This window comes from Hirundo rustica, chromosome 7, assembly GCF_015227805.2.
Source record: "Hirundo rustica isolate bHirRus1 chromosome 7, bHirRus1.pri.v3, whole genome shotgun sequence".
Classification (NCBI taxonomy): Eukaryota; Metazoa; Chordata; class Aves; order Passeriformes; family Hirundinidae; genus Hirundo; species Hirundo rustica.
The window spans coordinates 36,854,060-36,915,007 of NC_053456.1; the positions used below are offsets into that span (position 1 = coordinate 36,854,060).

At 53.2% G+C, this 60,948-nt stretch overlaps 2 protein-coding genes across 4 annotated transcripts; both read left to right on the plus strand.

Annotated features, from left to right (window-relative positions):
• The first annotated feature begins 22,789 nt into the window (after positions 1-22,789).
• Positions 22,790-55,483, plus strand: LOC120755470 (maestro heat-like repeat-containing protein family member 6). Its single transcript, XM_040070417.2, has 14 exons — positions 22,790-23,044; positions 23,247-23,437; positions 23,520-23,657; positions 23,935-24,049; positions 24,231-24,368; positions 24,611-24,787; positions 24,921-25,076; positions 25,235-25,336; positions 25,746-25,848; positions 48,636-48,692; positions 48,983-49,132; positions 54,413-54,477; positions 54,592-55,068; positions 55,253-55,483. Exons 1-14 carry the CDS (start codon positions 22,907-22,909, stop codon positions 55,481-55,483), a joined length of 2,238 nt encoding a protein of 745 aa, XP_039926351.1. The 5' UTR covers positions 22,790-22,906.
• A 459-nt stretch (positions 55,484-55,942) lies between these two features.
• LOC120755471 (maestro heat-like repeat-containing protein family member 6) lies at positions 55,943-60,027 on the plus strand. Of its 3 annotated transcripts, XM_058421383.1 has the most exons (11): positions 55,943-56,240; positions 56,443-56,633; positions 56,715-56,852; positions 57,130-57,244; positions 57,426-57,563; positions 57,806-57,982; positions 58,116-58,271; positions 58,430-58,531; positions 58,940-59,042; positions 59,305-59,361; positions 59,652-60,027. In XM_058421383.1, exons 1-10 carry the CDS (start codon positions 56,103-56,105, stop codon positions 59,316-59,318), a joined length of 1,272 nt encoding a protein of 423 aa, XP_058277366.1. In that variant the 5' UTR covers positions 55,943-56,102; the 3' UTR covers positions 59,319-59,361; positions 59,652-60,027. The 3 variants fall into 3 exon arrangements, with proteins under 3 accessions (XP_058277366.1, XP_058277368.1, XP_058277367.1); XM_058421385.1 differs by lacking the exon at positions 57,806-57,982; XM_058421384.1 differs by lacking the exons at positions 58,940-59,042; positions 59,305-59,361.
• Positions 60,028-60,948: the final 921 nt, after the last annotated feature.

A 60,948-nucleotide genomic window follows, 5' to 3' on the forward strand; every position in this document is an offset into this window, starting at 1 on the left:
CCCATCCCATCCCATCCCATCCCATCCCATCCCATCCCATCCCATCCCATCCCATCCCATCCCTGGTGGTCAAAGGTTGAATTGGGTAATAAGAGTTTGGATTTGAAGATCCAATGTTGGATTTGGTGGTCAAATTTGGATTTATTGGTCAAAAGCTGGATTTCATGTTCAAAAGTTGGATTTAAAGATGCAGGGATGGATCTGGTGGGCATTGCTGGGAAAACATGGAGTAACGGCATTCCTGGCACTGGGAATTTAGAATGCCCTGGTTCCCTTCCCAAATTCCCATCAACAGTGGCAATCCGTGAAATAATAACATTACGGGCATTGGGCATTTAGAATACTCCAGTTCCCCTCCCAAATTCCCATGGAATAACGGCATTCTGGGCATTCGAAATTTGTAATCTTCCAGCTCCCCCTCCCAGAATATCCACAGAAAAATGGCATTCCAGGCACTGGGAACTTGGAATCCTCCAGATTCCCTCCCTGATTCCCACAGAAAAATGTCATTCTGCATGTTGGGAATTTAGAATACCAGATTCCCGTGAAATAACAGCATTCCAGGCACTGGATATTATTGATCCTCCAGTTCCTGTCCCAAATTCCCACCAAAAACATGGATTAACGGCATTCCTGGTGTCAGAGATTTTGAATATTTTAGCTCCACTCCCAGATATTGCATGGAATAATGATGTTCCAGGTATTGGCAATTTAGATTCTTCCAGCTCCTCTCACAAATTCCCATGGAATTACACCATTCCATGTGTCAGGAATTTATAATCCTCCTGAATTCCCACCAATACCATGGAGAAACAGCATTCTGGGCATTGGGAATTTTGAATTTTCCAGCCCCCTCACCCAGATTCCCATGGAATAATGACATTCTGGGTTTTGGGAATTTTGAATCCTCCAGTTTCCCTCCCTAAGTCCCACCAAAACTATGGAATAATGGCATTCCAGGAGTCGGGAAATTTTGAATCCCCAAGTTCCACTCCCAGACCCTCATGGAATTACAGCATTCCTAGCACTGGGAGTCGTAATCCTCCAGTTCCCCTCACAAATTCCCACCAAAACCATGGCATAAGGGCATTACAGATGTCAGGGATTTAGAATATTTGCAAAAAGCCAGTTTTATCATTTGTATTTACAACAGCTGGAATAACAGCCGTTCCCCCTCGGTTTTTCACCTGTCCTCTCTGCCGGCACAAGTGAGATGGCATCCACTCCCCCCACCGCTTTGCCCCGCTCCCCATCCCTCCATCCTTGCTGGGCGTTCCGGTGGGCGGTGCCCGCAGCATCCCCACTGCCATCCCTGATCAGCTTCCAACTGCCCCAGCAAGTCCAAAACAAGCCTCTGGGGTTTTATAACATCCATAGTGGCTTCCAGAGCCTGTTGCTCATACTTTACCCCCCGTCAAAGTAAAAAGAGGGTCCGTACCTTAACAGCTGGATTTTCTTCCAGGGAAACCCATTGTGCCATTTTCTTGGTGACAGCCTTCTTCTGTTTACAGGGGTATTTACAAAAGCGGTCTGGACCTTGGTTGGCTCTTCATGCCTTGGTCGGCTCTCCACGACGCCGCACTTTTGGCAGCTCTTTTGCTTGGAGGAAGGCTCTCCACGCTCTGCCCTCTCTCTCCCCGGCTCTTCACGTCAGAAGCTGTGTCACCACTTGTTACGTTGGGGTCGCAGTTCTAGAGACAGTCTCACGACAGAAGCCACCGAAGGTCATGCGACAACAGCCAAAGTTTACTGTTGGGCACCCCCTTTTATAGGGGCTTCAAATATCCCGCGCTTACACAGGGGACTGGTTGGGGCCTTAGCACTGCCCAGCTCACTGGCCAATGATCTGTCTGCATTCTTGATTGAATGGGAGTGACAAGGGTTCCCTGTCCGAGTTCACATCTGACCTACCATTGTATTACATGGGGACTTGTTTAATTCTGGGCTGGTCGAGTGTTGGGGTCTGTTAGGGCCAATTTTATCCGTGCAGCTTCAGACCAGCTGCAGCTGTCACACCTTGAGAAGCACGTTCCTTGGGAGCAGCAAGGTCCTTTCCCACAAAGGCGTTTCCCCAGACGTGTAGCTCTCCCGGGGAACACCAACACACTCTTAAGAAACCCTGGCAAGGCTGAAATACTTCTGGTCCTTTCAGGACAGACACTCCAGCTCTAGCACATATTCCCCCAAGTGTGTTTCCAGGTAGAGGTTCAGAAGTGCAGCCCCAGGCCCTGAACAAACACAAGCTGCGCGCTGCCTCTTCACCTGCCTCAACTCCTGCCTGCGGTCACGGCAGCAAAACCAGGCTGTTGCCAGCCAGAGCCCAGAGCCCAGTTCCCACACCCAGGATCCCAGCACTGCCTGACAGTGCTCCAGGCATTGGCACGGTCACACGTCTGAGTCTCGGCCTCCGTGCTGCTGCTTCGCTTGCCCTTCGGCACACCCAAGGCTCCCTGTTAAGACCTGATGGTCTCTGGTTCTGCCCTCTTCCTGACCCTGTGCAGGGATGGAGCACTGCTGAGCTTTCAGGAAGCTATTCTTGAAAGCATTCCAAGCTCCTTTGCCCTCCATGGATGCTTGCCATGGAATCCCTCACAGCTGGGTTCAGAGCATACTCAAGTTGGCTCTTCCAAAATCCAGGGGCTTCAGGGTGCCCAGAAAGAACTTGAACTCCACAATGCTGTAGAACTGGACTTTCAGCATAGGGACCTTTCCAGCCTGATGTGCCCTCCTTCCCCTGTGTCTGTGCACAGAACACGGAGCAGGATAGAACAGCAGGAGGGGCCGTTGTGTCCCAGGGCTCTGGATTTTCACTGCTTCAGCCCCACAGAAAAGCAGGTAATGTGAAGAAGCCACACTGTTTATTGATGGCAGGCAAAGCAAGGGGATGAGCCAGAGGGGAGAAAGGGGATGGGCAGGGTCTGAGGGAGGGAGGTATCCGCATAACAGGGAGAAGAGGCATGCAGCTATGAGAACTGTGCCCAGCATCAGCTGTTCCTGGAGCTCCAGCAGCACTGAGAGATGGCATCGTCTTCAGTGCCTCCTAGTGTGTTCTTGGGATGCTGGTTCACTGGATTCAGAAGATGTCCCTAATTCTTTAGCTCTTTGGGGAAACCGGGCTTGATTTTGCAGGTTAGAGCACGATGGGCTGGCATCTTGCCTCTGGGCTTGACAGGCTGGAAGAGAGAGCAACAGAGGCACGGTCAGAGCCTGGATCTGTGGGAATCCTAGGAGATCTTCCTGCCAGGGCCATCCCACCCAGAAGGGAGCAGGTGACATTGGGATCAGCCCTAAGCTGCTGGCCACAAATGCACCACGTGTCCCTGCAATCTCTGTGTGCTCTGCCCACACCGCCCCGTGTCTGCACAGGGAGCAGAGCCCCCCGCAGCCGGGCCAGGGCTTGCAGCTTCCCCCAGCAGCCCCGCTGACAGCCCACTGCCCTCACTCACCATCACAGACGAGCTGGGGCTGTTCCCGCTGCCTCCTCAGGCTCCGCCCGCACATTCCTGTGAACACAGAGCCTGTCAGGGCCCCAGCAGCACAGCTCCCTGCCAGCGGCACAGCTGCCGGCCCTGTGGCCACACGGCCTCCTGGCCCTGGCGCTTGCCGCCTGCTGCCGCCCAAGGGCACGGCTGTGAGAGGGCGGCAGCAGCCCCGAGGCCAGGCGGGGCTCCAGGGCGCCGGGCCCGGACGCCGCTGCCGGGGCAGCATCCGGGGCCAGGGCCGAGACACGGCAGGTCGGGGAGGGAGCTGGGGCTCGTGGCTCACCAATGAACCTGATGGCCGCCTGTCGCAGGGGCTCCTGTGGGTTCTCCTGGCGCCCATGCTCGGCCACTCGGCTCCTGTTCTCTTGCAGCTGGAAAGAGGGGCAGGATGGAAGGGTTGGTGCGGACTCAGACCCCCGGCCGGGCTCTCGCCATGCCCAGCCCCGGCCTCCCGTGCCCGGGCCCTGAGGCCCGGCCAGCAGCCCCTGGTACCAGGCTCTGGAGGGGGCAGAGAGCCGAGTGCTGCCCAGGCCTGCCTCGTCCATCGGCTCGGGGCCACGGGAGCCTGGAGAAGAGCCCACACCGCCCGGGGAGGAGAGCAGCATGTGGGGCGCAGGCCGGTGCCCCTGGGTGCAGCACCGGGCAGGGGCCACAGCTGCCAACCCCACACACTGAGCACCAGGGCAGGGCAGGAGGCTTCTCCTGGTTGATGCTTCATCCAGGCCTCCTTACATTAGACTTATCACTCTTCAATGGCTGCTCCTTCAGCACCTGCTCGAGATCTCCCCTATTCAGAAACTTGGCCAAACAATGCAGTGTTTTCCGATGTCCAGGACCCGTGTGTTGTCATCGTCGAGATGGCCACAGCACTCGACTGCTTCTGTAAAAAGTTCAGGGGGCTCCAAGCATCAGTACCTTGTTATCTAAAACATTTCTATGTCGCAGTCCCATGAGTAGCTCCACACAGCTCTGACTCTCTCCTTCTTCTACCTTCCTTCTGCATTTCCAGCTCACAGCTTCCTGTCCCTAGCACAGCCACCTAACCCTGTCTGTCCCTTATACAAAGTCTTACCCCTTCTGTCCCTTGCACAACCTCCTGTGCCTTCCTCCTCAGAGCACAGACAGCAGACTCCCACTGACTTCTCCCAGCTAATTCACTCTTTTATCACACCCATAGCTGCGAGGGCAAGGCTGCTCCCACCCTTTGATAATTAACACAGCTGCAATGTATGGGAGGCAAGATTGCCTTTGGCACTATCTCTATCTGTCTTCCCACACCCTTAAGTCCCTCTGTTTTCTGAGCCTGCTGCCAATGCTCCCTCCCTGCCCTTCTGGGCACCGGGACTCTGTCACCTGGGCGCCCAGAGCTGCAAAGGGCATGGTAGTTGTCCTAGGGTAACTTAATGATGCTTGTATCCCCAATCGTCTGTTCTGTTTGTGCTGTATATTGAGTCCTGTACCTTTAAGACTAGTTCTAAGAGCAAGGAGAAGCGCGGAGTTTGTTTTGAGAAAACTGCCTGACTCCTCCACATTCTTCTGCGGACGGGGTGTTCGGCGGAGGCTTGGAGAGACTGCAAGACAGAGATATTTTTTTGCTTTTAGTTAGTTTCAGCTAGCTAGGGCAGAGAAGTTCCCTAGACTGTTTTTTTTCCTTTTTCTTAGAACTGTTTAGACCTGCTCTGGACTGAAAACCCAGGGGAGCACTGGGCGCTGCACCTGCGGCCCACCGGGGCCTGGACCTCGGCATTTTCCAGCAGTGCCAGAGGGACTGGGACTGAGGAGACGTTGAGAGAGAGCCGAGCTACACCCACGGCAAGGACTTTCTCAATTTGCCATCTCACTTCAGAAGGAGAGGTTTTATTGTTTCATATTATTCATTCTTTATACTTGTATGCACTTCATTTGTTTAGTAAAATAGTTTTTTCCACTTTTCTCCAAAGAGGTTTTTTTTTACCGGATCGGTTGGAGGGAGGGGCCACTTAGGTTAGCTTCCTTAGAGGGATCCTATACAAGGGTTTTCTCCCAAATTTGTCCCAAACCAGGACAGTAGTGTGACTCAGATGCCCCTGACACAGAGCTCTGATCCCACAGAGCTGCTGCAATGATGTGGAGAGCCAAAGGATCACTGGGACCAGCAGTGGAGAAAGTGCTGCCAACCTTGATCCGTGTGATGCAGTGCTGGCCACTGTGCAGCATCCGCACCTCCGATGGGGACAACAAGGAAGTTTTTGCCCTGGCTGTGAGTTTCTGGGCCTTTGCTCACCCCAGGTCAGCTCTGCGGGAACTCTCCCTCCTCTCCCTGCCTCAGGAGCCAGGATGAAACCTGGCCTAGGGGCAGGCTCAGGGGGCACCAGGCCCGCTGCTCCCCCTGCGCTTCCCCTCGGGCCCTGCCACATGGACACCTCGGCACTGAGTGCTGTCTCGGGGTGCTTCTTTTGCAGGCCACCCTGGTGGTGTGGGTGATTGTCCAGGTGCCTGAGTGCCACGAGGCGATGATTCTTTATTCCTCCTGCCTCTTTGTGGCTCTGCTCTTCCATGTGGTCATCACCACACAGCAGACACCTCCAGAGGAAGTAGTTAACTTCTGGAGAACATGCCAGGAGGAACATCACCTTCCCAGCGACTCCAACAGGACTCAGTCCTCCTGACCTTCCCATGCCACTGTGACCAGTGCTCCCAGTGTGATTTGGGCCTTGCTCTGTGTGATATATGTCCTAAAGTTAATTCATGTTGATAGATAAAATTTAATATCATCTAAATAAATGTAAGGTTTTATTTTAATCCAACAAACCCTGAGTTAACTCAGAGTTAAGCAACTCAGAAGAGAGTGCAGGAATTCCTCTCGCTTGAAAGGACAAGGGAGGGGGAAACACGAGACATAACATGATTAAGAATTACCAGGAGGGAGACACAAACATGCATTAACTACCAGGAGAGAGACACAAACATGCTTTGGCTAGAGATCGTCAAAAAGGAATGTAACATCTGCTCTGAAGTTACTTCATGTTAATAGAATATAAATTGTAATACTGAATATATGATTATAAGTCCTGTATAAAGTAGCATGTTAGAAGTTAGGTTTTGTTTTAGCATTTTGTGGGTTAACTTGGGAAGACGGGGGATTCAACAGAATACAAAATATCCCTAGCCTGAAAAGGTTTGGGAGGGACACGGAAAGAGCTTGATTAGAATTACCAGAACGGGGGCCTAGAAACTATCGCTACCGGGAATCCCTGAAAGGATACAAAAGACAACGGAAAACAGAGATACAAGTCCAGAGACCAAGATAATCACTTCAGATGGATATCTCTACTCATCTCTGTCGAAATTAACATATCCACGACACACCCGGGCCCAGCCAACAGCTGCATTGTTCCACCCTACCAGTCTATTCAAACTCCCGATACCGGGACTTGCATGATTAATGAAGACGCCTCGGAGGGAAGACCGTCAGAATCCCGGACTTCAGTCCACGATCCAGTGTATAAAAAGGGGCGGCTGGAGACCGAAGTTGTGAACTTGGGGGATAACAGACTGGCAGAGTGTGTTATCTGAGAAAGATAAAGATTTTAACAAAGGGTCCAGGCCATTAGTTATTAGCAGTTAGTAGTTAGTTGTGGGTATCCTCTGTTCTATGTATCAATGTTATCTGTTAGTTATCTGTTTAATGTACTGTTGTACCCTAAAACCCAATCGTAAATGCACTGATTCTGTGGTTCGAATGTTACATTCATCCCGTCCCGTACTTTCCCTGCACCCCTACCTTAGTCTGTAAGCCCTGCTGCTCTCCGAGACACCGCCCACATACCAGCCTGCCCATCAACTTGGGGGCCTCGCCCACTCCTCGCCTGCTCTGGGCCTGTCACCGCCTTTATGCAAATCGAGTATAGCCGGAAGTGAGTTTAGAACCAAAGAACCGCTCAGAACAGCGAGCCCGATCAAGACCCGGAGAGACGGAATGCAGCACTGAGTGGGGAAAGAGCCAAGGTAGCTGCCAGTATCATCTATAAACATCGAAGAGGGGTCGCCATAACCTCTGAAGTCCCTGCTAAGAGTCACCCCCCCTAGACATTCGAGCCATCAGCGAGCCTAGGGACTCCCGTGAGGCGTGGCTTCCGGCTCTGCGACGACAGCGACGCAGATCCGACGAGACCTCCTCCTCGGCGGTGTCCGGCTGGTGCAGCGTGGGCAAGGGCATCCCTACCCCGAGCCGTCCCTCTGCTGAAATCACTAATAAAGGCATTAAAAGGAGATAACATCGACTCCTGCCTATTTATAACAATTTTGGGGGCTCGTCCGGGATCGCCACGCCCAGAAGAGGACGAAGAAGGGAAGGCGCCGCCCATCTTCGAGCTCCTGGGACAGCTGGCGAACATCAGACCCCAGCAACAAGGGACGCAGCATCGAGGAAGACAGCGCCGAGGAGCACTGGCTGGTAAGTATAGCCGGTGGCGGGAGTGGAGGCGAGCGAGTGTGGTGTGAATGAGACGGGGGCCGGCAGCTCGGACCTCCGAAGCGAGTGTGGACCCCTTAGTACCGCGGTTCCGGGACTCCCGCGAGGGGGCCGGCCGGGAACAGGGGGAAGCGAGTGGAGCCTGAGCGAGTGAGGCGCCTCCAGGGGCATAGTGGGCCCCCCTCCGAACGGGCGGAGGAAATCTAGGGTGTGAGTGGCCCGTGTGAGGTAGATAGGTGACTGGTAGGAGGCCCCACTTGGGATCCCCCCCCACAAGGGTAGTGGCTGGGCCCTGAGGGCGGGTCAACAGGCTACCCGGGGTAGTGGCTGAGGCCCTGAGGGCGGGTCGGCAGGCTACCCAGCGAGCAAGGGCGGTAGGAAGCCCGTAGCGCGGCGGCTGGGGTCCTAAGGGCGGACCTACGGGCCGGCAACGAGGGGGTGCGCCGCTGATTTGGCGTAGGGTAGTGGGACCAAGAGTGCGAGCCTTACACTGGGCGGGGGTAGCTCAAAGGGGAGTTATGCTACCGGGTGTAAGGGACCTGCTCTGGCGGGGGTAGACGTGCAAACCGGACGGGAGTGTTGGGCGGGGGTACCACTAGGGTACGCTACCGGACACGTTGGGACCGTTGGGCGGAGGCGTCTATGCTATCCGGGGGCAGCCCACCGGCGGGCGGACAGGACGCTGTCCCGGGTGGGAGGGTGTGTGGCTAGGGAATTACTGAGGTGCGAGTAGTTCAAAGCTAGGGACAGAGTGAGTGTCGCACCGCGACGCACTAGTCCTGGCTGCAGGCGGTGCCTGATACCTTGGGCCCCGGTCCACCGGCCGTCTGCGGGGATTAGTTTAGTGTGGCGTCGTGAGTAAGAGAGGGACAGTGGCTGGGCCCTGAGGGCGGGCCAACAGGCTGTCTGAGAGAGTGAAAGAGGGATAGTGGCCAGGACCTAAGGGCGTGCCAGTAAGCTATCCAGAGTGAATGAAATTTTAGATTTTAGTTGCCCGTCTTTAAAATTTCCGTTTGAGTAGGGGCACCTTATAAGATTTTAGTTCAAGAAAGGTCGCTTTTCTAGTTTGCGTTGTCCTGTCGTAAGATTTCCTTTGGGTAAGGACACAGTAGAGTATTTTCATTTGACCAAGTAAGAATGGGTGTGTGCGGAAGTAAGATCAGGAAGGAGAGGAAAGCGGGAAAAGGGAAGGTAGCTAACATCCCTTCCGATAGCCCACTAGGGAGAATGTTAGACCAGTGGGAGAACAATGAGAAAACTAAGAACTTAAACAAAGTGAAAATGATTCACTATTGTGTGGAAGTATGGCCAACCCTTAATCTACCCGGGGAATGGCCATGGTACGGTACCACCGACTCTTGGATGAGCTCACAGTTAAACCAATATTTGAGAGCCCAAGAGGAAGTGGACACAGAGCAGCTAAGGTATGCTGCCTGCTGGATGCATGTAAGATCAGGTACTGAGACAGTAAAAATTTGCAAGATGCAGGAAAAGGAAGGGAAGAATAAAGATAAGAAAGAAGAGGAGGGTCCTGTATGGGACCCCCTTGAGCACTTACCCCCTCCTCCTATTTACCCTGATCTACCCCAAGTCAGCCCTCAGACCCCTTCCTCACCAGTTTCCTCCCCTGTACCTAATTCCCCTTCCCCTAATTTTTCGGTAGATACGTCCCCGATGGGGACTAATTTTTCTATGAATGCACCTCTAGTAGGTGCTGTGAATTTTTCTGGGAATACACCCCTAACAGTAACATCTCATAGCTCTAGTAAAAACCCCTTTTATAGCTTTGTAGCTTCTCCTACTCCTCCTTCAGTCTCGCAGCCAGTCTCTCCAAACTCCATACATTCTCCATCGCCATCTAAACTTCCTGTTCCACCTCGTAGCTGGGAGCTAGACCTTAACACCCCGAATACGGACCCCTCTCACAGTACCAACCTCATAGGGGCAACTGAAGTCCCAGAGGGACATAACTATAACACCCGGTCCAGAACTAAACTTTTCCCCTTAAGGGAAGTCCCGATGGGTGGAGTTGCAGGAGGGGTCGGTTTTGTAAATGCTCCACTAACAGCTTCAGAGGTGAGGAATTTCAAGAAAGAACTGGGAAACCTGGTAGAGGACCCTGTAGGCATATCGAATCAAGTTGATCAATTTCTGGGCCCCAATACCTACACGTGGGGAGAGATGAATTCGATTCTGAAGATTTTATTTAGCCCAGAAGAGATTAGAATGATTAGGACCGCCGGGATGAAAATTTGGGAGAAAGAAAACAGAACGGGTCCGCCAGGGGATTATAAATTACCAGTCGTAGATCCGAGGTGGGATCCGAACAGGGAGGAAGACCGGAGAAGTATGGACGACTATCGGAGCCTAATAGTTAAAGGTATAAAGGAATCAGTACCCCGAAGCAGTAATACCAGATTAGCATTTGATAATATGCAGGGGAAAGACGAGACTCCCGCAACCTGGTTAAACAGGTTAAAGAGGAATTTTCAACTTTATTCAAGTATAGACCCCGATAGTCCCGAGGGTCAGGTGTTGTTAAAGACACAGTTCGTCACCAAGTCCTGGCCCGATATTAGGAGGAAATTAGAAAAAATAGAAGACTGGCAAGAAAAAGATGTAAATGAGTTGTTAAGAGAGGCTTTAAAGGTCTATCTAAGAAGGGAGGAGGAGAAAACCAAGACGAAAGCAAAGATAATGGTGGCTGTAGCAAGAGAAGCGATACAAGATCAAAACCCTCCCAATCGGAGAAGTACCAAGTCAGGGGGAGGAAGGGCCTTACCACCTTGGAAAACTCCTGGGAGGCCAGGAGAGGACAGAAAATGCTTCTATTGTGGGGAGGTTGGACACATAAGAAGAGAGTGTCAGAAATTATCCTTTGATGAAGCCATCACAAAAGAACAGGATGCTTTAGAGAAGCTATTAAAGGGCGAAAACAACGAGGATTAGGGGTGTCATGGGCTCTATGCACTAGGGGACCCGATGTACCACCGAGGTGAGCCCATAGTAAATTTTGAAGTGGGTCCCCAACACGAGGAATATGAATTTTTAGTAGACACTGGAGCAGACCGATCCAGTATTAGGAGGCTTCCAGTGGGAGTTAAGGTCGGAACTAGAACATGTGAGGTCGTAGGGGCGGAGGGGAAACCATTCGCAGCTTCAATTATAGAAGGAATAGAGGTCAAGGGGAATTCCAAACAAATAAGGGCGGATTTTATTTATTTACCAGACCTAGAGAGCAACCTATTGGGACGCGATTTGCAAGTACTATTAGGAATAGGAGTTATCCCCGAAGGCGGCCAAATGAAAGTAAAAATTATGAAATTAACCGCCGAAGACTTAGAGGAAATAAACCCAGAGGTATGGGCAGAAGGAGGGAAGAGCGGCCTCCTGAATATACCACCTATAGAAGTTAAAATGCAACCAGGAACTCCTCCCATCAGGATAAAACAGTATCCAATGTCTTTGGAAGGAAAGAAAGGGTTGATCCCCATTATTGAACAACTGTTAAAAGAAGGCATCCTGGAACCATGCATGTCCCCACATAACACACCCCTCTTAGCTGTGAAGAAAGCGGAAGGGAAATATCGATTGGTTCAGGATTTACGGGAGATTAATAAGAGGACTATCACCAAACACCCTGTAGTCCCTAATCCATACAATCTCCTGAGCCAGATTCCCCAAGAGCATGCCTGGTTCACCACCATAGATTTGAAAGATGCATTTTGGGCATGTCCACTAGCAGAGGAGAGCAGAGACTGGTTTGCGTTCGAATGGGACCATCCTGAAACAAAGAGGAGACAGCAGCTAAGATGGACACGCCTACCCCAAGGGTTCACTGAGTCACCAAATTTATTTGGGCAAGCTTTGGAAAGGCTGCTAGAGCAATTCACCCCAGAAGGACAGGTGCAAATCCTCCAGTATGTAGATGATTTACTGATTTCAGGAGAAAACCAACTTGAAGTGAGAACCACCAGCATTAAACTCCTGAATTTTCTGGGGGAAAAAGGGCTGAAAGTATCAAAAAGGAAATTACAATTCGTGAAACCAGAAGTGACCTATTTGGGGCATTTGATTGGCAAAGGATACAAGAAATTAAGCCCTGAAAGGATTGCTGGAATAATAGCAATACCTGCTCCAAAAACCAAAAGAGACATAAGAAAATTATTAGGCCTTTTCGGGTATTGCAGACATTGGATTGATGAGTACACCCAAAATGTGAGATTCCTTTATGATAAATTGGTAAGTCCAGAGCCCATAGAGTGGACACAAGAGGATGAAAAACAATTGGAAAAACTAAAAAAAACAAATTGTCCACTGCACCTGTCCTGAGCCTGCCCGATCTGAAGAAAGAATTCGATCTATTTGTGAACACCGAAGGAGGAGTGGCCTATGGTGTGTTAGCTCAGGAGTGGGGAGGATGCAAAAAGCCAATTGCTTTCCTTTCCAAGATATTGGATCCTGTAGCCCGAGGGTGGCCAGCCTGTCTGCAAGCTGTAGCCGCCACCGCAGTGTTGGTTGAAGAGTCTCAAAAGCTCACATTAAATGGAAAAATTCAAATTCATACACCTCATGATATCAAAACAGTTTTGAGCCAAAAAGCCCCGGGGTGGGTAACCGATTCCCGGATCCTGAAATATGAGATCACTTTAATAAACTCGGAGAACTTGAGGTTAACAGTTTCCAAAAACCTGAACCCTGCACAGTTCCTCTCTGGGGAACCACCCCCAGATTTGGAGCATGATTGTCTGGAACTTATGAGTCTCCAGACGAAGGTAAGGGAAGATTTGGAAAGTACTCCCTTACCTTATGGAAAAAGGTTATTCACTGATGGATCATCACGAGTTCTAGAGGGGAAAAGGGTTTCAGGGTATGCAGTGGTAGAAGGATCCACCATAGAAGACATTCAAGTTCGAGAAACGGGAAAGTTACCCTCGAGTTGGTCTGCCCAACTCTGCGAAATTTATGCTGTAAAAAGGGGACTAGACCTATTAGGAGGAGACCGGGGAACTATTTACACCGATTCGAAGTACGCTTTTGGGATAGTCCATACCTTCGGAAAGATCTGGGAGGAACGGGGATATCTCAATTCAAAAGGGAAAGACCTAGTGCATAAGGAAATGATAAGATCAGTTTTAACATCTTTGTTAAAACCCATTGAGATTGCTGTGGTACATGTAAAAGGACATCAAAAAGAAACCACATTTGAAGGGAAAGGGAACCAACTAGCAGACAAAGAAGCAAAAAGAGCAGCTCAAGACCCTAAAGGATCAATTAGAATATTAGCCTTAAATGAAACATCAGAGGAAGAGGGAGGGGAAGAGAAACCGAAGTACGATAGAACAGAATTAAAAGCGATCAAAGACCTAGGAATGAGGAAGGGAGAGCATGGGGAATGGTTAACTCCGGATGGCAGGAAGTTTTTGAATAAACCCCTAGCCAGAAGGATTTTAACCGAAATTCACGAACTAACCCACTGGGGAACCCAGGGATTATGTGATCATTTCTTAAAAGAAAACTTTTGCATAGGAATATACAGCATAGCAAAAGCCATAACGCAAGGGTGTACGATCTGCCAAAAAGTCAACCAACGGATAGCGAGGAAAGCCATACCTGGAGGGAGGGAACTAGCTCTGAGACCATTCCAGAGTATTCAGATTGACTTCACTGAGATGCCTCAAATCCAAGGGTACAAACATCTATTGGTCATGGTCGACCACCTTACTCATTGGATAGAGGCGTTCCCGACCAAAAAGGAAACAGCGGAAGTAGTGGCAAAAATACTCCTAGAGCACATAATCCCTCGGTATGGGTTAGTAAATAATATTGATTCAGACAGGGGAACTCATTTTACTGCTAAAATTCTGCGCCAAACTGTTAAAGAATTAGGCATAAATTGGAGATTGCACACCCCCTGGCACCCCCAGAGCTCAGGGAGGGTGGAAAGAATGAACCAGACCCTTAAAAACGTATTAACAAAATTAATCGAAGAAACACAGTTAAATTGGTTAAAGTGTCTACCCCTAGCTCTCCTGAGAATCAGAACTAGGCCAAGATCGGATATAGGGGCTTCCCCCTATGAGATGATGTTCGGGCTCCCCTTTCTTTTAACAACCCACAGCACCGGGGAATATATAGAAGGTGATACAGCCGCCCGAAAGTATCTACAGACCATCGGTAAAACACTAGAAAACCTCAGAATAAAAGGGTATATTCCTCAGACTTCCCCACTCGACGCTAACATACATCAAATAAATCCTGGGGATTGGGTTTTAATTAAATCTTGGAGCACTACCCCATTGACCCCAAAATTTGAAGGTCCTTTCCAGGTACTCCTAACCACTCATACCGCGGTACGCACTAAAGAAAGAGGCTGGACCCACATCACTAGAGTAAAAGGACCTGTGTCACCCCCAAGTGAACCCCCAGACCTAAACCAACCAGCTGACTCTTCCGATTGGACGGTAACCCCGCAACTGGACCCACTAAAACTGACGTTTAAAAGGAAAACAAAAACTCAGTAGAAGACTGGAGCAACTCAGTTGAGCCCCAGAGACTGTTAAAGAACTGTGATTAAGAAATTAATTCAAGCGAAAGAAAGTTATTATAAATCACTTGCTGTTGTATTAAGTTTGAAAATTGTTAACATTGTTGTAATAAAGTTCAGTTAATGTTAAAAGCAGTTAAGCAAATAGATAAGTAAATTAGAACATATATTCAAATTTCTCTCCTAGAGCAATCTTTAGAAGGGCGAAGTAACCAAATTAACCTCCGAGTGGAAGGAAAGATAACTACAGAACCCTAAGGACAGAACGCGGAGAGCCCCTAAGTCCCAAGAGGCAAGCCCAGGTGAGACCAAAACAATCATGGTTCATACTGGACTCTTGGGGAAGCTGATAGGACTGATACTAGTCCTGGCGATGAATAAACATACAGAAGGGGCCGCTTGCACAAAGTGCTATTCACCCATCTATGATGGGGAGGATGTACAGCAGTTGATAAGGGTTCATACGAATGTAAACCCCACTTGTTTTGAGGCTGGACAACTTACCTCCTGCCAAGAGGAAGGTAAGAAATATTGGGTTGCTAAAAATATAGCCAATTATAGGCAGCGTCTGACTGGAGAATGCCCTATGAGAGAATGGTTCTGCTTAGAAAAGATAGACAATCAGGAAGGGGCCTCAGACCTAGTGAAAGAAAAACCCTTAACCATCAGAAAAGATGAATTAAGTGAACTCCCCAACGAAAATTTATTCATTGATCTAATTGAGAGGATTAGCCACGAATTGAACTTAACTAACTGCTGGATATGTGGGAGTACTCAAGTAGCAGACGTATGGCCTTGGGAAGGGATCAGTTTATCACCATTAGACATACTAAAATGGAAAATGATGAATCCAGAACCACCATACATAGGGGAAAGAGAAATAGAGCAATGGGATTTGAAAACTAAAGTAGTCGGAGAAGAATGCATTAAAAGAACAGGCAAACGATACAAGACCCCAGTGGGGAGAATGGCCTGTAAAAGAACCCTCATTATCAGGGACTTCATCCAAAAGTGGATTCCCAGAGAACCGTACACCTACTGGGCAACTAGGAAAACGGAAACAGGATGTATCTATAATGAGGTGTATGACTTGTACCAATGCACTGACCGGGGAATTAACCCCTTTTGGGGAATTAAAGAAATCTCGAAATACTGGGAATCTCCATTTATTACCCAAAATACGTTCTGGAACGCCCCCGAACATCTCTTTTGGATTTGTGGGGACAAAGCGTATACCCATCTTCCCAGGGATTGGGCAGGGAGCTGCACTATAGGAATTATAAAACCAGCTTTCTTTCTGTTGCCACGCCAATCTGGAAACACCCTGGGAGTACCATTATATGACAACCTAAAGAGGCAAAAACGAACCGTAATCAATATGGGCAGCTCCCAGGATTGGAAAGGAGAAGTTTGGACTCCTGAAAAAATTATACAAACATATGGACCAGCAACCTGGGCGCAAGACGGGTCGTGGGGGTATCGAACTCCCGTTTATATGTTAAACCGAATTATTAGGCTGCAGGCAGTCTTAGAAGTAATATCAAATAACACTGCCCTAGCATTAGACCATATCAGCCAGCAGTTATCCCAAACTAGGACAGTGGTATATCAAATAAGACTAGCGGTGGATTACCTGTTAGCCGATGAGGGTGGCATATGCGGGAAGTTTAATACCTCTGAGTGCTGCCTTGAGATTGACGATAAGAGTGAGGTCATTAGAAACATCTCGAAAGAAATCAGGAGAGTCGCCTACGTGGGAAACCAGGAGTGGACCCCATTACTAAACATTGACTGGTGGGACAAATTTTGGTCATCCAAGGGGGCGTGGTGGAAGAAAGTAAGTTTTATAGCTCTGAGTGCATTAGTAAGCCTCATACTCATCCCATGCTTACTACCCTGCCTAATCCGAATTATTACATCAGCAGTGCAAGCAAGCCTCCAAGTATCCCAAGGTAATACACAAAAGCTCCCACATATGTTGAGTTTAACATCAGAAATAAAGGAACTAAGTACAGCAGAAGAAATTTACAATCAATACCAAGAACTCAAAAGAATTGATGCGAGTTAAACTCGATCAAAGAAAAAGAGGGGGGATTGAGAAAGATAAAGATTTTAACAAAGGGTCCAGGCCATTAGTTATTAGCAGTTAGTAGTTAGTTGTGGGTATCCTCTGTTCTATGTATCAATGTTATCTGTTAGTTATCTGTTTAATGTACTGTTGTACCCTAAAACCCAATCGTAAATGCACTGATTCTGTGGTTCGAATGTTACATTCATCCCGTCCCGTACTTTCCCTGCACCCCTACCTTAGTCTGTAAGCCCTGCTGCTCTCCGAGACACCGCCCACATACCAGCCTGCCCATCAACTTGGGGGCCTCGCCCACTCCTCGCCTGCTCTGGGCCTGTCACCGCCTTTATGCAAATCGAGTATAGCCGGAAGTGAGTTTAGAACCAAAGAACCGCTCAGAACAGCGAGCCCGATCAAGACCCGGAGAGACGGAATGCAGCACTGAGTGGGGAAAGAGCCAAGGTAGCTGCCAGTATCATCTATAAACATCGAAGAGGGGTCGCCATAACCTCTGAAGTCCCTGCTAAGAGTCACCCCCCCTAGACATTCGAGCCATCAGCGAGCCTAGGGACTCCCGTGAGGCGTGGCTTCCGGCTCTGCGACGACAGCGACGCAGATCCGACGAGACCTCCTCCTCGGCGGTGTCCGGCTGGTGCAGCGTGGGCAAGGGCATCCCTACCCCGAGCCGTCCCTCTGCTGAAATCACTAATAAAGGCATTAAAAGGAGATAACATCGACTCCTGCCTATTTATAACATTATCGTTGTTCACCCGGCGCCGACCCCGGGCTCGAGGCTGTCCTTTTAATTGTGGCTTTCTGAGACTGATATTTTGTCTCACAATAAAATTCTAAATTTCTGATAAATCGAATCTGGTCGATTTTATTTATAACACTCTGCACACAGGTTTGCAGTGCAGGCCATGAAGTCCCTGCTCTTCCAGCTGCAGTGTGACAATGAGGTGATGGCTCTCATTGGCCTTTTGCTGTTGTGCTCCTTTGGCTGCCTGGAGAGAGGGGCAGCCCTCTAAGGAGGGTGAAATCTGAGGGGCAAAGTCTCCAAAATCTGAGGGTGGAAGTGGAGCCCTCCCAGCCCTCAGCCCATGCTGTAAGCAGGCCAGAGCCTTTTCCCCAGCCCCGGTGGCTTTTTGCCTGCTGCTGGCCCCTGGCCAGCATAACCTGCTGGACTTGGGGTGAGTCACTGCGGGGCTGGCTGGTGCCCCTTGATTTGCTGGTGGGACAGGAGAGTCACTGAGGGAAAGGTGGGTGTCCCAAGTGATGTTGAAGGGACATGTGTGTCACTGAGCGGATGCTAGGTTCCCAGAGCAGGTTGCAGGTGCCTTCTGGGTCACTGAAGGGAAGGCAGATGCCCCGTGTGTGGCTGAGGTGTCATGGCAGTCTCTGAATGCCAGGCACCTGCAGGCCACTGAGGGGATCAGAGGGTCACCGAGGGGGAAGTGGGTGGCAGGTGCTCTGGATTCCACAGAGCGGTGACAGGGGCGGTCACCGACGGGAGGCGGGTGTCTGTCGTGTCCCTCAGGGCACGTCGGCTTGCTGAGGGAACGTGAGCGTCACTCGAGGGGGAGGCAGGCATGCCGCGTGGCGCTGAGCAGACGTGCCGCCGGCCGGAGGGCCGCGATGGCCGCTGAGGGGACGTGGGCGCGCCCTGAGGCAGACGGCAGGGGGAGGGCCGGGCGGGTCCCCGCTGCGCCGCCGCCGCCCGCTCCCCGCCGCAGGGGGGCGTTTCCCGCCCAGGCGCGGGCGGCCCCGGCCCGCCGGTGCCCTCAGCCACGGGGCGGGAACTCGAGCCCGCTGGGTCTGCCCCTCTGGGCCAGGCGCCGGGCCGCCTTCCAGAAGCGCGCTGTGCTGCTCAGCGCTCTTGTCCTTTGGCACCACAGCCTCTTCCTAAACGGTGTTCATTTTTGTTCCCGAGGCTAGATGTACTAGTGCATCTGCTTTTTACATGTACTTCTCCCTGTCTGAAAAAGGTACAAGTTGTTTAGAGCACTAAGTGCCCAGATTGGTCCTGTGCACCTAGGAACGCAATTATTTGACCTCCCAAACCATGAAACCAAAGCCCAGCTTAGATGAAGAGCTGACCCATCATTGTGCCCTTCTCTGTGGGGTTAGCAGGTACCCCATGTGTCACTGAGGGGGCACTGAGGGGATGTCAGGTGCCCTGTGTGTCACTGAGGAGACATAAGGCTCACCGAGGGACATTCAGGTGCCCATGTGTTCCATGCCCTGCGTGTGGCTGTGGGGATGTGACGGCCTGTGAGGGAGAGTTGGGTGCCCTGCATGTCACTGAAGAGACATGCCTCCCTCATGGCACCACCCCCCTCACCTCCCTCCTGGTGGTGTCCGAGCCTTGACGGTGTGAAAAACAAGGTTCACTTTCTTAGAAAAATGGATAAGTTTAAGAAAAATTTTAAAACAGACAGTTAGGAGGGACAAAAGCAAAATACAGTTTCTCAGCTGAGGATGCTTGGCACCTAGCCAGCCAGCATACCTGTGAACAGAAAGTATGCTCCTTAAAAGTATCAGCGTGTAGCATATTTATAAATTCACATGCATGATTCAAGCATTCCTTTTGAGTGTGAATCTCTTTGTTCAGTTTCACACACAAACACACACCCACACCCCCCCCCCCCCCCCCCAGTCATTTTATCTGGTAGATCCATCTGTGGTTGGCTCCATTCTGTCTGATAGCACAGGTCCCATCAATTCTTCTCCCGGGGTTTTGGTCATCTTCCTTTGGATAACAGAAGTTCAGTGGCTTTTCGGTCAGCAATCTTCATGCAGGAATGAAGGATGACTCCCCCTACCTTCTGGTTTTGACAGTTTAGATGTTACAAAAAACCAAAACAAACCAAAAAAACCCCACAGTCCTTTACTTTTAACACTATGTTACAATCATAAAAAAACCCAAAAATACATTAATGACATTTCCAAACTCTATTAATAAAAGAAAATACAGTACAATCTTCCCACATGAATAGAGTATTCATTTTAATATTTGTGAAATTAGGATATTATCATCCCTTCCTAGAAAAGCCTTTACAAACCAAAGAATGGGCTTTATTTTGCTTCTGTGTAGTGATATGTTTTTTAAAAAGTGACTCTCAAAGGATGACCTTAAGGCAAATGAGTTGCTGCTTTGAGATGGGCAGCAAACTTCCAAATCCTTCACATTCTCAGGCCATCCCTATTAAGTTGGGAAGTTTGCAACTTTTTGGAACACTTGACTTGAGCGATGGGAAGTAAAGCTTTCCTGAACTGAGGATTCTTAAATGCCAGATTCTTCCGTGCCTTCACGGCAAAGATGTTTTTGTGCTGCAGGAAATGCAGCAGAATGAGAAAATAATTCCAGCATGGAGTCAGAGCTTCTGACAGATACCAAGAGTTGCCAGCAGTTGCTGCAGGTGCTCCTGCCCACAGCCCCAGGAGAAGGAGCACAGCCCCCAAAGCACCTTGGCTTTGGCTCCCTCCGGCACAGAAGCCCTCCGGGGCACAGGTCTCTGGGGCAGGAGATGACAGCAGCGCTGCCGGGCCTCAGGGGAGTGGCAGGTCTGCTTGGGCGGGGACTCTGCCACACCCGCCGATTTCAGTGCTCCCCGGGCCCCAGGGGTCCGAGCAGCATTCCTGCCCCGGCCCACACGTGCCTCGTGTCTGTGTCACACCCGCGGGTTTAGGATGGCCACCAGCCGGGACGTGTCCCAAGGAGGCCGTGCCAGCTTCTGTGGAAGGCCCCGTGCCCTTCCCACGGCGGCTGCGTCGGCGGCCCTGGGGGCTCCTTCTGCTGCCCTGAGCCCGCAGAGCAGGGCAGCATTTGCTTATGGCTTGAGCCGCTCCTAAAGATCCTGTTGGGCTGTCTTGGACACCTGGGCTGAGGGAATCCTTTCAACCTGGCCACTTTGGGTGGGCTGAGGGCAGCCCCAGTGCAGGTGGCAGCGTGTGCAAGGGCCCTTTGTGACACGGCGCAGCGTGGTCACCGTGGGAGGGAGTGGGACAGGGTGTCAAAGGGCCCTTTGTGACACGTGGTGACACAGGTGCTGGCGGTGACGCAGCCGCGCCACAGTGCTCGGAGCACGCGACGGGACCGGACGGGATAGAGCGGTGTCGTGAGGAGCCCCCCCACAGCACACTCGATCGTGTCTGACCCGGAGCTTTTCCGAGGCGTTATTCCTGCAGGTGACCTCGAGGCCAGACCACGGGGCTTGCTGACCCGTGGCCTTCCCGAGGCTTCTCTTTTGCAGGTGCCCTTGAGGACTTGGTGACTCAGAGGTTTCCTGAAGCATCTCTCTAGAAGGTACCATCAAGGCCAGAGTGTAGCATGGCAGAAAGATTTCTTGGCCTGTTGAAAGTCTTCAGAGGGAAAAAAAAGAAAGAGCCTGGACCACAACAGTCTGAAGAGCTGGAGCAGTACCAGACACTGCAGGATGGTGAGTGGCAGGGCTGGGCCACACGGCTGATGACTGCAGCCAGCTTGGCCCCATCCAGTCCCAGCTGCTGTGGGCATGCACAGAGGGGCCAGGGCTGCCCCCTGCAGCAGCCGTGCTCCATCCCCTGGGGCATCCCGGCGCTGTCCCTGCCTGGGGAGTGCAGGGCCTGGCGCTCTTCTCCGGCCTCTCCCGCAGCCCTTCAGCTCTGGCTGTACTCGCCTTTTGCCAGATGCAGCCATGGACCGGACACAAGAGCACAAACCCGCCCGCGGCCGCTTCCGCAGAACACTGAAGGTACCTGCAGCCTTCCCCACCTGGGCTGGGCCTGCTGTCACTGCTCAGCCCTGCACCGTGCATGGAGCACTCCATGGAACGTGTCTCTCTACCATGTCCTTTGTTCTCCTGCAGGTGTTCCGGAAGTTTGTGCCCATTAAGCATAGAAGGACCAACATAACCACAACTGAGAGCCCAACTGAGCCTGACTCCAGGTTGATCGAGCTCCAGGCAGAGCCTGATGTCAGCACAGATTTGGCTGAGCAATCAGAAAACTGTGATGCTGGAGCAAATGATGACAGAGCAATGGCTGACATGCCAATGACTGAGGATGTGCCCATCACAAACACCAACACCGCAGACACTCAGGGCATCGCAGAGACTGAAACCAGCCCAGATTTGGCCGGCCGCTCAGAAGACTCTGACACTACGGTGAACGATGATGAGGCAAAGGCAGACATGGTGGCAGTGACTGAGGATGTGCCCATCACAAACACTGAAAATGGAGAGACTCAGGGCACCACGACTACTGACACCACGGCCAGTCCCACTCTGAGTCAGGAACTCATATGGGACTATTTCCAGGACCCTTGTGTTTCTTCTAAGCAGCAGGTAAGCAGCCTGGGCCCAGGCATGGAGGCCTCCCGGGATTGTGTGTCCCCTCAAGCCAAGGCCACGGGGCCCGCTCAGCCTTTGAGGCTAGCACAGTGTGGTGGGAAGAGAAGCGCTTCCTGGGGGAAGCTGGGGAAGTTGCTCCCTTGGATAGTACTCCACGTCTCCCCTGTGCCTCCTCCAGGTGCCAGCCATTGTAAGGAACATTCACCAGAGACTGACATCCCATGTCACTGTGGGTGCAAGGTTACAAATGGACATTCTGAGGCTGGCTGAAGAACACCCAGCGGACGTGGTGCTGACCCTCCTGCACTGTGCCCCAACCTGTGACAGGTACAGGGAGAGCTCAGGGCTCACCTGCCTTCAGGGCCCTTGCCCTGCACAGCCTGTGCAATGGGATCTGCCAGACAGGCTGAGAGGTCCAGGACCCTTGTGTTGTCATTGTCGAGATGGCCAAAGCAGTCAAGAGTGCTTCTGTAAAAACTTCAGGAGGCTCTAAGCATCAGTACCTTGTTATCTGAAAGTCTTTCATACCGTTTCTACCTTGCAACCCCATGAGTAGCTCCACACAGCTCTGACTCTTTCTCTCCTTCTTCTACCTTCCTTCTGCATTTCCAGCTCACAGCTTCCTGTCCCTAGCACAGCCGCCTAACCCTGTCTGTACCTTATACAAAGTCTTACCCCTTCTGGCCCTTGCACAACCTCCTGTGCCTTCCTCCTCAGAGCACAGACAGCAGACTCCAACTGACTTCTCCCAGCTAATTCACTCTTTTATCACACTCATAGCTGCGAGGGCAAGGCTGCTCCCACCCTTTGATAATTAACACAGCTGCAATGTATGGGAGGCAAGATTGCCTTTGGCACTATCTCTATCTGTCTTCCCACACCCTTAAGTCCCTCTGCTGCCAATGCTCCCTCCCTGCCCTTCTGGACACCGGGACTCTGTCACCTGGGCGCCCAGAGCTGCACAGGGCATGGTAGTGTGACGCAGACGCCCCTGACACAGAGCTCTGATCCCACAGAGCTGCTACAATGATGTGGAGAGCCATAGGATCATCAGGACCAGCAGTGGAGAAAGTGCTGCCAACCTTGATCTGCGTGATGCAGTCCTGGCCACTGTGCAGCATCCGCAACTCCGATGGGGACAACAAGGAAGTTTTTGCCCTGGCTGTAAGTTTCTGGGCCTTTGCTCACCCCAGGTCACCTCTCTGGGAACTCTCCCTTCTCTCCCTGCCTCAGGAGCCAAGATGAAACCTGGGCTAGGGGCAGGCTCAGGGGGCACCAGGCCCGCTGCTCCCCCTGCGTTTCCCCTCGGGCCCTGCCACATGGACACCTCGGCACTGAGTGCTGTCTCGGGCTGTTTCTTTTGCAGGCCAGCCTGGTGGTGTGGGTGATTGTCCAGGTGCCTGAGTGCCACGAGGCGATGATTCTTTATTCCTCCCGCCTCTTTGTGGCTCTGCTCTTCCATGTGGTCATCACCACACAGCACACACCATCAGAGGAAGGAGTAGACTTCTGGAGAGCATGTCGGGAGGAACATCGCGTTCCCAGCAACCCCAACAGGTCTCAGCCCTCCTGGCCTTCCCATGCCACTGTGGCCAGCACCAGTGCTCCCAGTGTGACTTGGGCCTTGCTCTGCACACAGGTTTGCAGTGCAGACCATGAAGTCCCTGCTCTTCCAGCTGCGCTGTGACAATGAGGTGATGGCGATGGAGCGCAAGCATGGCTGGGACGGGCTGCTCTGTGCCCAGACCCAGCACTACACCATGGGTCTGCTGGCCAGGTGAGACCCCCTTCACCCCACTGCCCCCGGCATATGTGCCCTGTGCCTGGGGTGCCCCACACAGTCCCTGTGGTCGTGGGCCAGAGGGCCTTGGCACTGAAGAACGGCTGAGCAGACTGGGACAGGCTGGGAGAGGAGGGTGTCCAAGAGGGTCTGCCTCCCAAAGTGCCCACATTCCCTCCAGGAATGCTGAGGAAAGACTGGTCATCTGTGAGTCAGTCCTGGGACAGGTTGTCCCTTCCACCTCACGGTCTTGGTGCCTTTTCCCCTTTGCCAGGGAGATGCGCCGTGTCTTGATCCCTTTGTGTTCTCACATCGCACTCCACCTGCTCCAGCTACTCAGCCTAGAGGAGCCACGCTGGGATCTGCCTTTCCTGGCATTCTTTGTGGAGGTGAGCCTGAATTCCAGCGCTGCCTGGCTGAGCTGCCTCCCAGCTCTCTGCCCTCTCGTAGCCGCAGCTGCCTGGGACGGTGCCCGTGCCCCACGCTGCTGCTGCTGCTGCCTGGGCCAGGCCCTATGCGCTTCTGGGCTCCTGGCAGCCGGGTCTCCTGTCACTGCCCTGTGCATTTCAGGTCCTTGAGTGCTTGGATTTCACTAAATGTGGTGACAGCGTCCATGAGATCGCATCAAGGCACCTGCAGAGCGAGTGCAGGGAGAGGCGTCGCCTGGCACTCAGAGGCCTCATGGTGCTCAGCAAGGATCCCTTGATGGTGAGAAGGCAGCAGCAGCTGAAGCTGCGCTGGGGAAAGCAGCCTCATGGGCTGGCTGGGCTTCAGGAGCTGAGGCAGATGCTCCCAGCTCTCCTGCCTCCTGGCTCAGCTGCCCGAGTGCTTCGGGACAGGCCTTTGGCCTCTGGGCCCTGCGGCGGCAGCAGGGTGGGGCTGCAGTGCCAGGGCGGTGTTGGCGGTGCAGCTCTTTGTGGCTTCACAGCAGAGTCTTGTGTTCCACACAGGCCAGAAGAATTTGCAGCCTTTCTCAAAACCTCCTGGAGCTGCTGGGTGATGCAGATGGAGATGTGGTCTTTATGACCCTCCGTGTGTTCACTAATCTGCTCCAGAACAAAAACATCCTGGTATCAAGCAGCACTGCTCCAAAGCTGGCTGAGGCACTCCTGCCGCTCTTTGACCACGTAAGCCTTTGTGCCTCCAGCCACAGGCACTGGCTGCTGCCCAGGAACTTTGTGCTTTACAGATTTTTGGGCCTTTGCCCAGTTGAGTCTGGAGTAATTGATCTTACAGTCATATCCTCTTCCTTTCCTCCAGGACAATGGCCATGTGGAGGTGCTCTCGCTTGACCTCTTCTTCAAGGTGATGCAGTTGTCAGTGGATGAGGCTAAAAAGCCCCTGGAGAAGATTTTGAGCCAGAGCCTGCTCCCACTCTTCTTGCACTGCCATGATGAGAACCGGCGCGTGGCAAAGGTGAGGTTTTGTGTGATGCTGGTGGATCTCTGGGAGGGGGCTCGGCTGCATCCTACCCTGGTGCCTCCCAGGCTGCGGCCTCCCCCTGGCCTTGCAACAGGAACAAGAGTCCTGTGCCCTGGGTTGCGGTGCCATCTCCCATCTCTGCTTCTCTCCAGGCCTCGCGGGAAACACTTCTTCGTGTGACCGATTTCCTGAAGAGGAGGAATCTCAAGCAGCTGGTGAAGAAGGAGCAGCTGTTGACGTTTGCCAAGTGTCTGGTAAGGACAGCATGGAGAAGCCAGAGCCTCAACCTAGAGAAGCCCCATGACCGCAGTGCTCAGTGTGTGGGGTTGGCAGCTGTGGCCCCTGCCCAGTGCCGCACCCAGGGGCACCGGCCTGCACCCCACATGCCGCTCTCCTCCCTGGGCTGTGCGGGCTCTTCTCCAGGCTCCTGTGGCCCCGAGCCGGGTGCCGATGGAGACCCGGCCCAGCGGGGCCGCAGGGCGAGGCAGCACACGCCGCTCCCCGGCCAGCACTCGGCTCTCTGCCCCCTCCAGAGCCCGGCGCCAGCGGCTGCTGGCCGGGTCTCAGGGCTGTGTGTGCACGGGAGGCTGGGGCTGGGCGCAGCGAGAGCCCAGCCAGGGGGCTGAGCACACCCCAACCCTTCCCTCCTGCCGCTCTCTCCAGCTGCAAGAGAACCGGAGCCAAGCGGCCGAGCTCCTGCGCCAGGCCCTGCCATACCTGGAGAGCCCCCAGGAGCCCCTGCGAGAGGCGGCCATCAGGTTCATCGGTGAGCCACGAGCCCTAGCTCCCTCCCCGGCCCGCCGTAGCTCGGCCCCAGCCCCGGATGCTGCCCCAGCAGCGGCGTCCGGGCCCGGCGCCCTGGAGCCCCGCCTGGCCTCGGGGCTGCTGCCGCCCTCTCGCAGCCGTGCCCTTGGGCGGCAGCAGGCGGCAAGCGCCAGGGCCAGGAGGCCGTGTGGCCACAGGGCCGGCAGCTGTGCCGCTGGCAGGGAGCTGTGCTGCTGGGGCCGTGACGAGTTCTTTGTTCGCAGAGATGGCCGAGTAGCCCATGATAGAGCAGAAGGAAGCGCTCCGGGCCCTCAGTGAGGGTGAGTGAGGGCTGAGCGCTGTCAGTGGGGGGCTGGCAGGGGGGAGCTGCAGTGCCTGGGCAAGATGAGGGCTTTGTTCTCTGTGTGGACAAAGGGTGGCATGGGCAGAGCACGGAGAGATTTCAGAGACACAGGTGGTATTTGTGGCCAGCACCTTCCAGTCTGATCCTTTTGGCAACACCCCTCTGCTGGCCATAGCTAGAGTTGGATGAGGTTGCCCTGGCAGGACAGTCTCCTCAGGTCGCCGCAGATCCAGGATCTGACCGTGGCTCTCTTCCTCTCTGTTCCAGGCCCTGAAGCCCCAAGGAATAATGCCATCCCATCCTGCTCTAATATTGAAATTCAAGCCCAATAAGCCCTAAGAGCTGAAGACATGGGGTCATCTTCTGGATCCAGTGAACCAGTGTCCCAAGAACAACACCCAGAGACACTGAAGAGGACACCACCTCCCATTGCTGCTGCAGCTCCAAGCACAGCTGATGATTGGCACAGCTGAGCCTGTGGGACCATTGCCCGGCTTCAGCCCTTGCTTTGTAGATAGCTCCTTCCCTCCAGCCCTCAGATGCTGCCCATCGCCTTTCTTCCCACCACCCTCCCTCCATCCCTTTCTACACCTCCATCTCAGTAGCCCTCAGACCATGCCCATTCCCTTTTCTCCTCCCAGATTACCCCTTTTCTTTGCCTTCCATCAATAAACAGTTTGGCTTCTTCACATTACCTGCTTTTCTGTGGGGCCCCTCCTGCCGTTCTATCCTCCTCCGTGTTTTGTGCACAGACACAGGGGAAGGAGGGCAAATCAGGATGGAAAGGTCCCTATGCTGAAAGTCCAGTTCTGCAGCATTGTGGAGTTCAAATTCTTGCTGAGCACCCTGAAGCCCCTGGATTTTGGAAGAGCCAACTTGAGTATGCTCTGAACCCAGCTGTGAGGGATTCCATGGCAAGCATCCATGGAGGGCAAAGGAGCTTGGAATGCTGGAACCTTTCAAGAATAGCTTCCTGAAAGCTCAGCAGTGCTCCATCCCTGCACAGGGTCAGGAAGAGGGCAGAACCAGAGACCATCAGGGCTTAACAGGGAGCCTTGGGTGTGCCGAAGGGCAAGCGAAGCAGCAGCACAGAGGCCGAGACTCAGACGCGCGACCGTGCCAATGCCCGCAGCACTGTCAGGCAGTGCTGGGATCCTGGGTGTGGGAACTGGGCTCTGGGCTCTGGCTGGCAACAGCCTGGTTTTGCTGCCGTGACCGCAGGCAGGAGTTGAGGCAGGTGAAGAGGCAGCGCACAGCTTGTGTTTGTTCAGGGCCTGGTGCTGCACTTCTGAACCTCCACCTGGAAACGCACTTGGGGGAATATGAGCTAGAGCTGGAGTGTCTGTCCTGAAAGGATCAGAAGTAATTCAGCCTTGCCAGGGTTTCTTAAGAGTGTGTTGGTGTTCCCTGGGAGAGCTACACGTCTGGGGAAACGCCTTTGTGGGAAAGGGTCTTGCTGCTCAAGGAAGGTGCTTCCCAGGACTCTCCCAGGGAGGTAGGAACAACTGTCCCCTTTTGGCTCTCTGTGGTCCTTTAACTCCTTGAGGCCTGTTGCACTTGGCAGAGGGGCAGGGGAAAGGAGAAGCCTGTGAAGAGGCAGGTTTGGCATCCACCTGGAACTGTGGAGACCAAGCCAAGCACCTTTGGACAGTGGTGTGAGCAGGAGCATCTCTGTCCAGCTGCGAGCCCCTAAGCTCTCTTTGAGAGCTGTGAATTAAAAGGCCTTTGCACACACGCTTTTCACATCTTACCTGTCTGCTGTGTTTCAACTCTTGGCAATGTGCATTTGCCTCTTGCTTACTGGATGCTGCTGTGGCCCAGAGGGCCAGCACAGAGCTGGGCTGTGTGGGCCAGGCAGTGTGGAGAGTCTTGGCTGATCTTGGTGTGTCCCTGGCCTCAGAAAAGCCTTGGAAGGTTTGCCTCCCAAGGCGGCCTGCTCTTTGGCTCTTCCTGTGCATCTTGGAGACAACAAGGTAGGCATTTCTGGCAGCTGGGCATTAGCAGGCCTTCAAATGGGGGCGTTGTTGTGGAGCAGGCCCAGCTGAGGTACCCAGAGAGGAGCCCAGCGCTCCTTGCTCCACTCTGCTGACACGTGAGCGTTGTCTGGTTTGGGGATGACCCTGGCTGTGTGAGGGGGTGCTACATGGACACGAGACAGCCGGTCCTGTCCTGCTGCGTCCCAGCAGGGCCTCGCAGCAGTCCTGCATCCACGTCAGGATGCTGGCCAAGGGAGGGCCTGGAAGCTGAAGCAGCTGCTTTTGAGCTTGCGCAGGTGCCTACAGGTCAAGGCCGATGGTGTTCCCTCAGGATACAGCAGTCCTGAGGGGTCTCCCTGATTCAAAGAAACCATCAGACCAATGCATTGTCCACCAAAAGCTCATTTATTCAACTGGCAGAAGGGTAGGGGTCTGCACCCCACTAAGATGCTTCTCTGCCATGTATAAATTTCAACGGGTTTATGTAGGAATTCTGTCAACAATACCTTCCATCTGTCTTTGTTTTGAAAGACAGTTGTCTGCCAAGGAAAGCTAGAGCCTCCCTTGGAATGGAGAATGTAAACCCCCTTCCCTCCAAATTATGATAATTTTGCAATTAGGGGCTTTCAGGCAAAGAGATGGGAATAGGAGTAACAGTTCTTTACTAGGAATATTAAAAAAGGAAAATACAAATGTAGTAGTACAAAAAAACAAGCAAGGAAGCAAACAAAAATCCTGGAAAACCCTGACAGAGTCAGGGATACAACCGGACACCCTGTTGCGCAGGGTGTTGGAAGCAGTCCAAATAAATCCTCCTGGAGTAACAGATGTGGTTCTGCGGAGTAGAGATGGTCCTGTAGAAAGACCAGTGGTGACGAGATGGGTCTGGTCTTCCTCTGGGCATCCAGTGGAAAAACCGGATCCCTTGTGTCCTTCAGCCCCAGTTTTTATCTAGCTGGGAACAACTGGCTCCTCCCCCACGGTGTGGAGCATCTCCCAATGGGATGATGGAATGTGTCATGTCACTGGTGGGCCCTAATGGCCCCTTATCAGAAGATGTCCCCCTGGAGGATGGAGGGGTGGTGAAGGAGATAAGAAACACTGCCCCACCTGGGTTTAATGGCTGGGCCATTATCAGAAGGCATCCGCCCCCTCCCCCCTGGAGTTACAAGAGAAGGATAAAACATCTCCCAAGAGACAGCTTTCAACGGATGAAACAGAATACACATTTTTAGGTCACATAACCCAAGACACCATCTTTACTCTGCTGAGGTGATTCGATGGGCAGGGGGTTAGAAATCCATTGTGTCAGATCCCTAGGCTTGAAGTTAATGTCCATGCCCTGGACAGGAGCAATCTCAGCCCACCAAAGCAGCTCATCTTCCTCATCGCTTCCCTGCACAGGGCTGATTCGGTGCTCACCCTTAGGTCTTCTGGGAGGCTATGTCTAAAGCTTTTGGTCAAGTCACTCTCATGTCAAGTTAGGCTTGCCAGGTTATTTTTTTATGCTAACTGGTGCTAAGCACTTGTGTATATCTGTGCTAAGTACTCCTTTACTCATGTGAATTGCTTGTGCTTACTCCTGTCAAACAAAGGCCTTGTGTCATTCTCCCGTTCTCTTTATCCTGGTGCAGATTCTTTCTCAAGATCCCATCGATACTCCAGGGTACACAAACCTCTTGTGCTGCTATTAGGTTCGTGATGGTTAAGAGGAGGGTTAACATTCTTTCAATTACAACTGGTTGGCTGAGGAAGCTAAAAATCTGAGTAGCTGTTGGTGATTCCAGATTTGTCCATCACAAGAAGACAACTGACTCATAATATTCTCTTTCTTTCTCTCTTTTGGTGATGATTTCGGTAATTTCTTTGATCTCTTAACCTGACTGTCCAGAAGGCTCTGTAAAAACTCCCTTGGTAAGTTCTTCAAACATTGGACATGACAAAAGGTTATCCTAAAAGCAACTACCCATCCTGATATTAGATTCTGTGTATACCTTCACATCTTTAATCCTCAAGTTTGATTGACACTGCTAAATCATTTTCTTTTCAAACATGCATTTAATTTTGGTATAATACTGTGTAAGATTTGAGAATTTTGGTTTGATAAGTTTCTTCCATATAGAACTCACAGTGGTTCTTCCAGGTGGTTTTTGCTCTCAAAAGAAGAGGAAATAATAAGGTATTTTTGTCCTCTTCCACAAATCTTAGCATTTCAGTAATGGGATTTCCAAATCTAAAATTAAGTTTTGTTCTCGGTGCAAGCATATTGTTCAAGGACGGGAGCTGTTGACTATTTTGGTTTATCTGATGATTACAAAACCTATAGCAAACCAGACAGACTTACAATAAAGCTTAAAAGGTTCTTGAGAAAACACCAAAAGGAAACCTATTAAATATGCTTGGAAAAAGAGAGTCTCGCACACATCATACTCATACCATATTCCTGATATTATTCACCTTGATTTCACCACCTTATGTCTGACTGGACACACTTTGTAATACCTCTCAATAAGAGCAATATAACACTTAGTTTTGTCACCTTCAATCTGATGATTATTCATAAATCCTTCAAAGGAAGAGTGGGCAGAAAAAAGCCCCTTGCAGAGCAAGACCCAAGGCATAGACTTCTAATTCCCTGTACTGTGCTATATATCCCCTGTAAATAATGTCAGCCTGCAAGGGTCATCTTGTATGGAGTCTCAAAACTATAAATTGTAGAAAACAAATATATTATGTGTAAGTATGAAAACCTACAATGAAAGTTTGAAACATGTCCAAAATAGAAAACACTGGGGTTGGGTGTTTGTGGTTTTTTTTTTTTGGTTTTTTTGTTTGTTTGTTTGTTTTTGTTTGTTTGTTTGTTTGTTTGTTTTTTTATTTGACCTTTTCTATTGTATTTGTGCAATTCATGTTGTTATTATCCCTAGAAGTCTTTTCAATTCTTAATACTCCAAAGTCACAAATCAGAACATGAGATAAGTACAGAGAAAATATAAAATTGTTGAATTCTACTCTCTATCTGCATAACATAAATATTTGGCACAAAGGACTTGTCATGGGTTAGTACAGTTTGGTTTTTTAGTTATAGAAAAATGTAGAATAATTCTCCAGGTCAGGACCTGGGAATTCCTTTAGAAGAGACAGAGACCTATCAGAGAGTTAGCTGGAATATTGGCATCTATTCTGACCACTGAAATTGTTAGCTGCTACTTTGGGAAGTACCATATAAAACCCTTGATTTCCTGTAGGTGGGTCTTTCCTCTTCTTTCCTTTGGCCAGAGGGAGACAGGTAGCATCAAGCTGGGCCTGCTGCTCCCCCCTTTTGGGGAGGAGCTGGCCTGAGGCCTGGCCGGATTCCATCGGCTCCCGGGTGAAGGGGGGAAGGAGAGGTTGCTGTTTTATAACAGCTACTTTCTTCAGACTTCTCTGGAGCAGGAAGAAATCTCTGCTGCGCCCCTGATAAGAGCTATGGGCACCATTCGGGCCGAAGCCACACCGATTTACAGCGAGGGGTGGGCTGAGAAGGCATTTAAGATCCTGCCTGGTTTTCTTTGTGATTCTGGACTGCCTGAGTGCTCCGATCTCTGATGTTTCTGTGAGTTCTTCCTCTCTCACCACTGCGGCCTTGAACATCTAACACCAGGAGCTACAGAGAAAGGAACAAAGACTCCAAGAAGATTTAACTCTTTCTTAGCAACATGAAGCTTCCAAAACTTAGCCCTTCTCTAAGAGAGTAAAGAAAGACAGAGTAAACATAAAGAACAACAGGATGAAGTCAGTCAAGCAAGAGTGAAAAGACTACTAGGACAGAAAGTTAAAAAGTTGGTTATTCTATTTTTAATTAAGCCATAGAAATGAACTCTATATTTAAGTCATTCCTGTAAATCATACGAAAGATATGCATTTGAGGAACTAATTGTTTTAATTTATATGTAGATTTAAGCAAAGGCGTTTGTGATGAACTAATAACTGTCGGGGCTTTCCCCGTTTTTCAGGTGGTTTCAGAGTCTTTTGCCCCCCTGCACAGCTCTGAGCCAAACCAAAGGAAGAGACGAAGTCTTCAGGTTTAGATTTTTCAAGGTTGCATACTTCATTTATTGTTTCTTATCTTACAATTTTCTCAGTGTCCAGCAAGATGTTTGCAGCTGCATGGACTTCTCACGTCTCCCCCTGAGCTGGGTTGTCCTTATCTTTTATACTAATTGCTACATAGTTTTTATTTACTATTTCTTACCCATGTCTATCGCTATTACTAAAAAGGTCATCTTTACTCTGACCCAATCCTCACTAACTACTTTGTGCCACGTCACTGCAGAAATGAAGTGAGGGAAGGAGAATGAAGAAGAAGGAGACAACGCCCCAAATTCTCCATCTTGCCCCCATTCACTTCAATACTACGAATCTAAAATTACTGTTTTTTCACCCTGTGATAAGCTAAACTACTATTTTTCACACTCTTGTGGCCTGTAAACCCACTCTCAGTGTAGGAAGTTTCTCCCGTGGACTGAGATCAAAGCCAGGGTCTCTCTGAGCTCTGGGCTGGGGTCCCAGACCCCCCTGTCCAGGTCCCTGACCCTCCAGGGCAACCAAAGCAGTGCCCTGGACTCCAACAAGTAACATCCTAGAAGATGCATGAACAGAGATCAAGATGAGAAGCCCCCTGCACCAGTAAAGAAGTAAGAAGATATCTCTGTATCTTAAAGTAAAGAATCCTTTGCTTTAAAGTTATTCATCTTTAAAAAGTGACACCCCAGTATGCAAAAGTCTAAGACACATAACCCATGAGCAGCTTAGAAAACTGCTCCTAAAAATGTCACAAAAACAAGTTTCTCCAGGCAGTTTTTTTGTGACAGTTTAAAACCCACAAGAGAACTGTTCTAAGTTGTCAGTGAGATACACAACTCTAGAAGATACTCTTCCCCGAATGAATGGATAAAAGACTATTGTCAGATAGTGAAACTAACTAAAAATTACAAGTTTTGTCTCCTTATATTGTTTTGTAAAAATTTGAACAGTTCAAAAAAAGAGGGAAAAGGGTTTTTTGAAGTTTCATTCCATTTTAGGGTTTTCTTCCCAACTTTCTTTTTTTTCTATTCTTTTAGTATATGTTAATAAAACTATTTGTTCATTTTAAAGTTAAGCCTGCTTTGTTTTTCTCCTAGTCTCTCCCCCACAGAAAGAGTAAGTACCAAACCCAAAATTTAGTAGACGAAAAACCACTACAGGACTAAAGTTCATTAGGAGTTTAAAAATAGATCAAATTTGATCCATTACAGTCTCGCCATCTCTAGATTGCAGTGTAGCAAGTTGCTTTAAAAGACATTTTCTTGCTAAGAAATAAAGGCAATACCTCTGATATTTTAATACTTCAATTCCAACCATATTACAAGCATTTCCCAGTTATAGACTTCTATAAACAGCTGTTCTGTGTTACACAGGTACTGCCTTTTCTTACAAATCTACCCTCTGAATGACCCAGTTGGTGGCCCGGTGTGGGCGGTGGCCTACATGGTGTTGCCAGTCCCTTTCAGATGGAAGGCTGAAACATTAAACTTGAAGAATTAGGGATTTTAGGAAAGGTAAGATAATAAGTTGCTGAATTACCTGAAGTAGATAGGTAAGCTTTGTTGGCAGTTAACAGAAGCCGGATCTTAGATAAGGTATCCCGGATTTAGTAACTCATTGCTTGTCAGCTTTATGTTTATGGTGCTGTGCTTGTAACGAAAAACAAAATGTGATAAATAGGACATAAGGTGGCTGCAGATTTCCTGCTTAAAGGACCCACTGAACACAGGAAACTGTAAGTTCTACCAAGGATTCCTTTGTCACGAATGCATTGAAAAGGTAGAAAGGTCAGGACAAGGAAGACTCATCTTACTTCCTCATTTTGGGTGACCCCTCCCTGAATAGACCCCCGACTCATTTTAGGAAACAAAGTACCCATGCTTAATAGCCTTTTTGCCAATTAGCATAGGAAGCGAGGAATGAGAAGTGACAGGGGTATGAACATGTATTTTGGGTATTCAACACTTCTGTAAATAAAAGGCTTTGTCATTACCTGTGAATTTCGCAGTGGGTATTAGGGAAATAATCCCGCATGCTGCCCGGCCGTAATAAACATACACTTTCTAACTTTAAACTGTTAGAGAGTTTTTGTCCGTCACAGTTGGGTATCGATACTAGATCAATACCCATATTTCTTTAATAAGTCAAGGCAACTTCACTGAGACATGGGCTTCCTTAATATTTGTAGCATTTTAGAATTTAAAAAATGCTGCTTCATTTAAAGGCCCCAAAAAGAATATTTTAAGATGACAAAAGCAAAAATAAAGACACTAATTTGGTTGAGCAGAGAAAGTGTTCGTGCAGTTGGACAACAGCTTGCAAGTTTATATGTCTAGGGGGACCTTGTTTAGAGACAAGGAGCACAATGTGACCTGTGCATCCCGGGCACCATAGTTAAGATCATACGCCTTTATTTAAAGGCATATGCTTTAAATGCTTTATTTGCAACCAGAAGGGAAGCGTATCTGGGCTTGTTGGGATGAACAGGTGCTTGCAAATAGACTGAGAGAGAAACTTAACAGCTTTTACCAAATAAAATTCCAGGGTTATAAAGACAAAGCACCAATTCTTTTCATTGCTTTAACGGATATTTCTTTGACGTGATTTGATGCGTTCTAAAGGTTTTGTTAAATTTGCTTCAAAGGGTTTTCAGAGTACTCCTACTGCAGGAGTAGCAGTGACATTTTACAGTTCCTTTCAACAATGCTTGGTTGTTTCTTTTGAACATAACTCCTAAAACTCCTTTCTTTAGAACATGATTTAATTTATACAAAGGAACGTTATTGTTTTAATCTGTAATATTGACTTTTGCAAAATAAATGCTCATAGAAGTGCTAATTTGACAAGCTGAAGTACTGCAGCATTCAAGAGGAAACCAAGGCCCAAAGCAGGATGCAGGTTTGTATTCACTTGTCTAATGAGGCACCATGAGGTAAAGTAAACTGAGATGTGAACCCCTTTCTATCGGATATTGTTGTCCATATTTAATTGAGCCAGCATCGTGTTCACCTCCTCTGAAAATGACAAGGATTATGTTAAAAGTTCATCTCTTACACTGATTTTACACTATGTTTTCAATAGTGTGACTTTACCAAAGGATTCTACAGATGCAGCTGAATAGTGTTGTTAGCATCCTACAAATCCATCATGACCAAGAGAAAGAAACCTTCACTAAAGAAGTCCAAAGGCTCTGGATGTGCGCCTTAAACCACCTATGAGACCCTTAGAGTGACAATTCACTTAAAACTTTACTCAAATACCTCGAGAAAAGACATTACTAGCACATGGATATATCATTCCTAAGTTGTGACTTATAAACCTAACTGAGACATGGGAGGTTTCCTTTAATAATTTTGAATTAGTTTAGTGAGTGGTACATTCAAAAGCAGATGTGTACCTCACTAAACACAAAATAGTTCCTCCAGCTCTGCGGTGTATTCCCCACTCAGTAATAGAAGAGGCCATCACAGACCCTGCACACAGCACTTTAAAACGTCTTCTTTTTAAACAGAAAAAGGAGGAATGCCTGGTGCTATCTATACCCTAAATCACTTGTCACACTTAGAAGGATTTTATATATTTACAGATAGGAGGACTTAAAGATTTTTTCTATATTTAAGGATATGAATTATAGACCTGGACTAAGACAAATTGTTTTCCTTGTTGTTTGGTTTTCCCAGGTTCTGAAGTTGAAATGTTTCTTGTTTATAGAGTTAAGTGCTAAGTTTGTAACTTCCAAGTAATAAGAGCGCAGAATGCCATTTTAAAAACTTGTTTTGGTGGTCCCACCTGACAGCTCCTGGGAGGGAATGTAACATCTTCCATGAGATGTGAGAAGCATCACTGGCTGGCAGAAGTGGAGTTGGGCAGAAAGGGTTATTCGAGCTAGGTTTATCATTTGAGTCATCGTGCTGTTAGGGCCAATTTTATCCGTGCAGCTTCAGACCAGCCGCAGCTGTCACACCTTGAGAAGCACGTTCCTTGGGAGCAGCAAGGTCCTTTTCCGCAAAGGCGTTTCCGCAGACGTGTAGTTCTCCCAGGGAACACCAACACACTCTTAAGAAACCCTGGCAAGGCTGAAATACTTCTGGTCCTTTCAGGACAGACACTCCAGCTCCAGCTCATATTCCCCCAAGTGCGTTTCCAGGTGGAGGTTCAGAAGTGCAGCGCCAGGCCCTGAACAAACACAAGCTGTGCGCTGCCTCTTCACCTGCCTCAACTCCTGCCTGCGGTCACGGCAGCAAAACCAGGCTGTTGCCAGCCAGAGCCCAGAGCCCAGTTCCCACACCCAGGATCCCAGCACTGCCTGACAGTGCTGCCGGGCATTGGCACGGTCAGCGCGTCCTGAGTCTTGGCCTCCGTGCTGCTGCTTCGCTTGCCCTTCGGCACACCCAAGGCTCCCTGTTAAGCCCTGATGGTCTCTGGTTCTGCCCTCTTCCTGACCCTGTGCAGGGATGGAGCACTGCTGAGCTTTCAGGAAGCTATTCTTGAAAGCTTCCAGCATTCCAAGCTCCTTTGCCCTCCATGGATGCTTGCCATGGAATCCCTCACAGCTGGGTTCAGAGCATACTCAAGTTGGCTCTTCCAAAATCCAGGGGCTTCAGGGTGCTCAGCAAGAATTTGAACTCCACAATGCTGCAGAACTGGACTTTCAGCAAAGGGACCTTTCCAGCCTGATCTGCCCTCCTTCCCCCGTGTCTGTGCACAGAACATGGAGCAGGATAGAACAGCAGGAGGGGCCGTTGTGTCCCAGGGCTCTGGATTTTCGCTGCTTCAGCCCCACAGAAAAGCAGGTAATGTGAAGAAGCCAAACTGTTTACTGATGGCAGGCAAAGCAAGGGGATGAGCCGGAGGGGAGAAAGGGGATGGGCAGGGTCTGAGGGCTGGAGAGAGGGAAGTATCCACATAACAGGGAGAAGAGGCATGAAGCTATGAGAACTGTGTCCAGCATCAGCTGTTCCTGGAGCTCCAGCAGCACTGAGAGATGGCATCCTCTTCAGTGCCTCCTAGTGTGTTCTTGGGATGCTGGTTCACTGGATTCAGAAGATGTCCCTAATTCTTTAGCTCTTCGGGGAAACCAGGCTTGATTTTGCAGGTTAGAGCACGATGGGCTGGCATCTTGCTTCTGGGCTTGACGGGCTGGAAGAGAGAGCAACAGAGTCACGGTCAGAGCCCGGATCTGTGGGAATCCTAGGAGATCTTCCTGCCAGGGCCATCCCAACCAGAAGGGAGCAGGAGACATTGGGATCAGCCCTAAGCTGCTGGCCACAAATCTACCACGTGTCCCTGCAATCTCTCTGTGCTCTGCCCACACCGCCCCGTGTCTGCACAGGGAGCAGAGCCCCCCGCAGCCGGGCCAGGGCTTGCAGCTTCCCCCGGCAGCCCCGCTGACAGCCCGCTGCCCTCACTCACCTTTGCAGACGAGCTGGGGCTGTTCCCGCTGCCTCCTCAGGCTCCGCCCGCACATTCCTGTGAACACAGAGCCTGTCAGGGCCCCAGCAGCACAGCTGCCAGCCCTGTGGCCACACGGCCTCCTGGCCCTGGCGCTTGCCGCCTGCTGCCGCCCAAGGGCACGGCTGCGAGAGGGCGGCAGCAGCCCCGAGGCCAGGCGGGGCTCCAGGGCGCCGGGCCCGGACGCCGCTGCCGGGGCAGCATCTGGGGCCGGGGCCGAGCTACGGCGGGCCGGGGAGGGAGCTGGGGCTCGTGGCTCACCGATGAACCTGATGGCCGCCTTTCGCAGGGGCTTCTGTGGGTTCTCCTGGTGCAGGAGCTCAGCCGCTCGGCTCCTGCTCTCTTGCAGCTGGAAAGAGCGGCAGGAGGGAAGGGTTGGTGCGGGCTCAGTCCCCCGGCCGGGCTCTTGCTGTGCCCAGCCCCGGCCTCCTGTGCCCGGGCCCTGAGGCCCGGCCAGCAGCCGCTGGCGCCGAGCTCTGGAGGGGGCAGAGTGCCGAGTGCTGCCCGGGCCCGCCTCGTCCATCGGCTCAGGGCCACGGGAGCCTGGAGAAGAGCCCACACCGCCCGGGGAGGAGAGCAGCATGTGGGGCACAGGCCGGTGCCCCTGGGTGCGGCACCGGGCAGGGGCCACAGCTGCCAACCCCACACACTGAGCGCCAGGGCAGGGCAGGAGGCTTCTCCTGCTTGATGCTTCATCCAGGCCGCCTTACATTAGACTTATCACTCTTCAATGGCTGCTCCTTCAGCACCTGCTCGAGATCTCCCCTATTCAGAAACTTGGCCAAACAATGCAGTGTTTTCCGATGTCCAGGACCCGTGTGTTGTCATCGTCGAGATGGCCACAGCACTCGACTGCTTCTGTAAAAAGTTCAGGGGGCTCCAAGCATCAGTACCTTGTTATCTAAAACATTTCTATGTCGCAGTCCCATGAGTAGCTCCACACAGCTCTGACTCTCTCCTTCTTCTACCTTCCTTCTGCATTTCCAGCTCACAGCTTCCTGTCCCTAGCACAGCCACCTAACCCTGTCTGTCCCTTATACAAAGTCTTACCCCTTCTGGCCCTTGCACAGCCTCCTGTGCCTTCCTCCTCAGAGCACAGACAGCAGACTCCCACTAACTTCTCCCAGCTAATTCACTCTTTTATCACACCCATAGCTGCGAGGGCAAGGCTGCTCCCACCCTTTGATAATTAACACAGCTGCAATGTATGGGAGGCAAGATTGCCCTTGGCACTATCTCTATCTGTCTTCCCACACCCTTAAGTCCCTCTGTTTTCTGAGCCTGCTGCCAATGCTTCCTCCCTGCCCTTCTGGGCACCGGGACTCTGTCACCTGGGCGCCCAGAGCTGCAAAGGGCATGGTAGTTGTCCTAGGGTAACTTAATGATGCTTGTATCCCCAATCGTCTGTTCTGTTTGTGCTGTATATTGAGTCCTGTACCTTTAAGACTAGTTCTAAGAGCAAGGAGAAGCGCGGAGTTTGTTTTGAGAAAACTGCCTGACTCCTCCACATTCTTCTGCGGACGGGGTGTTCGGCGGAGGCTTGGAGAGACTGCAAGACAGAGATCTATTTTGCTTTTAGTTAGTTTCAGCTAGCTAGGGCAGAGAAGTTCCCTGGACTGTTTTTTTTCCTTTTTCTTAGAACTGTTTAAACCTGCTCTGGACTGAAAACCCAGGGGAGCACTGGGGGCTGCACCTGCGGCCCACCGGGGCCTGGACCTCGGCATTTTCCAGCAGTGCCAGAGGGACTGGGACTGAGGAGACGTTGAGAGAGAGCCGAGCTACACCCACGGCAAGGACTTTCTCAATTTGCCATCTCACTTCAGAAGGAGAGGTTTTATTGTTTCATATTATTCATTCTTTATACTTGTATGCACTTCATTTGTTTAGTAAAATAGTTTTTTCCACTTTTCTCCAAAGAGGTTTTTTTTACCGGATCGGTTGGAGGGAGGGGCCACTTAGGTTTGCTTCCTTAGAGGGATCCTATACAAGGGTTTTCTCCCAAATTTGTCCCAAACCAGGACAGTAGTGTGACTCAGATGCCCCTGACACAGAGCTCTGATCCCACAGAGCTGCTGCAATGATGTGGAGAGCCAAAGGATCACTGGGACCAGCAGTGGAGAAAGTGCTGCCAACCTTGATCCTGTGTGATGCAGTGCTGGCCACTGTGCAGCATCCGCACCTCCGATGGGGACAACAAGGAAGTTTTTGCCCTGGCTGTGAGTTTCTGGGCCTTTGCTCACCCCAGGTCAGCTCTGCGGGAACTCTCCCTCCTCTCCCTGCCTCAGGAGCCAGATGAAACCTGGGCTAGGGGCAGGCTCAGGGGGCACCAGGCCCGCTGCTCCCCCTGCGCTTCCCCTCGGGCCCTGCCACATGGACACCTCGGCACTGAGTGCTGTCTCGGGGTGCTTCTTTTGCAGGCCACCCTGGCGGTGTGGGTGATTGTCCAGGTGCCTGAGTGCCACGAGGCAATGATTCTTTATTCCTCCTGCCTCTTTGTGGCTCTGCTCTTCCATGTGGTCATCACCACACAGCAGACACCTCCAGAGGAAGTAGTTAACTTCTGGAGAACATGCCAGGAGGAACATCACCTTCCCAGCGACTCCAATGGGTCTCAGTCCTCCTGGCCTTCCCATGCCACTGTGACCAGCACCAGTGCTCCAATGTGACTTGGGCCTTGCTCTGCACACAGGTTTGCAGTGCCAGGCCATGAAGTCCCTGCTCTTCAGCTGCAGGTGTGACAATGAGGTGATGGCTCTCACTGGCCTTTTTGCTGTTGTGTCCTTTGGCTGCCTGGAGAGAGGGGCAGCCCTCTAAGGAGGGTGAAATCTGAGGGGGAAAGTCTCCAAAATCTGAGGGTGGAAGTGGAGCCCTCCCAGCCCTCAGCCCCATCGCTGTAACGCAGGCCAGAGCCTTTTCCCCAGCCCCGGTGGCTTTTTGCTGCTGCTGGCCCCTGGCCAGCATAACCTGTGGACTTGGGGTGAGTCACTGCGGGGCTGGCTGGTGCCCCTTGATTTGCTGGTGGGACAGCGAGAGTCACTGAGGGAAAGGTGGGTGTCCCACGTGATGTTGAAGGGACATGTGTGTCACTGAGCGGATACTAGGTTCCCAGAGCAGGTTGCAGGTGCCTTCTGTGTCACTGAAGGGAAGGCAGAGGGGAGACAGGCATGCCGCGTGGCGCTGAGCAGACGTTGCCGCCGGCCGGAGGGCCGCGATGGCCGCTGAGGGGACGTGGGCGCGCCCTGAGGCAGACGGCAGGGGGAGGGACGGGCGGGTCCCCGCTGCGCCGCCGCCGCCCGCTCCCCGCCGCAGGGGGGTGTTTCCCGCCCAGGCGCGGGCGGCCCCGGCCCGCCGGTTGCCCTCAGCCACGGGGCGGGGAACTCGAGCAGCTGGGTCTGCCCCTCTGGGCCCAGGCGCCGGGCCGCCCCTTCCAGAAGCGCGCTGTGCTGCTCAGCGCTCTTGTCCTTTGGCACCACAGCCTCTTCCTAAACGGTGCTTCATTTTTGTTCCCGAGGCTAGATGTACTAGTGCATCTGCTTTTTACATGTACTTCTCCCTGTCTGAAAAAGGTACAAGTTGTTTAGAGCACTAAGTGCCCAGATTGGTCCTGTCCACCTAGGAACGCAATTATTTGACCTCCCAAACCATGAAACCAAAGCCCAGCTTAGATGAAGAAGCTGACCCAGTCATTGTGCCCTTCTCTGTGGGGGTAGCAGGTACCCCGTGTGTCACTGAGGGGGCACTGAGGGGATGTCAGGTGCCCTGTGTGTCACTGAGGAGACATAAGGCTCACCGAGGGACATTCAGGTGCCCATGTGTTCCATGCCCTGCGTGTGGCTGTGGGGATGTGACGGCCTGTGAGGGAGAGTTGGGTGCCCTGCATGTCACTGAAGAGACATACCTCCCTCATGGCACCACCTCCCTCACCTCCCTCCTGGTGGTGTCCGAGCCTTGACGGTGTGCAAAACAAGGTTCACTTTCTCTAGAAAAATGGATAAGTTTAAGAAAAATTTTAAAACAGACAATTAGGAGGGACAAAAGCAAAATACAGTTTCTCAGCTGAGGATGCTTGGCACCTAGCCAGCCAGCATACCTGTGAACAGAAAGTATGCTCCTTAAAAGTATCAGCGTGTTGCACATTTATAAATTCACATGCATGATTCAAGCATTCCTTTTGAGTGTGAATCTCTTTGTTTGGTTTCACACACAAACACACACCCACACACCCACACACCCCCCAGTCATTTTATCTGGTAGATCCATCTCTGGGTGGCTCCATTCTGTCTGATAGCACAGGTCCCATCAAATCTTCTCCCGGGGTTTTGGTCATCTTCCTTTGGATAACAGAAGTTCAGTAGCATTTTGGTCAGCAATCTTCATGCAGGAATGAAGGATGACTCCCGCTACCTTCTGGTTTTGACAGTTTAGATGTTACAAAAAAACAAAAAAAACCACCCCACAATCTTTTACTTTCCACTATGTTACAATCATTAAAAAAAACATACATTCATCACATTTCCAAACTCTATTAATAAAAGAAAATACAGTACAGTCTTCCCACATTATGCATACAGTATTCATTTTAATATTTGTGAAATTAGGATATTATCATCCCTTCCTAGAAAAGCCTTTACAAACCAAAGAAAGGCCTTTATTTTGCCTCTGTGTAGTGATATGTTTTTTAAAAAGTGACCCTCAAAGGATGACCTTAAGGCAAATGAGTTGCTGCTTTGAGATGGGCAGCAAACTTCCAAATCCTTCACATTCTCAGGCCATCCCTATTAAGTTGGGAAGTTTGCAACTTTTTGGAACACTTGACTTGAGCGATGGGAAGAAAAGCTTTCCTGAACTGAGGATTCTTAAATGCCAGATTCTTCCATGCCTTCATGGCAAAGATGTTTTTGTGCTGCAGGAAATGCAGCAGAATGAGAAAATAATTCCAGCATGGAGTCAGAGCTTCTGACAGATACCAAGACTTGCCAGCAGTTGCTGCAGGTGCTCCTGCCCACAGCCCCAGGAGAAGGAGCACAGCCCCCAGAGCACCTTGGCTTTGGCTCTCTCCGGCACAGAAGCCCCCCGGGGCACAGGTCTCTGGGGCAGGAGATGACAGCAGCGCTGCCGGGCCTGAGGGGGGGTGGCAGGTCTGCTTGGGCGGGGACTCTGCCACACCCGCCAATTTCAGTGCTCCCCGGGCCCCAGGGGTCCGAGCAGCATTCCTGCCCCGGCCCACACGTGCCTCGTGTCTGTGTCACACCCGCGGGTTTAGGATGGCCACCAGCCGGGACGTGTCCCAAGGAGGCTGTGCCAGCTTCTGTGGAAGGCCCCGTGCCCTTCCCACGGCGGCTGCGTCGGCAGCCCTGGGGGCTCCTTCTGCTGCCCTGAGCCCGCAGAGCAGGGCAGTGTTTGCTGATGGCTTGAGCCGCTCCTAAAGATCCTGTTGGGCTGTCGTGGACACCCAGGCTGAGGGAATCCTTTCAATCTGGGCCACTTTGGGTGGGCTGAGGGCAGCCCCAGTGCAGGTGGCAGCGTGTGCAAGGGCCCTTTGTGACACGGCGCAGCGTGGTCACCGTGGGAGGGAGTGGGACAGGGTGTCAAAGGGCCCTTTGTGACACGTGGTGACACAGGTGCTGACGGTGACACAGCCACACCACAGTGCTCAGAGCACGTGACGGGACCAGACGGGATAGAGCGGTGTCGTGAGGAGCCCCCCCACAGCACACTCGATTGTGTCTGACCCGGAGCTTTTTCAAGGCGTTATTCCTGCAGGTGACCTCGAGGCCAGACCACAGGGCTTGCTGACCCGTGGCCTTCCCGAGGCTTCTCTTCTGCAGGTGCCCTTGAGGGCAGACTGTGGGAATTGGTGCCCTGGAGCTTTTCCAAGGTATCTCCCATCCCTGCTGCCAGTGCTTTCGAGACCAGAGCACAATTCTTGACGAGGAGACTCCTGTCCTTGTGGCAGGAGCCCTTGAGACCAGAGTGCAAGACTTGTGGTCCTGTACTCTTCCCAGTACTTCAGACTTGCAGGTGCCTTCCAGGCACAACTGCAGGACTTGCTGACTCGGAGGTTTTCTGAGCCATCTCTCCTGCAAGTAGCCATAAATCCAGTCACTGACATGGAGCAGAGACCCCCAAGAGTGCCCAAGCTGGCCTGGCTGGAAGAGGAGGAAGAAGGCCCTGGAGCTGCCCAAGCACAGGAGACTGAAGAAGTGCAGCAGTTCCAGCCACTGCAGGAGGGTGAGTGGCAGAGCTGGGCCACAGGGCTGGTGTCTGCAGCCAGCTTGGCCACATTGCATTGCATCGCAGCACATTGCATCCCATTGCATCCCATCCTATCCCATCCCTGGGGATATTCCCATGAACAGGGCAAAAAACGGATGGAAAACAAATGGAGCAGAGACCCCCAAGTGTGCCGAAGTTGGCCTGGGTGGAGGAGGAGGAAAAAGGCCCTGGACCTGCCCCAGCAACGGAGACTGAAGAGGTGCAGCCGTTTCAGCCGCTGCAGGATGGTGAGTGGCAGACCTAGGTCACAGGGTTGATGGCTGCAGCAGGCTTGGTCCCATCCCATCCCATCCCATCCCATCCCATCCCATCCCATCCCATCCCATCCCATCCCATCCCATCCCATCCCATCCCATCCCCTAAGGACATACCTCTGGACAGGATGGAAGAGGGGATGGGGCTGCCCCACGCAGCAGCCCTGCTCCATCCCCTGAGGCTTTCCAGGGCTGTCCCTGCCTGGGGAGCGCAGGGCAGGGCTCTGTTCTCCGGCCTCTCTCGCAGCCCCTCAGCTCTGTCTGTGCTCGCTCTTTGCCAGATGCAGCCATGGACTGGACACAAGAGCACAAACCTGCCCGCGGCCGCTTCCGCAGAACAGCACAGGTACCTGCAGCCTTCCCCACCTGGGCTGGGCCTGCTGTCACTGCTCAGCCCAGCACCGTGCTTGGAGCACTCCATGGAACATCCCTGGCTTCTTGCCCTTCTCCTCCAGCTGGTTTGCAAATTGATTAAGAGCATTCGGCAGGAAAGGACCAGCATCATGGACACCAGGGTCATAGCTTACTCAGAGATTTTCAAACATGATATCCGTGCTGCCCTGCTGGATATGCTTGTGGAGATAGGTGTTTCCAGTCCAGAGCAAGTAAGCAGCCTGTGGCAAGGCTTCAATTCCCCAATGAGTGATGTGGCATCGCAAGCCATGCCTGCTGGTCCCTGTGAGGCTTTGAGGCCATTGCAGTGTGGTGGGAAGGGAAGCACTTCTCTAGGGAAGCCGGGGACATTACTCCCTCTGGCAGCTTTCCAAGTCTCCCTGTGCCTTCTCCAGGTGCCCAACATGGTGAGGTACATCCACCAGTGGCTCATGGCCAATGAGTCTGCTGAGCGCAAGATGGACAAGACCCTGCTGGATCTCACTGACGCACAGCCCGATGACGTGGTGATGACTCTCCTGCGTGTGGCCCCATCATGTGACAGGTATGGGGCCCATCTGCCCAGAGGGCTCAGGGCACCTCAGCCCATCATCCTGTACAGCCTGCCCCAGGTGTGTGACCAAAGGAGAATTCCAGGGCCCTCTGGCTGCTCCCTTTCCCAGCCCTGGCATGTCAGGCCCCGAGCCTGCTGCCATACTCCCTCCCTGCCCCTCAGGGGCATGACCCCACAGGGCTGGGCTGCCTGGCTGCTGCTGGCGAGGGGCAGTGGGCAGAGGCAGAGCTGGCAGCCAGCTCAGCTCCCCGCTGCTGCCCAGGCCACGGCGCTGTGTCTGAGACTCCCCTGAGACCGAGTTCTGACCCCACAGAGCTGCTACGTCCATGTGGATGACGATCATGTCCGCACCCAAAACTGCAGAGAAGGTGCAGCAGATACTCCTTGATGTGCTGGGGAACTGGCCAGAGTACAGCACGTGCACCTCAGATGGGGACAAAAGGGATGTCTTTGCCCTGGCTGTGAGTTTCTGGAACTGGCCTCTGCTCACCCTAAACCCGCCTTTCCAGCAGCTCTCCACCCTCCTTCTCCCACCGCATCTCTCTGCCTCAGGCAGCTGGGATGAAACCTGGCCTAGGGGCAGCTTCAGGGGCACCAGGCCTGGTGCTCCCCCTGCAGTCTCCCCTGGCCTCTCCCTGGCCACACCTGGCAACGAGCACTGTCTTGGGATGCTTTGTCCTTTGCATGCAACTGTGGTGATGTGGAAGATCCTCCAGGAGCCCTGCTGCCCACATGTACTGATAGTGTTTTTCCCTCAACTCTTTGTGCATCTGCTCTTCCAAGTGTTCTTCAGCACTTTGGATATGCCAGACGAGGTTGATACCCTGTGGAAGAGATGCCAGGAGCAACACAGCCTTGCCATCAGCCCCAACAGGTGCTCCATCCCAATCCTTCCCATGCCCTGCCACAGTCCCTATGGTAGGAGCCAGTGCTCCCAGCGTGACCCAGGCTTTGCTCTGCACACAGGTTTGCAGTTCAGACCCTGAAGTCCCTGCTCTGCGTTGTCCAATGTGAGCATGTGGTGGTGTCAATGGAACGCAAGCGTGGCTGGGACACACTGCTCTGTGTTGATACCCACCACTATGCCGTGGGTCTGCTGGCTAGGTGAGACCTCCTTCACTCCACTGCTTCTGGCATTTGTGCTCTGTGCTTGGGGTGCCCCACACATTGCTCATGGTCGTGGACCAGTAGGCCTTGTTACCAAGGGACAGCCAAGGAGACTGGAAGAGGCTGGAAGAGGGTGCCCAGGAGCAGCCACATCTCAAAGGGCCCAGGTCCCCTTGCAGGGCGGTGTGGAAAGACAAGAACTGTACGAGTCACTCCTAGGAGAGGCTCTCCCCTTGGCTCAGGGTCTAGTGCCATTTTCCGCTTCCCAGAGAGATGGGCCATGCATCTATGCACCTGTGTAAAAGCATCTTATGCTGCCTCCTTGAGATGCTCAGCAAAGACACGCAATACTGGGATTTCCCTGCCCTGGCGTTCCTTGTGGAGGTGAGCCTGAATTCCAGCGCTGCCTGGCTGAGCTGCCTCCCAGCTCTCTGCCCTCTCGTAGCCGCAGCTGCCTGGGACGGTGCCCGCACCCCGCGCTGCTGCTGCTGCTGCTGCCTGGGCCCGGCCCTGTGCGCTTCCTGGCTCCTGGCAGCCGGGTGCCCTGTCACTGCCCTGTGCCTTTCAGGTCCTCGAGTGCATGGACTTGAGTGGATGCAGTGACAGCATAATGAATGTCTTGTCACGGCACCTGCGGAGCCAGCGCACAGAGACGCGTCGCCAGGTTCTCAGGGCCCTCCTCCTGCTCAGAGATGATCCCTCATTGGTGAGAAGAGAGCAGCAGCTGAAGCCATGTGTGCAGTGTGGGGTTGGGGAATGCAGTCACTTGGGCTGGGCTGGGTTTTGGGCACTGAGGCAGCTGCTCCCAGCTCTCCTGACTCCCAGTTCAGCTGCCCAAGGGCTTTGGGACAAGCCTTTGGCTTCTGGGCCCTGCAACAGAAGAGTGGCATTTCACAAACTCCTGTTCCGTACAGACCCAACGAATGTGGACCCTGACTAAAAGTTTTGTGGAGCTCCTGCAGGAAAGTGATAGCGACGTGATCAGGATGACCATCTTCCTACTCAGCTATTTGTTTCTGGATAAGGACACCCCAATACCCAGTCCCATTGCCTTGACTCTGGCTGAAGTGCTCCTGCCACTCTTTGACAACGTAAGGCTCTGTGCCCCCAGCCACGGCCACTGGGTGCTGCCCCAACACTTTGTGCCCTGTGGATTTGCAGACCTGCACCAATGTGCAGAAGCAGCCAATGCTGATGTGCTTTTTCCTTCCTTTTATACAGGATGATAGCCAGGTGCAGCTGCTCTCAATGTTTGTCTTTCGAACATTGATGTCATTTGTAGTAGAGGAAGGAAGAAAGCCCCTGAAGAGACCTGTGTGCCAGAGCCTGGTGCCACTGTTCTTCCACTGCCAAGATGAGAATCTGCTTGTGGCAGAGGTGAGGACTCGTGGGCTGTTGGTGTCCCCCTGGGAGGGGGCTCAGCTGCCTCCTGCTCTGCTGCCTCGTGGGCTGCAGCTTCCTCCAGCCTTGGCACCAGGGATGCGGGTCCTGTGCCCTGAACTGTGGGGCCATCTTTGTGTCTCTGCTGTGCTCCAGGCTTCTCGGACAACACTGCTTCGTGCAGCCCAGTTCCTGAAGAAGCGGGATCTGGAAAAACCTGTGAAGAAGGAGAAACTCTGGAAGTTCGTTGAGGTCCTGGTAAGGACAGCCTGAAAGCCCCAGGCTCAGCCTGAAGAACCCCCTGACTGTGGTTCTCAGTGTGGGGGGTTGACAGCTGTACGCCTGCTCACTGCTGCACCCAGGGGACATACAGGTTCTTCTCCAGACTCCTGTGGCCACGAGCCGGGTGCCGATGGAGCCCTGGCCCAACGGGACCACACGTTGAGGCAGCACTGTGGCTGCCCGGGCAGCACCCGGCTCTCTGCCCCTCCAGAGCCCGGCACGAGCAGCTGCTGCTGGGCTTCAGGGCTGTGTGGGCACGGGAGGCTGGGGCTGGGCACAGCAAGAGCCCGGCCGAGGGGTTGAGCCCGTGCCAACCCTTCTATCCTGCCGCTCTCTCCAGCTGGCAGACGACAGGAGCCGAGCGGAAGAGCATGTGCGCCAGGCCCTGCCATACCTGGAGAGCCCCCAGGAGCCCCTGCGAGAGGCGGCCATCAGGTTCATCGGTGAGCCACGAGCCCCAGCTCCCTCCCCGGCCCGCCGTAGCTTGGCCCCAGCCCCGGATGCTGCCACAGCAGCGGCGTCCGGGCCGGGTGCCCTGGAGTCCCGCCTGGCCTCGGAGCTGCTGCCGCCCTCTCGCAGCCGTGCCCTTGGGCGGCAGCAGGCGGCAAGCGCCAGGGCCAGGAGGCCGTGTGGCCACAGGGCTGGCAGCTGTGCCGCCGGCAGGGAGCTGTGCTGCTGGCAGGGTCGTGACAGGCTCTGTGTTCACAGGGATGGCCGGGCAACACCTGAGAGGGCAGCAAGAAGAGCTCCAGCTGATGTGCAACGGTGAGTGAGGGCAGCAGGCTGTCAGCGGGGCTGCCGGGGGAAGCTGCAAGCCCTGGCCCGGCTGCGGGGGGCTCTGCTCCCTGTGCGGACGAGGGGCGGTGTGGGCAGAGCACACAGAGATTGCAGGGGCACATGTGGGATTTCTGGCCAGCACCTTCCATCTCATCCTTTTGGTCCCTGCTCCCTCCTGGCCATGGCAAGAGCAGGCTGGGATGGCCCTGGCTCAGGGGCTCTCTTCGGGTCCCTGCAGCTCAGGTATGTGACCTTGGCTCTGTTCCTTTCTCTTCTAGCCCTTGAACACCTTACAGAGGACATCAGCACTGTCGTGTCAGACCTGGCACTTCAAACACTCTATGTCCTCCGGGCACTCCAGAGTGGGCGATATTCTGTCTTCCAGAGGCTGCAAGATCAATTCCGCAGGGCATGGAAGATGCGGCCTCGTCTGTCAGGCTTTGGCTGGCTGCACTGTTGGAGGTCTGCTGAGAGCTGATCTGGGAGGCTCTGTCTGCTGGGGCCATCTGAGCCAGCAGCAATTATTCTTTCCTTTAAGAATTTTCTTTTTTCCATTTTTTATAGAATGTAAATATAGAATGTGTTATAAGACACTGACTCTCAGGAGATTTCTTTTGCGGCCCAGGGTCCCCAGTGTATCGGGAAAGAGGTGGAAAAATATTGCATGTGCTCAGAAAGCTGCCCAGGCATGCCGTGTTGAAGAGAAAATGGCCAGAAGCCCCTTGGCTTTTGGTAGTTCAGCTGAAGCCTTTGTGCTGGTGACAGGGTGGCTGGGCAGGGGCCAGAGTTGCTGGAATCCCTGCGAGACCAGTGCCTGGAGATGTCCACAAGCCCTATGCCAACCAGGAAGCGCCATCTGTGTCCTGCTGCCCGTGTGCTGCTGGCTGGATGGCGGAGGGCTCCGAGGTGCCTCTTGAACGGGCTCCTCTGGAGCTCCTGCGGGGCTGCGCCACAGCTGCCAGGCAGCTTGGCCGGGCTGGGGGAGATCCTGAGGGGCTGGGGCAGTGGGCCATACGTAGCCCCCAGGAAGCCGCCTTGTTGCTGCCACCCAGCTGCTCTGGTGCTTCCTCAGAGGGCAGTTGGAGGGACCCCCTGCAATCAGCCATGGAACCCTGGTCCCGGCCTTTCAGAGGTGTGGGCTCAGGAGTTGCGGAGCTGGGTGTGTGCCCTCCCTGTCCTTAGGACTCGGGCCCCCAGCCCCTTAGGCCTTGACTTGACTGCCTGGCTGTTGAGTCCTGTTCCTGCTGCAGTGGGGGATGCTGAGCTCTGTGGCTTTAGGCAGGACTGAGTGAGAAGAGCAGCAGGTATGAGCCCAAGAAGGGCTCCTGAAAGGCCCTCTGGGTCAAGGGCATTCCTGGCATTCCAGGGGCAGGGGTCCAAGAGGGAGCAGTGGGCATCTGCAGGGTGCCACGGCTGGCTTTGCGCTGGGTGGCTTTCCTGCGTGCAGGGCTGTGTCTTTGCTTTGCTGTCACTGGCCTTTTGCTGTTGTGCTCCTTTGGCTGCCTGGAGAGAGGGGCAGCCCTCTAAGGAGGGTGAAATCTGAGGGGGAAAGTCTCCAAATCCTGAGGGTGGAAGTGGAGCCCTCCCAGCCCTCAGCCCATGCTGTAAGCAGGCCAGAGCCTTTTCCCCAGCCCCGGTGGCTTTTTGCCTGCTGCTGGCCCCTGGCCAGCATAACCTGCTGGACTTGGGGTGAGTCACTGCGGGGCTGGCTGGTGCCCCTTGATTTGCTGGTGGGACAGGAGAGTCACTGAGGGAAAGGTGGGTGTCCCAAGTGATGTTGAAGGGACATGTGTGTCACTGAGCGGATACTAGGTTCCCAGAGCAGGTTGCAGGTGCCTTATGTGTCACTGAAGGGAAGGCAGATGCCCCGTGTGTGGCTGAGGTGTCATGGCAGTCTCTGAATGCCAGGCACCTGCATGCCACTGAGGGGATCAGAGGGTCACCGAGGGGGAAGTGGGTGGCAGGTGCTCTGGATTCCACAGAGCGGTGACAGGGGCGGTCACCGACGGGAGGCGGGTGTCTGTCGTGTCCCTCAGGGCACGTCGGCTTGCTGAGGGAACGTCAGCGTCACTCGAGGGGGAGGCAGGCATGCCGCGTGGCGCTGAGCAGACGTGCCGCCGGCCGGAGGGCCGCGATGGCCGCTGAGGGGACGTGGGCGCGCCCTGAGGCAGACGGCAGGGGGAGGGCCGGGCGGGTCCCCGCTGCGCCGCCGCCGCCCGCTCCCCGCCGCAGGGGGGCGTTTCCCGCCCAGGCGCGGGCGGCCCCGGCCCGCCGGTGCCCTCAGCCACGGGGCGGGAACTCGAGCCCGCTGGGTCTGCCCCTCTGGGCCAGGCGCCGGGCCGCCTTCCAGAAGCGCACTGTGCTGCTCAGCGCTCTTGTCCTTTGGCACCACAGCCTCTTCCTAAACGGTGTTCATTTTTGTTCCCGAGGCTAGATGTACTAGTGCATCTGCTTTTTACATGTACTTCTCCCTGTCTGAAAAAGGTATAAGTTGTTTAGAGCACTAAGTGCCCAGATTGGTCCTGTCCACCTAGGAACGCAATTATTTGACCTCCCAAACCATGAAACCAAAGCCCAGCTTAGATGAAGAGCTGACACGTCATTGTGCCCTTCTCTGTGGGGGTAGCAGGTACCCCGTGTGTCACTGAGGGGGCACTGAGGGGATGTCAGGTGCCCTGTGTGTCACTGAGGAGACATAAGGCTCACCGAGGGACATTCAGGTGCCCATGTGTTCCATGCCCTGCGTGTGGCTGTGGGGATGTGACGGCCTCTGAGGGAGAGTTGGGTGCCCTGCATGTCACTGAAGAGACATGCCTCCCTCATGGCACCACCCCCCTCACCTCCCTCCTGGTGGTGTCCGAGCCTTGACGGTGTGAAAAACAAGGTTCACTTTCTTAGAAAAATGGATAAGTTTAAGAAAAATTTTAAAACAGACAGTTAGGAGGGACAAAAGCAAAATACAGTTTCTCGGCTGAGGATGCTTGGCACCTAGCCAGCAGCATACCTGTGAACAGAAAGTTTGCTCCTTAAAAGTATCAGCGTGTTGCATATTTATAAATTCACATGCATGATTCAAGCATTCCTTTTGAGTGTGAATCTCTTTGTTCAATTTCTCTCTCTCACACACACACACCCCTGTTGGGAAGGATGAAGCCAGAAAGCCCTATAAATATGATTGCTTAGATTCTGAGAATGTGAAACCTGTAACTGAGATAGAATTGAAAGTAAGTTTTGATGTTTGAGATGTCCTAGCTGCTGGATGCCTAGGAAAACAACCCCCAATGTATGATTTATCCCACACTTGTAACACCCCCCTGAAGTATCAAGTATCTGTAACCCCATTGGCACAACCCTGTTACAGCCCACCTCGAGACCCCTTATCAGGGGGCTGCGAGACTGGGCCTTCCTTCTGTTTCTTCTTCTTCTTCTGTTTCTTCTGTCTCTTCTGTTTCTTCTCTCCTCTTATCTCTTTGTTTACCTCTTGCATCTTGCTCTTGGAATTTCCTCATCTCTCACTACCCCCACCTTCCAAGGCCATGCTACAGCTGCGCCTGGCGGCTCTGAGCAAGGCCTCCCATCTTATACAATAAACCCCTTCTTCTAAAACCCAACTTCAGAGATCTCTCGTCTACATTCATCTACACCGTCCTGGAGTCCTCAGCAGCAAGAGGCATATTTCTACACCCCCCCCAGTCATTTTATCTGGTAGATCCATCTCTGGGTGGCTCCATTCTGTCTGATAGCACAGGTCCCATCAATTCTTCTCCCGGGGTTTTGGTCATCTTCCTTTGGATAACAGAAGTTCAGTAGCTTTTTGGTCAGCAATCTTCATGCAGGAATGAAGGATGACTCCCCGTCCCTTCTGGTTTTGACAGTTTAGATGTTACAAAAAACCAAAACAAACCAAAAAAACCCCACAGTCTTTTACTTTTAACACTATGTTACAATCATAAAAAAACCCAAAAATACATTAATGACATTTCCAAACTCTATTAATAAAAGAAAATACAGTACAATCTTCCCACGTGAATAGAGTATTCATTTTAATATTTGTGAAATTAGGATATTATCATCCCTTCCTAGAAAAGCCTTTACAAACCAAAGAATGGGCTTTATTTTGCTTCTGTGTAGTGATATGTTTTTTAAAAAGTGACTCTCAAAGGATGACCTTAAGGCAAATGAGTTGCTGCTTTGAGATGGGCAGCAAACTTCCAAATCCTTCACATTCTCAGGCCATCCCTATTAAGTTGGGAAGTTTGCAACTTTTTGGAACACTTGACTTGAGCAATGGGAAGTAAAGCTTTCCTGAACTGAGGATTCTTAAATGCCAGATTCTTCCGTGCCTTCACGGCAAAGATGTTTTTGTGCTGCAGGAAATGCAGCAGAATGAGAAAATAATTCCAGCATGGAGTCAGAGCTTCTGACAGATACCAAGAGTTGCCAGCAGTTGCTGCAGGTGCTCCTGCCCACAGCCCCAGGAGAAGGAGCACAGCCCCCAGAGCACCTTGGCTTTGGCTCCCTCCGGCACAGAAGCCCCTCGGGGCACAGGTCTCTGGGGCAGGAGCTGACAGCAGCGCTGCCGGGCCTCAGGGGGGGTGGCAGGTCTGCTTGGGCGGGGACTCTGCCACACCCGCCGATTTCAGTGCTCCCCGGGCCCCAGGGGTCCGAGCAGCATTCCTGCCCCGGCTCACACGTGCCTCGTGTCTGTGTCACACCCGCGGGTTTAGGATGGCCACCAGCCAGGACGTGTCCCGAGGAGGCCGTGCCACCTTCTGTGGAAGGCCCCGTGCCCTTCCCACGGCGGCTGCGTCGGCAGCCCTGGGGGCTCCTTCTGCTGCCCTGAGCCCGCAGAGCAGGGCAGCGTTTGCTGCTGGCTTGAGCCGCTCCTAAAGATCCTGTTGGGCTGTCTTGGACACCCGTGCTGAGGGAATCCTTTCAACCTGGGCCACTTTGGGTGGGCTGAGGGCAGCCCCAGTGCAGGTGGCAGCGTGTGCAAGGGCCCTTTGTGACACGGCGCAGCATGGTCACCGTGGGAGGGAGTGGGACAGGGTGTCAAAGGGCCCTTTGTGACACGTGGTGACACAGGTGCTGGCGGTGACGCAGCCACGCCACAGTGCTCTGAGCACGCGACGGGACCGGACGGGATAGAGCGGTGTCGTGAGGAGCCCCCCCACAGCACACTCGATCGTGTCTGGCCCGGAGCTTTTCCGAGGCGTTATTCCTCCAGGTGACCTCGAGGCCAGACCACAGGGCTTGCTGACCCGTGGCCTTCCCGAGGCTTCTCTTTTGCAGGTGCCCTTGAGGACTTGGTGACTCAGAGGTTTCCTGAAGCATCTCTTTAGAAGGTACCATCAAGGCCAGACTGTAGCATGGCAGGAAGATTTCTTGGCCTGTTCAAAGTCTTCAGAGGGAAAAAACAAGAAAGACCCTGGAGCACAACAGTCTGAAGAGCCGGAGCAGTACCAGACACGACAGGATGGTGAGTGGCAGGGCTGGGCCACACGGCTGATGGCTGCAGCCAGCTTGGCCCCATCCAGTCCCAGCTGCTGTGGGCATGCACAGAGGGGCCAGGGCTGCCCCCTGCAGCAGCCGTGCTCCATCCCCTGGGGCATCCCGGCGCTGTCCCTGCCTGGGGAGCGCAGGGCTGGGCGCTCTTCTCCGGCCTCTCCCGCAGCCCCTCAGCTCTGGCTGTGCTCGCCCTTTGCCAGATGCAGCCATGGACCGGACACAAGAGCACAAACCCGCCCGCGGCCGTGGCCGCAGATCACTGAAGGTACCTGCAGCCTTCCCCACCTGGGCTGGGCCTGCTGTCACTGCTCAGCCCAGCACCGTGCATGGAGCACTCCATGGAACGTGTCTCTCTACCATGTCCTTTGTTCTTCTGCAGATGTTCCGGAAGTTTGTGCCCATTAAGCATAGAAGGACCAACATCACTGCAACTGAGAGCCCAACTGAGCCTGACTCCAGGTTGATAGAGCTCCACGCAGAGCCTGATGTCAGCACAGATTTGGCTGAGCAATCAGAAAACTGTGATGCTGGAGCAAATGATGACAGAGCAATGGCTGACATGCCAATGACTGAGGATGTGCCCATCACAAACACCAACACCGCAGACACTCAGGGCATCGCAGAGACTGAAACCAGGCCAGATTTGGCCGGCCGCTCAGAAGACTCTGACACTACGGTGAATGATGACGAGGCAAAGGCAGACACGGCGGCAGTGACTGAGGATGTGCCCATCACAAACACTGAAAATGGAGAGACTCAGGGCACCACGACTACTGACACCACGCCCAGTCCCACTCTGAGTCAGGAACTCATATGGGACTATTTCCAGGACCCTTGTGTTTCTTCTAAGCAGCAGGTAAGCAGCCTGGGCCCAGGGATGGAGGCCTCCCGGGATTGTGTGTCCCCTCAAGCCAAGGCCACAGGGCCCGCTCAGCCTTTGAGGCTAGCACAGTGTGGTGGGAAGAGAAGCGCTTCCTGGGGGAAGCTGGGGAAGTTGCTCCCTTGGATAGTACTCCAGGTCTTCCCCGTGCCTCCTCCAGGTGCCAGCCATTGTAAGGAACATTCACCAGAGACTGACATCCCATGTCACTGTGGGTGCAAGGTTACAAATGGACATTCTGAGGCTGGCTGAAGAACACCCAGCGGACGTGGTGCTGACCCTCCTGCACTGTGCCCCAACCTGTGACAGGTACAGGGAGAGCTCAGGGCTCACTGCCTTCAGGGCCCTTGCCCTGCACAGCCTGTGCAATGGGATCTGCCAGACAGGCTGAGAGGTCCAGGACCCTTGTGTTGTCATTGTCGAGATGGCCACAGCAGTCAAGAGTGCTTCTGTAAAAACTTCAGGGGGCTCTAAGCATCAGTACCTTGTTATCTAAAAGTCTTTCATACCATTTCTACCTTGCAACCCCATGAGTAGCTCCACACAGCTCTGACTCTTTCTCTCCTTCTTCTACCTTCCTTCTGCATTTCCAGCTCACAGCTTCCTGTCCCTAGCACAGCCGCCTAACCCTGTCTGTTCCTTATACAAAGTCTTACCCTTTCAGTCCCTTGCACAGCCTCCTGTGCCTTCCTCCTCAGAGCACAGACAGCAGACTCCCACTGACTCTTCTCCCAGCTAATTCACTCTTTTATCACACCCATAAGCTGCGAGGGCAAGGCTGCTCCCACCCTTTGATAATTAACACAGCTGCAATGTATGGGAGGCAAGATTGCCTTTGGCACTATCTCTATCTGTCTTCCCACACCCTTAAGTCCCTCTGCTGCCAATGCTCCCTCCCTGCCCTTCTGGGCACCGGGACTCTGTCACCTGGGCGCCCAGAGCTGCACAGGGCATGGTAGTGTGACGCAGATGCCCCTGACACAGAGCTCTGATCCCACAGAGCTGCTACAATGATGTGGAGAGCCATAGGATCATCAGGACCAGCAGTGGAGAAAGTGCTGCCAACCTTGATCTGCGTGATGCAGTCCTGGCCACTGTGCAGCATCCGCACCTCTGATGCGGACAACAAGGAAGTTTTTGCCCTGGCTGTGAGTTTCTGGGCCTTTGCTCACCCCAGGTCACCTCTCTGGGAACTCTCCCTCCCCTCCCTGCCTCAGGAGCCAAGATGAAACCTGGGCTAGGGGCAGGCTCAGGGGGCACCAGGCCCGCTGCTCCCCCTGCGTTTCCCCTCGGGCCCTGCCACATGGACACCTCGGCACTGAGTGCTGTCTCGGGCTGCTTCTTTTGCAGGCCACCCTGGTGGTGTGGGTGATTGTCCAGGTGCCTGAGTGCCACGAGGCGATGATTCTTTATTCCTCCCGCCTCTTTGTGGCTCTGCTCTTCCATGTGGTCATCACCACACAGCAGACACCATCAGAGGAAGGAGCAGACTTCTGGAGAGCATGTCGGGAGGAACATCGCGTTCCCAGCGACCCCAACAGGTCTCAGTCCTCCTGGCCTTCCCATGCCACTGTGGCCAGCACCAGTGCTCCAGTGTGACTTGGGCCTTGCTCTGCACACAGGTTTGCAGTGCAGGCCATGAAGTCCCTGCTCTTCCAGCTGCGGTGTGACAATGAGGTGATGGCGATGGAGCGCAAGCATGGCTGGGACGGGCTGCTCTGTGCCCAGACCCAGCACTATGCCATGGGTCTGCTGGCCAGGTGAGACCCCCTTCACCCCACTGCCCCCGGCATATGTGCCCTGTGCCTGGGGTGCCCCACACAGTCCCTGTGGTCGTGGGCCAGAGGGCCTTGGCACTGAGGGATGGCTGAACAGACTGGGACAGGCTGGGAGAGCAGGGTGACCAGGAGGGTCTGCCTCCCAAAGCACCCTCATTCCCTCCAGGAATGCTGAGGAAAGACTGGTCATCTGTGAGTCAGTCCTGGGACAGGTTGTCCCTTCCACCTCACGGTCTTGGTGCCTTTTCCCCTTTGCCAGGGAGATGCGCCGTGTCTTGATCCCTTTGTGTTCCCACATCGCACTCCACCTGCTCCAGCTACTCAGCCTAGAGGAGCCACGCTGGGATCTGCCTTTCTTGGCATTCTTTGTGGAGGTGAGCCTGAATTCCAGCGCTGCCTGGCTGAGCTGCCTCCCAGCTCTCTGCCCTCTCATAGCCGCAGCTGCCTGGGACGGTGCCCGTGCCCCGCACTGCTGCTGCTGCTGCCTGGGCCAGGCCCTATGCGCTTCTGGGCTCCTGGCAGCCGGGTCTCCTGTCACTGCCCTGTGCATTTCAGGTCCTTGAGTGCTTGGATTTCACTAAATGTGGTGACAGCGTCCATGAGATCGCATCAAGGCACCTGCAGAGCGAGTGCAGGGAGAGGCGTCGCCTGGCACTCAGAGGCCTCATGGTGCTCAGCAAGGATCCCTTGATGGTGAGAAGGCAGCAGCAGCTGAAGCTGTGCTGGGGAAAGCAGCCTCATGGGCTGGCTGGGCTTCAGGAGCTGAGGCAGATGCTCCCAGCTCTCCTGCCTCCTGGCTCAGCTGCCCGAGTGCTTCGGGACAGGCCTTTGGCCTCTGGGCCCTGCGGCAGCAGCAGGGTGGGGCTGCAGTGCCAGGGCGGTGTTGGCGGTGTAGCTCTTTGTGGCTTCACAGCAGAGTCTTGTGTTCCACACAGGCCAGAAGAATTTGCAGCCTTTCTCAAAACCTTCTGGAGCTGCTGGGTGATGCAGATGGAGATGTGGTCTTTCTGACCCTCCGTGTGTTCACTAATCTGCTCCAGAACAAAAACATCCTGGTATCGAGCAGCACTGCTCCAAAGCTGGCTGAGGCACTCCTGCCACTCTTTGACCACGTAAGCCTTTGTGCCTCCAGCCACAGACACTGGCTGCTGCCCAGGAACTTTGTGCCTTACAGATTTTTGGGCCTTTGCCCAGTTGAGTCTGGAGTAATTGATCTTACAGTCATATCCTCTTCCTTTCCTCCAGGACAATGGCCATGTGGAGGTGCTCTCGCTTGACCTCTTCTTCAAGGTGATGCAGTTGTCAGTGGATGAGGCTAAAAAGCCCCTGGAGAAGATTTTGAGCCAGAGCCTGCTCCCACTCTTCTTGCACTGCCATGATGAGAACCGGCGCGTGGCAAAGGTGAGGTTTTGTGTGATGCTGGTGGATCTCTGGGAGGGGGCTCGGCTGCATCCTGCCCTGGTGCCTCCCAGGCTGCGGCCTCCCCCTGGCCTTGCAACAGGAACAAGAGTCCTGTGCCCTGGGTTGCAGTGCCATCTTCCATCTCTGCTTCTCTCCAGGCCTCGCGGGAAACACTTCTTCGTGTGACCGATTTCCTGAAGAGGAGGAATCTCAAGCAGCTGGTGAAGAAGGAGCAGCTGTTGACGTTTGCCAAGTGTCTGGTAAGGACAGCATGGAGAAGCCAGAGCCTCAACCTGGAGAAGCCCCATGACCGCAGTGCTCGGTGTGTGGGGTTGGCAGCTGTGGCCCCTGCCCAGTGCCGCACCCAGGGGCACCGGCCTGCACCCCACATGCCGCTCTTCTCCCTGGGCTGTGCGGGCTCTTCTCCAGGCTCCTGTGGCCCCGAGCCGGGTGCCGATGGAGACCCGGCCCAGCGGGGCCGCAGGGCGAGGCAGCACACGCCGCTCCCCGGCCAGCACTCGGCTCTCTGCCCCCTCCAGAGCCGGGCACCAGCAGCTGCTGGCCAGGTCTCAGGGCTGTGTGTGCACGGGAGGCTGGGGCTGGGCGCAGCGAGAGCCCGGCCGGGGGCTGAGCCCACCCCAACCCTTCCCTCCTGCCGCACTCTCCAGCTGCAAGAGAACCGGAGCCGAGCGGCCGAGCTCCTGCGCCAGGCCCTGCCATACCTGGAGAGCCCCCAGGAGCCCCTGCGAAAGGCGGCCATCAGGTTCATCGGTGAGCCACGAGCCCCAGCTCCCTCCCCGGCCCGCCGTAGCTCGGCCCCGGCCCCAGATGCTGCCCCAGCAGCGGCGTCCGGGCCCGGCGCCCTGGAGCCCCGCCTGGCCTCGGGGCTGCTGCCGCCCTCTCGCAGCCGTGCCCTTGGGCGGCAGCAGGCGGCAAGCGCCAGGGCCAGGAGGCCGTGTGGCCACAGGGCTGGCAGCTGTGCCGCTGGCAGGGAGCTGTGCTGCTGGGGCCGTGACGAGTTCTTTGTTCGCAGAGATGGCCGAGTAGCCCATGATAGAGCAGAAGGAAGCGCTCCGGGCCCTCAGTGAGGGTGAGTGAGGGCTGAGCGCTGTCAGTGGGGGGCTGGCATGGGGGAGCTGCAGTGCCTGGGCAAGATGAGGGCTTTGTTCTCTGTGTGGACAAAGGGTGGCATGGGCAGAGCACGGAGAGATTTCAGAGACACAGGTGGTATTTGTGGCCAGCACCTTCCAGTCTGATCCTTTTGGCAACACCCCTCTGCTGGCTATAGCTAGAGTTGGATGAGGTTGCCCTGGCAGGAGAGTCTCCTCAGGTCGCCGCAGATCCAGGATCTGACCGTGGCTCTCTTCCTCTCTGTTCCAGGCCCTGAAGCCCCAAGGAATAATGCCATCCCATCCTGCTCTAATATTGAAATTCAAGCCCAATAAGCCCTAAGAGCTGAAGACATGGGGTCATCTTCTGGATCCAGTGAACCAGTGTCCCAAGAACAACACCCAGAGACACTGAAGAGGACACCACCTCCCATTGCTGCTGCAGCTCCAAGCACAGCTGATGATTGGCACAGCTGAGCCTGTGGGACCATTGCCCGGCTTCAGCCCTTGCTTTGTAGATAGCTCCTTCCCTCCAGCCCTCAGATGCTGCCCATCGCCCTCCCTCCATCCCTTTCTACACCTCCATCTCAGTAGCCCTCAGACCATGCCCATTCCCTTTTCTCCTCCCAGATTACCCCTTTTCTTTGCCTTCCATCAATAAACAGTTTGGCTTCTTCACATTACCTGCTTTTCTGTGGGGCCCCTCCTGCCGTTCTATCCTCCTCCGTGTTTTGTGCACAGACACAGGGGAAGGAGGGCAGATCAGGATGGAAAGTTCCCTATGCTGAAAGTCCAGTTCTACAGCATTGTGGAGTTCAAATTCTTGCTGAGCACCCTGAAGCCCCTGGATTTTGGAAGAGCCAACTTGAGTATGCTCTGAACCCAGCTGTGAGGGATTCCACGGCAAGCATCCATGGAGGGCAAAGGAGCTTGGAATGCTGGAAGCTTTCAAGAATAGCTTCCTGAAAGCTCAGCAGTGCTCCATCCCTGCACAGGGTCAGGAAGTGGGCAGAACCAGAGACCATCAGGGCTTAACAGGGAGCCTTGGGTGTGCCGAAGGGCAAGCAAAGCAGCAGCACGGAGGCCGAGACTCGGACGCGCGACCGTGCCAATGCCTAGAGCACTGTCAGGCAGTGCTGGGATCCTGGGTGTGGGAACTGGGCTCTGGGCTCTGGCTGGCAACAGCCTGGTTTTGCTGCCGTGACCGCAGGCAGGAGTTGAGGCAGGTGAAGAGGCAGCGCACAGCTTGTGTTTGTTCAGGGCCTGGGGCTGCACTTCTGAACCTCCACCTGGAAATGCACTTGGGGGAATATGAGCAAGAGCTGGAGTGTCTGTCCTGAAAGGACCAGAAGTAATTCAGCCTTGCCAGGGTTTCTTAAGAGTGTGTTGGTGTTCCCTGGGAGAGCTACACGTCTGGGGAAACGCCTTTGTGGGAAAGGGCCTTGCTGCTCAAGGAAGGTGCTTCCCAGGGCTCTCCCAGGGAGGTAGGAACAACTGTCCCCTTTTGGCTCTCTGTGGTCCTTTAACTCCTTGAGGCCTGTTGCACTTGGCAGACGGGCAGGGGAAAG

Coding starts and splice junctions, on each gene's coding strand:
- LOC120755470 (XM_040070417.2), top strand. CDS start 22,907: ATGATGTGGAGAGCCATAGGATCATCAGGACCAGCAGTGGAGAAAGTG. Junction 23,438..23,519: donor GTTCCCAGCAACCCCAACAG/GTCTCAGCCCTC, acceptor CTCTGCACACAG/GTTTGCAGTGCAGACCATGA. Junction 54,478..54,591: donor GTGGCCGCAGATCACTGAAG/GTACCTGCAGCC, acceptor GTTCTTCTGCAG/ATGTTCCGGAAGTTTGTGCC.
- LOC120755471 (XM_058421383.1), top strand. CDS start 56,103: ATGATGTGGAGAGCCATAGGATCATCAGGACCAGCAGTGGAGAAAGTG. Junction 56,853..57,129: donor GCCATGGGTCTGCTGGCCAG/GTGAGACCCCCT, acceptor CCCCTTTGCCAG/GGAGATGCGCCGTGTCTTGA. Junction 57,983..58,115: donor TCCTGCCACTCTTTGACCAC/GTAAGCCTTTGT, acceptor CCTTTCCTCCAG/GACAATGGCCATGTGGAGGT.